The sequence below is a fragment of the Eubalaena glacialis genome, chromosome 12 (assembly GCF_028564815.1).
Source record: "Eubalaena glacialis isolate mEubGla1 chromosome 12, mEubGla1.1.hap2.+ XY, whole genome shotgun sequence".
Taxonomy (NCBI): Eukaryota; Metazoa; Chordata; class Mammalia; order Artiodactyla; family Balaenidae; genus Eubalaena; species Eubalaena glacialis.
The window spans coordinates 1,647,732-1,717,252 of NC_083727.1; the positions used below are offsets into that span (position 1 = coordinate 1,647,732).

The 69,521-nt window shown below is 55.5% G+C and overlaps 3 protein-coding genes across 9 annotated transcripts in view; all 3 read left to right on the top strand.

Moving 5' to 3' along the window:
* Positions 1-22,033: 22,033 nt before the first annotated feature.
* Positions 22,034-22,494, top strand: LOC133102645 (uncharacterized). The gene is made up of 2 exons (XM_061207666.1): positions 22,034-22,250; positions 22,367-22,494. Exons 1-2 carry the CDS (start codon positions 22,034-22,036, stop codon positions 22,492-22,494), a joined length of 345 nt encoding a protein of 114 aa, XP_061063649.1.
* A 27,396-nt stretch (positions 22,495-49,890) lies between these two features.
* Positions 49,891-55,386, top strand: LOC133102647 (uncharacterized). Its single transcript, XM_061207667.1, has 7 exons — positions 49,891-50,167; positions 50,284-50,457; positions 52,298-52,446; positions 52,530-52,575; positions 52,636-53,139; positions 54,197-54,251; positions 54,849-55,386. The coding sequence occupies exons 1-7, from the start codon at positions 49,891-49,893 to the stop codon at positions 55,327-55,329; spliced, it is 1,686 nt and encodes a 561-aa protein (XP_061063650.1). The 3' UTR covers positions 55,330-55,386.
* A 6,843-nt stretch (positions 55,387-62,229) lies between these two features.
* The window catches only part of FRMD1 (FERM domain containing 1), an 18,214-nt gene continuing 10,922 nt past the window's right edge, over positions 62,230-69,521 (top strand). For 2 of the 7 annotated variants that reach the window (XM_061207141.1, XM_061207140.1), the window contains exons 1-3: positions 62,231-62,699; positions 62,821-62,958; positions 67,003-67,093. In XM_061207141.1, the coding sequence (XP_061063124.1) occupies positions 62,854-62,958; positions 67,003-67,093 (196 nt within the window). In that variant the 5' untranslated portion in view covers positions 62,231-62,699; positions 62,821-62,853. Of the gene's footprint in view, positions 62,700-62,820; positions 62,959-67,002; positions 67,094-68,446; positions 68,493-68,525; positions 68,890-69,521 lie in introns of those variants that run through there. The other 5 variants (XM_061207142.1, XM_061207145.1, XM_061207139.1 and 2 more) reach the window with 5 other exon arrangements.

Sequence of the window (69,521 nt, forward strand, 5' to 3'; positions counted from 1 at the left end):
GTCTCAGAAGCTGGCACCGAGCAAGACGGGCCCCTGGGGCAGGTGCACGGGAGCTGGCAAGTGGGAAGGGGGCCCCGCGGGAGAAGGCCTGCCACCTCTGCTCTCGGGAGACAGGAAGGCGATCCCTCCGTGTTTTAGGGGCATCTGACTGACCAGGGCTGTCTTCCCCCCTCCGATTCCATCCGCGACCGCCTGACGGTGAGTCCGATGGTGGTGACCTGAGCACACCTGTGGCTGCCCTGAGGTCTACCCGACGCGTGAAAGGCAGTGTCCAACTCGGGCAGCAGGGACCGGAGGCAGGTGTTGCGTGTGTTTTGTGAGCGTTCTGCCGCATTCCGTCCTGACCGCAGGCTCACCCTGGCCGGCCTGGGGGCTCTGCCGCTGTTCCTTCCCTTGTTTGCTGGCGAGTGCCGGGCCTCACAGGGCACGGCCACACCCAGGATGGGAACAAAAACAATAACCCACGTGCTGATTAAGCCCTGCTGCTGGCCGCAAGCCACGCACCAAGGATGCAGGGCAAATTCCCGGCTGGCTGCCGAGGGAAGAGAAGCTCTAGGGGACTTGTGTCCCGACGGGGGGTAACGTGGCCCTGAGCTCGCAGTCTCCAGCCCTGCCCCGCCCGGGGTCTCCCCCCCGCCCCAACCGGGGTCTCCTGCCCTGCTCCGCCCAGGGTCCCGCGGCCGCAGCCCCTCTGTGCCAGCTCACGAGGGTCAGTCTGTGCCCTCCACTTCTCCATAGCATCTGGCGGTGCCGACCACATGCTCCTGGCCATTCTGGGGGGTCAGACGTCCACGGTCCCCTCCCTTTTCCACGCCTTACGAGCTGTGTGGTCTGGGCACTGGTCTGTTTCCTCATCCGCAGAAGGGGCCCGACGGCGGGCAGCCCCGGTGAGGGTCACACGAGGTGATGCCTGTACAGCACTCGGCACGGTGTCCCACGAACGAAGTGTCCTCGTCAGCATCGCCACCCTTGTGACCCACGGAGCAGTGCCTGCTGGTCTACTGTTGCATGTCCAGCGCAGCGCGGGGTGCACAGGAAATATTTGTTCACAGACTTACAGCCTATTCCTGAGCCCCAGGCGCATATAGCCCACTGCTTCCTGGGCATCTTCACCTGGGTGTTCCGTGAGCCGGTCCAACCACAGCGCCTATGCTGGATGCTAACGTCTCTTGGCCTCCCCGTTTCTCTTCGATAGTTTACACTTTGGGAACAGACACAAGTCCCTCCCCCACCTGCCCAAAGTTGAAAATTAGCCCGGACCCTCCCCTCCTTCACTTCATGTCCAATTAGTTTCCAGGCGATTTGGGTTCTGCCTGAGATGTTTTCCTGCCCCATTTCCTCTTTCCTCCAAAAGACAGCCCAGCAGAAATCATAAAAGATTAGACACAAAGTGTCTCACGACGCCTCGCCTCGCCGCCCCGCCTCACCCCCCCCCCGCCCCGCCTCGCCGCCCCGCCTCGGCCCCGCGCTGGTGGGCTTCCTGAGCTGCCTTCTGGTCCCTGCAAGTGCCGACAAAGGTCCTCGGGAGTGACACCAGCTTCTAAGATGCCCTCGGTCTGCACTCAGAGGCCACCCCTGGTGCCCACGGTCACCCACCAGAGTCAGCGCCCACGTCCAAACTGGCTCTGGGACCGTGTTCTGCCGTGAGCCGCTACCCCCGATGCTTCAACTGGAATTGCATCAAAATGAAAGGAAATTGATTGCATGTTTGAGGGACCATCAGACAATTTTCAGTGGACTTTTAGTTGCTGATTTATTTTTAACTAATTATGGTTATGGGGACAGATCAAAGGACATATTTATCAGAAACAGCCAACATTAGGGACAAGACAAAATCCAGGCAAAATGATTAAAATTAAATAATAGAGCATGACTTTTCGTACACAGATTTTATCTCATTTGATCTTTACTGGCACCAGATGAGCTCAAAAACATATTATTAGTCACAGAGGAGCACAGAGTGCAGGATTCCGTTTATACGAAATCTCCAGATGGGCAAATCCACAGAGACACAAAGTAGATGTGTGGTTGCCCAAGACCGGGCGAGGGAGAGGAGGCTGACAGCCAATGGGGCAGGGTTTCTTTTGGGTGATGAAAATGTCCTAAAATTGATTGTGGGGATGGTAGCACAATGCTGTGAATATACTAAAAACCACTGTATGATACGAGGTATATGGATGGGTTGTGTGTTGTGGGAGTCATACCTCAATGGAACCGTTTCTTAAGGAAAGCGTATTGAACCCGTAGCAGCCACCCTAGCCCACACTCAACATTGACTGAGAATGTTCTGGGTGCCAGGGCCTCAGCCACAGCATGTTACCTGATCGACTCACAGCATCCTGCCCGCAGGTATTAACCCAAACTTTCAGAAGAGGAGCCCCGGGAGACAGAAGAGTTTGGGAATTTGCCCTGAGTCACAGAACCAAGGAGTGCCCTGTCCTCCTGGGGCCATCGCTTGTCCGGCCGCACCCCGCCTGCCTGGCCTCCCCTGCCACTGCCCCTTCCTCTCGCCAGTGAGAGAAAACTTGGTGGGGTTTCGGAAACCTCTTCGTTTGACGCTTTCTCGTAGGAGTCGGCCATGTAAGCAGCAATAGGAGAGCTTTCTGGATTCCTTTCCAGGAGATTTTCCATATTTGGCTTGTTTTAGTATGAGGGACTTATCTTTCAAACACGGCAGCCTAGTTTTCAAAATAAAATGCAATTTGGGAAAATGTTCTCTTTTTGGTGAAAATAGAGAATGGAATATGCCCTGCCAGGTAACCATGAAATTTTTTCACTTCATTTTATTTTTTACAGCCCTATATTGGGGTACGATTGACATATAAAAATCTGTACGTATTTGATGATACAACCTGTTGGATCTGGGGAAGAGGGGCACCGTGCCCTTCCCCACGATCCACACCAGCCCCGTGGAGGAGCGTCCGCAGCGTGTCTGTGCCTGGGGGTCGTGGCACTGCCCCGGACTCTCCTAGGCCACGTCCTCCCCCTGGGGACCCGGGAGCAGAGCCGAGTGACTGCCCGTGGCCTCGGGCAGCCGTGGTGCTGGCCGGCTCGGTCTGGCGTCCTCTCTCCACACTCACGCCCAGGCCACCGCCTCCAGCGCCAGGGCTCGCCTCCTGTCTCTGTGCGGAGACTGCACAGCTCCAGCGGCGACTCTCCTGGAGCCCCGGCTCCGGCCCCTCCCACGTGCGCTCAGGGGTGTGATGGGCACCTGGGTCTCAGCACGTTGGTGCCCCAAGAACCCCCACCTCCCTCCCCTCCCCGGGCTCCCTCCCTGCTGCTCTGGCCGCCCCATCCGGCCCCTCAGCCCCTCTCTCTGGCTCTGAGCTTGAACTCTGCCTGCGCGGCACCCTGGTCCGAGCCTCTTCCTCGCCCCTGGACGCCTTCGGCATCACACCTGGCCTTCCTGCTTTCTCCTCACGTGACCGTCAAGTCCAGCACAGCAGCCCACGCGGACCCTTAGGCCCACGTCACGGCCCCCCTCCTCGCTCTGCCGTGGCCCCTGGTTCCTTCTGAGAAAGAACCAGGGGTTCCTGTGACTGCCTCTCCCCCCTGCCGACTCCACTCCAGTCGTCCTGACCTGATGCTCCAAGCTCGTCCCTGCCTCGGGACCGTGGCCGGTCCCTCGCCTGGGGCGCCCTGCGCCCCCGTCCTGCACGGCTCACCCCATCCCACCTCCAGCCTCTGCTCACAGGTCCCTCATCCAAAGGCCCTTCCTTTCTGCGTCTCTCTCGCCCTCACCCGTTTTACTTTTCTCCATCACTTAGCACCGGTCGTATTATGTAACTACTTGTCTTCCTCCATGAGCATAGCAATCCCATGAGGGCAATGCCTTGGCTTATTCTCTTCTCTCCCGCGTCTCCAGCCCCATGAGCAGTTCCTGGCAGAGCGTAGGCGGCGATAAGTACTTCTTCACTGTGTCTTCGCAGACTGAAGGCACAGCTGTGCAGCTGGACTCGGGGATGCGGTCCCGAGTCGGCCTCAGTTTCCCCTCTGGCCCCTCGCACGCTCCTTCCTGCCTCTGGACCACATCTCGGCAGGTCCTCTGCTCCTCCTGCCACTTGCAGGTACTGGATGCAGCCACCTCAGGCGCTAATGGTCTAGTTCAGTCTGCGTAGAACTCTCCGCAGGCGTCCGACCTAAGGCCCACCCTCCAGCCCCCGCTCCCACCGCCCCACCCTGCCTGGGGCCGACTTGGGCGTGGTGCCCACAGAGTGGAGCCTGGGGTCTCCCCACAGCGTCTGTGCTCCCCTGGGGGGCAGCCCGAAGGCATCCAGGAGGGACGGGCGGAGAGGATGGCAACCTCCCCCCCTTGGCGGACGCCCCACTCCCCCTCCCTCTCCCCACACAAGGACACACGGGGAACATTCCAGCTCCTTTTACGAGAAGGACTACGCTCTTCAAAGAAGCCCTCGCTGGCTCCAGGGAACCCACTGGTTCGGCCGCAGGAGGGAGGTGAGTGTCCAGTTAAAGGGTCCAGGGCCGACTCCGACGACCCTCAGGAGGTCTCGCTCAGACGGTCACATGTCCCTCACGATGTAGGGCCCTTGTCAGCTGTCACTGCTGCCGAGCCTTGGGGCCGGCAGGAAAACATCCTCCTTGCCCTCTGCTTACAAACCCTCTCCTCCGAGGCCTCAAAGCCACGGTCACTGAGAGGCCCGGCTTTTCTCGGGGGGTCATCCTGATTCCGCCCCGAGGGCACACTCAACCCCTCCCTATGTCGATTATAAACAAGGATAAAACAGGGGCACTTGGACTAGAGACCCTCCTCAACAACATGGCTGATGGCCACCCACCCCCATTCCCAGGGAGCCACTTCCTGCCACAGGTATTAAGCCTCCAGGTGAGACCACCTCCCCACCATGGCCACCTCGGGGGTCGCTGCCCAGCCTGATTACATGGACGTGGAGAAAGCATCCGTCTCACTCCTGGCCTAGAGCTCTGGATGTAAGTGTTTTTGAGTGACCTTATCTGTTCCAAGGTTGTCTCCCTTTGACATCTCACCCTTGCTGTGTGCAAATACGTATCACTATATTTATTCAATACATATTTATTCTATAATATAAATACAGCCGCGCTGGGGAGACGGAGAGACCAGTGAAATAAATACATAAATCAAATTAATTTCAACCGACGTCAACAAACCGGTGCTGATCAAGAATTGAGTCAAATTTCAACCAACATCAAGCTGAAGTGATACGTGTGTCTGTGAACGCTGTCACATGGTCCCTAGACACAGGCCAGCTGCTCTCAGGGGTCCTGGGGGACACGAGGGAAGCCTTACTCAGATGTGCCTCTCCCACCCACCACCCACCCCCAGGAGGAAACACCAGCGCTGTTAGCCTCACAGCCGCCCCAAAAGAATCATTCCCTTGGCCCCAAACATGCTCCGTGATACCCAATCAATATTCACACTTTAGGTGCCCAGAAATAGATATTTTGTCCTTGCATTTTCTGACAGAGACAAACAGAAGTCTTTTGTTTATAAATGATATCCTAGACCCTGACTCTGTTGATGCAGAAGAAAACTGTTCATAATAATTTAACATTTTAAGAAGTTCTGAAAGATGCAAGGAGGAGCTGGGTAGCCTGAAAAGTCAGGCAAATCCCACCGGGCAGCCACGCCAGTCACTTGGCTAATCTTCCAGAGCTACGCCCTAGAATGCTACCCCACAGCACAGCACTAATCCCTCATCCATTTTGTTGAAAAACAAACACATCTTGAGCCAGTGAGGGTAATTTAAATGCGATGCTGGAAAGCTCTCACCGTGTCTTACACAACAGTCAAGGGGTCACCAGCCTGTGGCTTGCTCTCTCCACTGCCCTGTCTCTTCACAGAGAGAATTAAACCAAAAAGACCAGTTTTTACTTGAGTAGTTTCCATTGATTTTAGAATCATGTCCTAGACCTTTCAGGAAGGTCGTAGAAAAATAGCCAGTTCCTTCCATTCCACAACTTAAATGTCTCAGTGCATCTCACACATCCCTAAAGATGCAGGGACCTGGAGAAAGGGACTTTGTAGGGAATTACGCCAGGAAAACCTTTCCTTGGTGAGTCGTGTATCTTCTGAACACAATTCTGGTCAATCTGGAAGAAGCGACGAAGGGATCAGTGAGGAGACAGAACCTCCCTGACCTACTGAGTCAGCTTCATGGTTGAGAGGAAGCAGGGCTGTCCTGAGGTCACGTCCTCAGTGTATCTAAACTCCCACCGCCCTCACCTTCCCGTCACTAGTCCTTTGACAGGTGAGTACCACCTAGAGGAAGCATCACTTTATCCAATTCTTACAAAGGCGTCCTGCGGTCTGACGGGAGTAGCAAATGTTCATCTGACGGGGACCCTCCACCTTGTCGGCCTCCCCTCAGCTCCCTCCCCCTCTCCACTCACAGTACCGGGAGAAGATAAAGACCAGAAAGACCAGATGGCAGAGCTACTAACGGGAAAGTGAGGGGAAAAACAAATGCCCCGACTCTTCTTTCCGCACACCAGCAGGGAAGATGTGGATTGCCATTGGCTGAGTTTTGAGGACAGAAAGAACATACTTGGGCCACATAATCACAGCATCACATAGTTAAATAACGCTAGCTAAGCTCGAGTCACTTTTATTCAGGTACCTAAAATATTTCTTAATGCCTAAGTTTTCTCTTTCTGGAAACCAGCACAGCATGTTCAGAACATTCCAACGTCCTGGGGATGTAAAATACTACAGTTCTCTAACCAAGCAAAACCCCTGAGAGCATGAGTCTTGTATGCATCACATGATATGTTGTGGGTCCTCCCAGCGCTAAGAATCATTCTTCAAGATTTTCCTTCCGAAAATGACGTGTCAGGGAGGCATGTGCCTCCACCCAGGCCGGAGGAGACAGTGTCGAAGCGAGGTCATTCCAGAGCCAAGATGAGGTCCAGGCCAGGCCGTCCTGGACAGGGTAGCAAGAGGCGCTGAGTCACATGACGACAGAGACAAAACATCCTCTGTGAAGGAAAAGTGAAGTCATGCAATGATGTGGTCCTGGCGGCTTCAGGGAATTAAACTCTTTCCAAACGCTCTTCAATACTCACGGGGAATCATTAGCCAAACCCTCGGATCTTTCGCAATCCACCTTTTAATTAAGCATCTCTGTGCTGACGGCCTTGTTAGCAAATATGACAGTAGGTTAAAAGTGGAAAAATAATTAGTAGAAAGTCAATGCTTTCAGCAATGAGCAAGTGGACTTTGAAAATAAAAGCACAATGCCACTCATATTAGCATTCAAAAAAAGAGAATACGTAGGTACAATGTTAACAAAATAGGTACAAGATCTATGTGAGGAAAACAAAACTCCAATGAGACAGATCAAATAATATCTAAGTAAATGTCCATGGATGGCGAGGCTCCGGATTGTCCAGATGTCCTTTCTTCCCAACTTCACCGATAGATTCACTGCAATCCCCACCAACATCCCGGCAGGTGATTTTGCAGAAATTGACAAACTGGCTTGAAAGTTTATCTGGAGACACAAAACCCCAGAAGTCAAAACTTTCACATTAACCCAAAGAAGAGCTTCTATCCACCCAGAACCTTCCATACCGTCAAGAGACAAGGAGATGGAGCCACTGACCACGGGGAGAGAAAGACAAGAACAGAGTTACCATCCCTTAGGTCCGAGAAAATAAGGCCAAATCCTCCAAATGCCAAACCCTATTTATCATCCAGAGAATGAAGGTCCATAACTGCTGCCTCAGCTATCAGAATGCACTCTTCTATCCAGTTTCCAAGTCATATTGTTACACACATCATTCTAGACTCTGCAGAACCTGGACGGTTCGTGCCGGGTGACCCGTCCCTCCTCCAGCTAAGTCGCTGCTCCTTCAGCTGATATTCTGGGTGCGATTTATGTGCCAGGCACTTGCCACACTCCAGAAGCCCAACCCTGAGAAGATGGACACGGTCCCAGGTACAGGGGGTGTTGGATTGCGGATTCCTCGTCTTAAAGGTAGTGGACGGGAGTGGACACGGATGGCTCACTGCTCACTTCCACCCCAGCGCTGGATTCATCCTCTGTGCCTCAGTCTCCACATCTGTAAAGTGGGCCTAAGAACAGTACCCCCCCCCCCCCCCCGTCACAGAGTTATTGTGGAAATGTGTGAGCTGATACTTAGAATGATGCTTGATACTTGGTCACTACTCAACAAGTATTACTGTTATTTATCAACACCGTGGTTGCTTGTTTCCTAGTACTGTGATCCAGGTCATAATGTCCGATCAAGTTATGATAATCAGCAAAGGAGATATAGAAAGAAAAGTTGTACAAATATGGCTGAACAGACATAATTCAAATACCTTATTTTAAAAAGCTAAATGCTTTCATTAAAATTCGTCCATTTTTATTTATCAAATAATCCGTAATTTAATTTTAATTGCTCTTTTTTCCTATGAATAAGATTAACAATACTTACCCTAGAAAAGTTTAGTTAAAAATCTAAATGTTGGGACTTCCCTGGTGGCGCAGTGGTTAAGAATCCGCCTGCCAATGCAGGGGACACGGGTTCGATCCCTGGTCCGGGAAGATCCCACATGCCGCAGAGCAACTAGGCCCGTGTGCCACAACTACTGAGCCCACGTGCCACAACTACTGAAGCCCGCGTGCCTAGAGCCCACGCTCCAACAAGAGAAGCCACCGCAATGAGAAACCCGGGCACCGCAACAAGGAGTAGCCCCTGCTCATCGCAACTAGAGAAAGCCCGTGCGCAGCAACAAAGACCCAATGCAGCCAAAAATAAATTAACTAATTTTTAAAAATCTAAATGTTACCAATCATCCAGGAAATAACCCTCAAAATAGGAAGAAATGAATTTGCCATTTTTCATCATCCTCCAAGGTCTAAAGAAAGGACCGTCTCAATCCCGCATTTACGTGTAAGTGATAAGTAACTGGCTAATAACAAAGGAGGAGTGATGCTTGTCTTGCTTCTGTATAAAAGCTGGTGAAGGTGCTCTCTGAAGAAACCTAGAATCAGGACACTTGGAATCACGGATCCTAGAGCGAGGGGCTCCCCGAGCCCAAAGCTGGCATCTAGGATTTCAGGCTCACAGCCACCGGGCCACCTGCCCAAGGTCATTGTTGGCAGCCAACACAGTCATGCTAGGTGGTCCTGTGGGCCTCTCGAAAGCCTCAAATTATCCCACATTCCTTAGTAGGCAGAGGACGGAGCCCGGCCACATTCTCCAAGATCCGCTGTTTGCATCACTTTTCTAATGTTTACGTGGGATTAGCAGAAAAGTGACTGGAAAATAATCCACACAGCTTGGGTTTCCAAGACACTGTCACTGCATTTCCATGAACAAGTCTCTCAGCGTTGGAAGAAGTTCCTGCTTCCCCAAAGCTCCTGCTGCCCAAAGCCACCTCTCCCCACTCGCCAATCCCCGAGCTGCTCAGTGGCTCTGTTGCCGCTGTTTCCCCCAAAACATGTATGTGCAGCCAAGACACCACCCTCTGTCTGGGGGCGGCCGGGCCCGGACACCGGGAACGCACACGTGCGGATCCACAGGCCAGACAGTTCAGGAGCAGCATCAGAGCTCTGTGTTCTAAGCAAAGGAAAAGCCTCCCCTGTCCCACCACGGCCCCCCCGCCTCCTCTTGCCCCCGACACTCGGAGGTTCTGCCCGTGAGCCTGGTTTTCATGCAGAACTTCCGCCCACCTCAGTGGGTCCCAGAGCACAGAAGCCGTGCTTTACTCGTGCTTCTGCCCTTTTCTGGGTCCAGTACCAGACCTCGGGTCAATAAATGCTGGTTCACTTAAATTGTACCAACAAGAAAAAGAGGAGCCCATCAGGCCAATGCTTGGCTGAGCCAAGGTCAACCCACGTCACTCTGACCCCCAACATCTCACTCTCGACTCTTCCGGAAAACAGAGACGCAAAAGAAACCAACCACAAGGGTAAACAGATGTGCATCTGAGCTGGGAGTTCTGACAAAAAGAAGTCACAAAAACATGCACTATATCCGAATTGAAAAAAGAATCACTCTTCTTCTTTCTGTGTGTTGGAAAAACAAACACCGGGATATAGGCTGGAGTTAATTCTGCTTTCTGTTGGACGATACAAACTTGTGGCACCTATTTGAGTCTGGAAATGGGATTGGAAACCTTGAGCAATATTCTGGGAGGGTTTTTTTTTTCTTGTTTTACTTTTTTTGGCTGTGTTGGGCTTTCGTTGCTGCACGCAGGCTTTCTCTAGTTGCGGCGAGCAGGGGCTGGTCTTCGTTGTGGTGCACGGGCTTCTCACTGCAGTGGCTTCTCTTGTTGCGAAGCACAGGCTCTAGGCGCGCGGGCTTCAGTAGTTGTGGCTCGCGGGCTCAGTAGTTGTGGCACATGGGCTTAGCTGCTCCGCGGCATGTGGGATCTTCACAGACCAGGATTGAACCCGTGTCCCCTGCATTGGCAGGCGGATTCCTAACCACTGCACCACCGGAGAAGTCCCTCTTGCTTTACTTTTTAAACAAATGTGAATTACAGTAGGCAAATATCTTCTGTCATAACACAAAGGATGTTGTTTTAGAAAAAAATGAATGTTGTAAGACGCCATCATCACATCCAAATTTTTAAATGAGTTGGTAGAATTGTGAGAATGAAGGTAGGGTCCCTCTGTCCACGGAGGAGCTCCAGCCACAGCTCACGTTCCAGAGAAGACAGAGGCGGCTTCTCTACACCGTCGATGGATGGACAGAACCCTGTCATCCTCTTGAGAGCCCTGTGTCAGCAGAACTGGGGGAAGCAGTTTCCCTCTTTTCCAACCACTGCCCCTCACTCTCACTCTGACAAGGTGAAGGGTCCACCATTTCCATGTGTGACAGCGAGATACCTTCAAAGAGCATCCTGCATCCTAACATGTATTCTACTGAGCTTCCGGGGGGCAGGGACCTGTGAACATTTGGGGTCCCCCCCACTGTAGAATGCTTGCTGTCTGAGTCCATTTGGGCTGCTGTAACAGAACACCCCACGCTGGGCGGCTTATAAACAACAGACATTGATTTCTCCCAGTTCTGGAGGCTGGACGTCCAAGATCAAGGCCCCCGCAGATTCCATGTCTGGTGAGGACCCACTTCCTGGTTCACGGACTGCCGTCTTCTCCCTGTGTCCTCACGTGGAGGAAGGGGGAGCTCTCTGAGGTCCCGTTTATAAGGCACTGATCCCCTTCATGGGGGCTCCACCCTCCTGACTTCATCACCTTCCAAAGGCCCCACCTCCTGCACCATCAGATTGGGGGTTAGGGTTTTAACATATGAATTCTGGGGGGACACAAACATTCAGTGCATAGCATTCAGCATCCATCATCTATACCCATTACAGGACTACAGTGACCTGCAAACAGCGCGACAACCAGAAATGACCCTACCCCCCAAGCAGCCTCTGAAACAGGGGGCAGTCCCCCTGACCGAGCAGGACTGATAACAGGAATGGTCAGGTGAGCTGGTGGCCCGTGGCCAGGCACAGCATCTTAGGCTGTGCAAACGTTCCTGCCACACACATCGGTGACTGCTGCTGAGGTGACTTCTAATCAGATGGACCCAGAACCTCCACTTGCCAATCGTGGTGATGGAGGACCCGCTCCTTGAGGCAGAGCCCTGGGCTCCCGCACTGTCCTTGCCTGGATCTGAGCACAGGAGATGCTCCAAGGGTACTTCAGAACCTGGTGTGTTCAGTTACTTAGTCACTTTCTTTTATTCTCATTTTTAGGTAGAGCAATTAACATATTTCCCATAGGCGTTCAAAGTTTAAGTCTTGATTGATGGACTTAGGTGTTAAAAAATAAAATCTCTAACAGGTGGAAATGCCATAGAGATCACAGCACAAATTCCCACTTCCACCTGGAAAGGTCTACTGCTTTTAATTTGTAAACCAGCAGTCCTCACCCCAAGGTAAGGGGGGGGGGTGTACTCTCAGAAGAAGGAGAGCAGAAGCCGTGATTAAGAGCAGCGTGTGTGTGTGTGTGTGTGTGTGTGTGTATGTGTATGTGTGTGTATGTGTGTCTGTGTGTGTGTGTGTGTGTGTGTGTGTCCGTGGGATACCATGGTCTTGGGCTCAGCATTGCCTGAAAAACCAGCGCCTTGTCATTCATATTTTGGTCACATTGAGGGAAAACCTGAAGTCATCAGGTTGTGGGAGAGTTGAGGGAACAGCATTCAAATATCTTGAAAATTAAAATGATTCATCACAATTATTCAGTTCATTGATATGCCCTTCGCTTCAGTCGTCAAAATGGGAAAGTAACAAATGCAGAAGGCAATCTGGAAGGAAACACACTGAAGCCACTTTTCAGAAGATTAAGCTGTGAGCACAGTTTCTCAGCCCAAAGGGAGAAGCAGAGCTGACACCAGGCACAGGGCCACTGAAGCTGTCACCACAGCCCAGGGAGGGGGGCCACGGGAGTGTCCAAGGCAGGAAGGGAGGCGGAACAATATGCGGAGAGCCTGAAGGGATTGCCACGAGGAACCCTAACAGGGGAGAACAACTCCGACTCCATACTGGATCTGTTTCTTTTACCTTTGTTTTCTGTTGCTTTTGCTACAAGTTAATCACTAAAGGGATGTTGCTTGTAGCTTAAAGTGTGCCTAATGGCCTGTCTCTGGGAACCCTGCCCCCAGGCCTGAGTGTTAAGCTAAACTACTTTGTGTCCCTCACAGGAAACATCCTGCGCTGTGAATGGCTGCAGGAAGGAGGAGCTTGGCACATCCCCTCAGAGTCCAGCCGGAGCCAGGAAACAGATGCAACAACTTACGGCCACTTTCACTTCACCTCCTCACCTACCCCTCTCTATTCTATAAAACAAATGAGCATTCAAACCCAGGCAAGATGGGTCTTCGGGACACGCGTCCACCCTCTTCTCCGTCCGCTGGCTTTCCAAATAAAGTCGCTATTTCTGCCCTGACACCTTGTGTCTGGATTGATTGGCCTGTCGTGCGGCGAGCTGGATGAGGCTGGACTCGGTGACAGAACAAGATCTGAGGCAGGGCGTGAGGGGACAGGACGGGGACAGGAGAAGGGTGACACGGAGGGAAGACCAGGACTGTGTAGGAGACTGGCCGGGCCCTCACCCTTGCCAGCAGCACAGGGACCCTCCTCAAGGAGGAGGTCCCATCACATCGCCCATGGCTTACTGAACACCCTGTCTTTTCTACGTGGCATCCTGTCTGAAGCTGGGCTGCTTCTTATTCTCAGGGCGGTGCTCACGCCCTGGACCCTTGGCCTCCTCAGGAGTGAACCTGGTGACGAGCCTCACTCCCGGTGAGGGGTGCTGGGTCCGAGGGGGGCCTTGGCAAAGCCCCTCAGATGAGGAGGCCGAGGCCCAGGCAGTACGCAGTTCTCACGGTCACATTTACAGTGTGGGTGAGACCGGCCTCCCGTGCAGGCTGTGCTTCCCGGGGGCCGTGGCACCCGCCCCCCAGCCCAGGAGCAGACGGGCTTCCCGGGGCCCAGAGCTGCTCCCCAGGGGCCCCTTCCCATCGCCAGAGTCTCCAGTCAGTCCAGATCCAGTGCTCGGTGGATCCTCCGTCCTCGCTGCATGGGGACAGGACTGTCCACCCGCTGGGGCCAGACGCTTTTACCGACTTCCCATTGAGCTCCCTCAACCCCCAGGAAAGCAGAGACATCGTTCCCTCTTTGTGCATAAACAGGCTGAGACTCAGAGCTGAGACGCCTGACTTCACGGATGTGCTAAGCGCTGCAGCTGGAATTAAACTCCGTCCCTCTGTCTGTCTCTGCAGAGCTCAGGATCTTTCCATCACGTCAGGGTCCTCGGTCAGTGTCGCAAGCCGAAAGCTCAGGGCTGAGAGGGGAAAGGTAACGGCGGCGGGGGTGAGTGTGTGTGAGTGTAAGTGTGTGTTTTCCTCTCTCTGGTAGTTTTTATTCTTATTTTGTGGCCGCACAGCATGCGGGCTCTTAGTTCCTCAACCAGAGATTGAACCCGGGCCCTCGGCAGTGACAGCGCCGAGTCCCAACCACGGGACCGCCAGGGAATTCCCTCACTGGTAATTTTTTTAATTACTGGTTGTTGAGCTGAAACTCCTTTTTTGATGAGAATGGTTCCCGTTGAAAGAGGTTTTCATAGCAGAAGGCGGTGGCTTTTCAGCCAGCATTGCCCCAAAGGGGGCCCGTTTACAGGGGGTTCTCCCACGGCTCAGTTTTGAGAACCAGCCCTGCCCGGCTCCGTCCCAGGTGAGCCGAGGTGCGATCACGGACCTGTCGGGGGAGAAGGCTGACGTCGGGTGCGGGTCACAGAACGCCTCTCCTGTCGGCCAGGCGTCGTCTGTGGGATAAAGGAAGCCCGGGCAGTTCACACGGGCGTGCTTTACTGCGCAGATGTGACAGCTGCGCTGGATGAGTCGCCTTTGGAGAAAACCATTTGGTTAACCAGACGCAAAAGACAACTCCGTGACTAAATGGCTTCACATCTGCTGGGCAGCTGAATCTGTCACGAAGGCGATGCCAGTGTATTTGCGCCTTAGGGCAAAAACGTGCTTTCCAGAAGGTGTGGGATCTGGGTCTGCAGTTGCTGCTCTGCCATCCAGCACTGGGAACCAGTCCTAATCTCTCCGCGAGGAGTGTTGGTTTTGGCCACGGAAGGTAGATGCTCTGACCCACCAGCGGGTCTCCTGTGGGGAAAGGGTCCTGGGATGGGGGTCTCTGCTGGGCAACCCGTTCCTCCCTCAGAGGCCGCAGGGCTGCTCCTTAGGTCGGACGGCTGAAGGGGTGCAATTGCTTCCACTTGTAAGATAACACAGGAACACTTTCAGCCAGTGGTGTTTCACGAGTCTGCAGATTTACTTCTTACGGGAGATGGGGGGAGGGGAGTTAGCCCAACTGCAGAACTGATGACACAGCGATGAGCTTTATAAAATGTTAACTAAATTGAAGAATGCCTGGGGGACCCCTCCTGATTTAAAAATCCAACCTTATCTCAGTTCACCCAGGCTCCTGCAGCCACAGACATGCATTTTCCTAAATCTCCCGTCACCTGCCTCTAAAAGAGACCTCTTTTCTGCAGTTTTCCTGCCAGCTTTTATTCTGATAATGAGAGCGTGTGATGCCTTCGGCTACCTCCAAGCTTTCCTGCCTTATCTGTCAAAGGCTGAGAGGGAAGCGCAGCTCCTTGCCTGGGATGGGGGTGATCCACGGAGCCGAAGGCGCACCAGGAGCCGGGGTGTGCAGGGACCCGCGTCCCCGAGGGGCAGGCTCCCCTGGGACCAGAGGGCAGGAGGGGACCCGACACTCCTCCGGGGAAAGCTGGGAGCCGCACCCACGCTGTGACTTGCTGAAGGCTTATCAGCAGAAACGCATAAAGGCGAGATTAGCTGTCTGACAGGGGAAAGCTGCAAACATCAATCTCCGGGGTTTGGGGTTTGGGCGGACGTGAGAGAACAGGGAGGGATGCGGGGGTGTCTGCTCATCTGAGTCAGGAGGACTGACCCGCAGGAGCCACGGTTTAGGTTTACACGCTGAAGCAAAGGGATTAGCGAGCAAGTCTCAGCGCTTTCTCCCGAGCGGGCCCAGCCCTGAAAGGGCACCTGGGTTGGGATTTTCAGAGATGCCTGCGGGAGTGCAAAGCAGTCACAACGGGGGAGGTGACCCTGTTCTCCCAAGTGTGAGGAGAAGCCCATGGAGTGGGTAACGCTTAAATAACGCCCAGGCCGTGTTTCAGTAAGGAACGCTTTTCCTCTGTAATGTTAGCCCTGGAACAAAACCCGTGCGCTATGACCCGTCCTCATGCGGCCGACTCCAGATTTGCGGGGGCCACGGGTCCAGGAAGGAGATGTGGAAAGCAAGCGCCTGCAGACACTCACTTACCAAGGGCCACACTGAAACGTGGAATATTTGCTACTAATTCAAGATGTTTTCAGTAACTCAAGTCAGGCTCATCTGACAGGACAATATTTTTCCCCAAGGACCGCCCTGTGACAGCTGAGAAACTGGGGCTCCACACAGAAGTGACTTCATAAAGTTTACGCCGAAACATTTGAAGGTAAAATTCAGGACTCTTGGGGGACAACGTTTTCCTTGAACTCATCCAATCCAGACAGACCCAGGACATGGACAGTGGCCAAGGTGACAAAGTCTCCAGGACAATGTTGAGGGTCGACCGTGGTGAACAAGTCATCAGCCTAAGGACTCACCCTGCACCTGGCTAGGACATCCGGACACAAAATGCAGCAACACCTGCGGTCACCACGTGGCTGCAGCCTGCCTGCCACTTCGTCCACACCGCCCTTCCCCGTGTCTCCCCGCTGGGGCCCCAGGAGGCTGTGCGGATAGCCATGGTTTCCTGCCCCTGGAATGTTCTTCTTCCTCCTCATGCCCTGAGAAACTTCCAGGTATTTCCAGACCACGTCTTCACAGGTCTCCCCTAATCCCCTCCCGCCTTCACCCACACCCCCAAGCCTCCCCACCCCTTCGGAGTCTTCCCAGCCTTTGTGCAGGTCTGCGGGGCAAGGGGCGGTCCTTCCTCAGTCTCAGCTACCCAACTGTACTTGAAAATGACAAACCTGAGAGACAAACGCAGCTCTCTCCCACTGCAGGGGCCTCACTCCAGCGGGACTTTGTTTCTCCTCTGCCGTCCACGCCGTCCATCCAAATAGGTGGACACCTCTTCCCCCCCCCCCCACCTGCCCCCAACATCGTTAACACCTTTTCCCTTCTTCTTCTAGTATTTTGTGGTTTCATTGTTAAAAGTTCACCTGTGAGCCAGCGGCACTTAGCTTCGGTGAAGGAGTGAAGTGTGCGGAGATTTTTAGAACCTGTAACTTTCTCTCTCTGCAGCTTTAAGCTTGTCAAGAGAGATGCAGATTTTTGAAAAACCAGAGAGGCTACAGATTTTCTAACATTATGGATTTTTCCTTTGTAACAAACTCAGAAAACCCAATGAACGATGCTATCCTTCTGCTGAAGGCAAGTCCCCTGGGAACAGTCCTGGGCGTGAGCACAGCAGTTACAGGACTCGGCTGGGCCCTCACCCGACACAGACGACCCCCCGTGCCCCCAGGGGCCCACATCGCGGTGTCACCCGACACAGACGACCCCCCGTGCCCCCAGGGGCCCACATCGCGGTGTTATTTGCAGGCTCGGACTGCCGCCTACTGGAAACAGGCAAACACAAGACAAAAAGCAAAAAGGAAAGCAGGCTTTGCCCAGAGAACCTTTCACTCTAGGCAGGACGCATCACGACTTTTGTCCTTGGAAACCTAGTGCCAGAGAGAGGAGCCCACACGTCTCAGTGGCCGTGGGATGGGAGCGGGGGCCCGGCTCAGAGCTCACAGAGCTTTCTGCACGACGCTCTAGCTTAACCCACACACCATGTCAAAGGACTCAGGGATCCCAACCGAACATGAAGCTATCCGTGAGGAAATTGATGCTTGAATAACCTGTCACACGGGGAAATATCATAAGTCACATAAGCACGTGTCCTACGTGAAATCTAAGTACATATTTTTAGCCTCAGTAATTTCTCATTAAATGGAGGCCTGTTATAATCTCCTGATAAGACTGAGGTATTTTAAATATCCTTAGAAATAGGATCCAAATCCCATAATTTACAAAATTCCCAGCAAGCCTCCCCCTTGACCCTGAGACTGAGTCCCTGCGGGTGGGGATAGTGGCGGTGGTGGCGATGGCGGCTGCTGTTGGTTGAGCTCTCAGCAACCAGCTTCCGTGCCTCGCCTCCTCGGAACCTCTAACGCGATGAAGGGGGTGGTCCTGGGGTCATCTTCATTCGACAGGTAAGGAAACAGGTATAAAGGAATTAAGAAGCTTTCCTAGGGTCCCACACGCCTGGAAGTGGCTGAAACGGACTCTCCGCTTTTGCAAAATTTAATCCTGGAACAATTCATACTTCCCACAGATGTGTGAATTGGGGAATCACGGATGTTTCAAACTTGACCCAAGTGGTACTCTTTGGAAGATACTTTTCCAAAGGGAGAAAACTGCAGAATGCCTCCCGAAACCAAATATAGAAGATACTTACACGCGTGTTGTTTTGTTGAGGCACGCATTGCTCTCCATCGGGCAGACGTTTGAAGTCCACTGCAGACCTCTCCCCCGCTTCAAAGCACAGCCCACCCCTGCATCTCTGAGGCTCCTCCATCCCTTTCAATGTATGAGGCTTGTTGGATTATATCCAATCTAAACGACCCACTATGTCTGCTCTGTTTTGGTCTGTGGTACTTTGTTACTGCAGCCAGAGAAACACACACCAGCTCAGACTGGGGCTGGGTCTGTGTGGTCTGAGCTCCCCCCGTGGCCCTGAGGTTCAACAGGAAACTAGAGGGGTGTTCAGTTTTCACATCCAGTGATCCTTGAGATTTGTAAAGAAACATGATCCTCTTGACTTGGGGGTGAAAAAGTACCCATCATATGCATCGATTTTTGGCTGCTCTGTTTCTTTCATGTCCTTGTAACATACTTTGTGACATTTCTCTCACCTTTTACTAGACTTTAATCCTGAGGGTCATGGCTGTGCTGTGGTGTCCTTTTAGGCCCAACGCATCGCCCGGCGCATAGTAGGCCCTTCATAAACATTTGTTCACTAATGCAACAAACACTAGTTGAGTATTGACTGTTCATTGGGATTGGAGGGGTGGGCTCCAGATAGTATACGTGATGTCTGGGAAGTCTGACCTCCTCGGTCTGTGTGAACCAATGGGAAGAAATGTAGAGGAAAAAGCAGATGCAGTGCTTTCCTGCGTGTGATGAGCAAAGCTCCACCCCACCTACGAGAAAGCATCCAGGGAGCATGGGGTGTCCCGCTGTCCCCCAGATTCCTGAGGGCCAGTGTCCTTGAGTGCCCAGAGCCCAAGGCTCTCTAGACCTCACGCCCGGGAAGTGGTCAGTGAGGTCACCTCCCAGCAGATAACTGAAAGGCTACCCAGCAGTTCTCAGTGGGTGTCAAATTCTGTATGTTTACGTTTCGGGTGGGAAGGATTAGGTTAACTTCCTTTGATGTCTTCACCTAATCTTCAAAGCAGTCACAATATTATTAGATAACTCCCAAGACCACAGCTTGGCGGTTCTATTTAATCCAAGCCATCTAATTAATTGAGGGGTTTAGGATGGTTTGCGGGGGCTGCGTGAGCTGAGCTATTCGATCAGCAGATAGGAAATGATGGGCGTACCCGGTGGAGGCCACGCCGTGGGAACATTTTCTCACTGCTCGTTTCCAAAGCACGAACTTCAAATCCTGTTCGGACTAGAAATCAGACAGGAGTCTACCACTGACTTGGCAGTTTTTGCGTTTCTTAAAAAAATATTTGATCACCACTTGGTGGCCATATTAGATTAAGAACGTACAGAATAAAGCCATTTAAGGCCAGCTCCGTGTTCTCCACCGTCCCTCCTGGGCAACACGGCGACATCACCCAGGGGCAGACCCACGTCTGAGACCAGGCCCAGCTCGGGCTCAGTCAGCTCATGTGATGCAAAATTCCCAGCCCCAGACTGGACCCCGCCCTCTTCTTGCAGCTGCCTCACCACAAAGTTACTGTCACAATATCCCATTTACAGGAGAGGGCTCGAAGAAAATAACGGGGGGTGTGGGGGGGATGAGACCCGAAAGCTGACCCGAGCTTCTGGCTCCCGTACGCCCGGCTGTCCCAGGAGAAGAAGGGCTCTGGCGAGCCGCGGGCTCTAGGACGCGGGCTCACCGAGGACCAAGGCAGCCCGTGGTTCCGACGCCCACGTCTCCGTTGCCCGGCCTGTAAGGGCCAGAGGCAGTGAACGTTCTGGGATCAGACAGCCAGCCCTGAGACCAGAACCGGACGGCAGCTGGCAGAGAGGCAGTGCTCACAGGACAGACCGAGCTGGGGCCCGGAGGCCGAGGAGAAAGTTCCCGAGGCCGGACTGTGGGATGAGGCCCTGGGAAGCGGCCACGCAAGGGCCACCCGCCCCGGTGGCCGGGAAGAAACCACAGTGGATGCTGAGCTGCCGCCTCAGGGCCGCTGGGGGGGCCAGAGCCTGGGCCCTGCAGCCGACAGGCCGCCGCTCTGCGGCCCATGTCCGCGGGAGGACGGCCCTGCCAGGGGGTCTTCTCGGCCTGACAGTGTGCGCAAGCATCCCAGCACCTGTTCGCTGAAATTCGAAAGGTTTTTTTCTCCATTACTGGCTATCCTACGAGAGCACGTATTTGAGTTTGAAACGGAAGCTATTTCACGCAGTTTTGGTGTTTTAAAGTTATTATTGGATAATTGCTCTTCTGTGAGAAATGAAATGTCTGCAGCTCGATTCTGCAGAGTGCCCCTCGCCCCCAGTCTCCGTGTCCTGGTATCTAAGTCACGGCAGCGCTTTGCCTGCCCTCCCTCCCTCACCTGGCGTTCAGGCACCTGGTCACCGGCGGGCTCTGAGCCGGGGTCTGCGAGTGCGGGGACCCTGCCTGCCTCCGCAGCTCCCGGGGTGAGGTCAGCCGCCGACCACAGCTGTGAGCACAGGGCAGGGGTGCGGGACGTGACTGATTCTGCTGCTAATTCTGTCTGAACGGCTCCCGCCCTCTTGTCTGTACTAGTCCCTGCCTTTTCCACAGCTGCACAGTTTGTAAGGGTCGCCTGCAGGGTGATTTCACGTAAACGTTTACATTAATTTCCCTAAAGTCCCTTCTCCTTAGCTACTCCTAGCATCAATTTGGAAATCGGGCCCTTGATCATCTCCGAGCCGTCCTGGGGCCTCCTGGACGCCGGACAGTGGGCCAGGGACATCTCTGGAAGCCCAGGAAGCCGGGGCCTCAAGGAGCCACGAGGCGGCAACACCGAGACGGGTGAGCTCGGGTGCCCAGCCCCTGAGGTCCCCGCGTGGTAGCCTCGGCCCCACCCATGGGGCTTCTAGCCCTCCAGCCACTCTATTCCCAGGTGGCCGCAGAGGGCCCTGGCGCTGGGGCCACTCAGACCTGCAGGTCTGAGCAAACCCCCCAACTGTTCCCAGGCCCGAGCCCCGAGTTCCTGTGAAGTCTGGAAACTGGGCAGGTCCCGGCCTGGGTGCTCTGGGTGATGCAGGGCCATCCGACCCTAAAAGGGATGCTCACGGGCAGCACGCTGCACACCTGATTCTGGGAGGACTGGAGGACGGGTGGGGTCTCAGAAATCCAGGGCGGAACGGGGTCAATTCCTGGCCCTTTCCAGCGTTTGAAGGAGAAATTCTGAGAGACACGGGAACAAGTTTGCACTCGTGCAGGACAAGGGCAGATCATCGATGCCGGTTCTAGTTACGGAACCCTGTCCGTTCGACTTATTCTACGTATCTTTACTGAGCACCTACTGTATGCTAGACAGTATCATCGGTGATGGAGTTACAAGGGTGAACAAAATGCCCTGGTTCCTGGCTGAGGGGGAGACTGACAGTTACCAAACATGGGACTCAGAGCATGGAAAGTTCTGGAAGGAGACAGGATGCAATGGTCCAGGATATGGAGTGGACCCGCCTTCGACACCTCCTCCCCTCCCCTCCCCCTTCCACCCCTCCCACGCTTCCTGCCAACAAATGGAACTTCCGCAGGCTCAGTCCCCGGTTTTCTGTGTCTACGGTCTGTCCTTGGTCTCCCCCGTCCACGGCTCCAGCCCCCTGCCCTTTACCTCCACCTTAAACGTCTCCTCTCAATTCCAGATGTACAGTGGACCCAACAGCACCTTTACATTTCCAGCTAGGTGTCTGGCAAACTCCTCAACCTGGGGGCATCCAAAAGTCTCTCAGGGGGCCCGACCTGTCCCCAGGAGATTGTCCCCCCCGTCACCAGTTCCTCCCTCCCTTCCCGCAGTCGTGACCTCACCAGCAGTGCCCAAGCACCTCCCCTGCGAGGCGAACTCGGGACCCTTCGGAGCCTGTGTTCTTACGGAGCCCTCACGCTGACTCTGGACGGTTGATGCCCATCTGCACCGCACAGGTCAGGAAGCAGAAGACCCTTGGAAGGCCCAGACGCACCCGGGCAGTTGTGTCCCGGGCCTCGCTCCCAAGCCATCCCAGGCAGTCCCGCATCCCTGCCTCCGTCCCCTGCCGCCCCTCCCTCCCCTGCATCTTCTCCATCGCGAGATGAGGCATCCCCAGGCCCCTGCACCAAATGAAGAGCAGAAGTGGGTGTTGACCCCCTCCCACGCCAGTCCCCACCCCTGCCAGCACCCGGCCTCACCCAGCTCCGACCTCGGCTGTCTACCTCGCAGACCTGGAGACCAGCTCCCTGAACTGCCTGCCCCTCCACCCCCAACAGAATCCCCAAATGCTTCACGTCCAAACACCCCCGCGCCTGGACGTGCCGGGTCCCCCCCTGACGGATGCCCAGGTTCCAAAGCTGGGCCAGCCTGCTGCGCTCTCTGAGCCCGGCCTGGCCCTCCCCTCCCGGGCCGCACGTCCTGTCCATGGCCACAGGCTTCCCCGGGGATGTCCCTGCCCAGAAGGCGGACGCGGCTGCAGAACCGGCTCTTCCAGCCTCGGCCCGGTTGATATCGGGGCCGTCATCCTTGCTGTGGGCCCGCCTGTACACTGGGGGGCTTTAGCAGCATCCCCGGAATCCCCCTCCGTCAGGTTGGCACAATCAAAAATGAACCCCGGCTCCACCCCGGAGCCCCCTGTGCTGCCCTTCACCCCTCCCCCTCCTCAGGCGTCTCGTCTCGGAGGCCAGGACTCTCTAGCTGCTGAGGCAAAAGCCAGCACCAGCAAAGGTGCACCCACGTTGTTCTGGAGGCCTGCTGAGGGGCTGCTAAGTATCGATGCATTTTTCTTCCCATGCCTGATAAATTAAATTTTAAGATTTATTCACTCAGTAACCACTTATCCAGCATACTTTGTATGCCAGGGCCGGCCCCAGCCCAGGGGGTCTGTCCAGGAGCAAGTTGGGGGCCGGGCGTGTTCTCAGCGGGAGAGGCGGCCACGACCAGACACAGCACAGGGGTGTGGCGGAGCCACGGGGGAAGGAGGACCAGGACGGGGGAGGCACGGGCACTGCTCCCCCAGGAGCCGGTTATGGACGGCCGTCTTCTTGTGGGGGAAGGGCGAGGGGCCTCTCTGGGGTCCCATTTATAAGGCACTGACCCCATTCATGGGGCTCCACCCTCATGACCTCATCACCTCCAAAGGCCCCACCTCCTCACACCATCCTGTTGGGGGGTTAGGATTTCACACGTGAACTTTGGCGGGATACAGACATTCAGACTGCAGCAGCTGGGGTGAAAGGTGTGTGGAGAAGCGTGAGGGGTGGCCTCAGAAAGGCCAGCAAAGAGGCAGGTGCCCGGCCTGGTTCCTGGACCCCCTTGGCCATCAGAGTCCACGGTGAGTCACTCCGCGGGGTACGGGGTCTCTTGTTGAGATGGGGGGAGTGTTCTGGAATTAGTGGATGCGCTGGAAGTCCCTAAGCTGCACACTGAAGATGACGATGTTTATGACATATGAACTATATCTCAATCATAATAATAATAGCAAAAGTGTTGAGAAATCCAACGGCTTCTTGCCTTGCTCTGAGAAAAAGCCCGTGTCTTCTTCATGACCTCCGACGGCCCCGGGCCCCTGTCTCCTCTGCCCCTTGCTGGGCCTGCTTCCCCCGCCCTCTCCCAACAAGCCGAGTGTACCCCGCTGAGCGCCTCGACTGCTCCCAGACGCCCGAAGCATAGTTTCCTGTATTATAACCATCTTATGATGGATCATCACGCAGTCTGGAAAAAACACCTTTATAAGAAGTGTTAGGGACCGGGAAACATGCTTAAGAAATAACTTTGTGTAATAAAAGCATGAGACATAGTGGTACGGTCCGTCCAATCTTAATCATGTCAAATATACGTGTATGTAAGAAAAGTCCCAAGGAAGGTGCTGCAGGGAAACGTAAGGAGATCCCCAGATGGAGCCCTGGACGTGTGGCTCTGAAGATCGTGACGCTTCTCCCAACAGTGAGGGCCCTGGTCGGCACGTATCTCCACGGTGATGCCGAGGCTGCTTTCGGTGGAATGGGGGGCATTTGCACACCTGCCTGAGACGAGGCAGCACGTCTGCGAGGTCCCTGCCTGAAGCCCTGTGGACGGCTGTCTGCTCACGGGACACTCTCGTCTGACAGGTGGGGAAGCCAGGCCTGAGAACGGTGAACACAGAGGCAGTGGGTGGACCTCACCTCGAGCCCACGGCGCCTGCCCTGGAAAAGGAGGAGAGGATCCGCCCTTCTCATCGGCTGTTTCATCGCAGTCAGGACTGAAATGCGGAGAGATCGCCCACGTTCCTCAGACCCCAGAAACCGGAGGTCTGTGGCGGAGGGAAGTTGAGGACGACCAGCATCTCTCAGGGATACTTTCCCACCTTTTTATGTTGAGCTTGTGGACCTCTCGTGGGTGGGGAGGGGAAGCAAGTTTCTTACCCCTGACTCTAGTCCTCCCCTCACTGAAGCCTTGCAACTGTCAAGTGCACTTAATGTCAGCCTCTATCAGCTCAGCAATGCACAGCAGGAGACAAGGGAAAATGAGGAAGGCGGGCTCCCCTCCCTCACCCTTTCGAGGCCCGGGGGAGGCGGGCTCCGCAGGGCCTCACTGTATTTTTCAGACTTCATTCCGTGGGAGCAGCAGCGGGGCCGGATGAAGGGCTCGTGCTCAGCCAGCATCCCCCGGCGTCCCTCCCTCCCGCGCCCTTCACCTCCGTACTTAGAGCTCTCCCCTCTCATTTCCCACAGCGCAACCAAACCATCTCAGCACCTTCAAGACACATCACACCCGTGCCCGAAAAGGCAGCTCTGTCCCTACGCCCTGCTGCCCCACCAACTGTCGTGGTGCCCGTCCTGGGGCAGAGGCCTTGACGGTGCCCCGGGGCTCAGCTAGCCCGGGGTCTACACCCTGAGGTCGAGGAAGGCCCCTCCTTTCAACTTAAACATGAAGTCAAAATCCAGGGTGTGAGCCGCCCCCAGCGAGGGCCTCCCCGGCAGCACACGCGTGCAGGAGGGTCGGGATGCTGGCTGACCCTCTCCGGACCTCTCATCTCACAGGTGAACAAACTGAATAATGTGACCAACAGCACAGAATGAGCCAGGATCCCCCAGGTTGCCGGGCTCAGCCCCAGCGTGTCTGACCCCGTGGGTCTGGGCTGAGGCCCAGGAAGCAGCATCTCTAACAAGCTCCCAGGCGATGCTGCTGCTGCTGGTCTGGGACCACGCCTGGAAATCGCAGAGCTAGAGGCATGGCAGGCTCAGCGCCCAGGCCTCCTGCCTCCTGGGCCAGGGCTCTTTCCGTTCACAGTACACATCTTCTTTGACTCCGATTAGCAAAAACTCTATCAGTGAAAGAACTAATATATCAAACAGAAGGTTGAAATTTGAATAAAGAGACACTTGGCCTTGCCAACATCCCACTATTTCCTAGAGGGTCTGGCAAACACACCTTTGTGACCCACAAACTAGCATTTATTGAGTGCACATGAGGCTTCATGCTGAGAACTATACACACGCTCGTTTCACCTGCACAAACCCTCATTGGAGAGGTGCCGTTACTGTCTCCGTTTTACAGATGAAGAAACTGAGGCCAGTAAAGTTAGTACAATAGAGTCCAGTGGGGAAGAGGGTGTATATTCTGAAGTCATCATTAGAGTTTCATGCAAACTCAACCACTCAGTAGCTTTTTGGCCTTTGGCCAAGTAGTTGATGTGACAGTGATGATGATGGTGATGGTCATGATCATGGTGTTGATGGTGGTGATGATGATGATGGTGATGGTGATGATGGTGGTGATGACGATGGTGATGGTGATGATGGTGATGGTGGTGATGGTGATGACAATGGTGATGGTGATGATGATGGTGATGGTGATGATGATGGTGATGGTGGTGGTGATGGATGGTGGGGGATGGTGATGGTGGTGATGGTGATGACAATGGTGATGGTGATGATGATGGTGATGGTGATGATGATGGTGATGGTGGTGGTGATGGATGGTGGGGGATGGTGATGGTGGTGATGGTGATGACAATGTGATGGTGATGATGGTGATAATGGTGGTGATGGTGATGATGGTGATGGTGGTGATGGTGATGACAATGGTGATGGTGATGGTGAAGGTGACAACGGTGATGACACATTTTTGAAGTGGAAGCTGGTGGCTGCAGTGAGACACTCTGTGCTGCTGGGTAATCTGACCGCCCACATTACCAGGAACATTACTGGGCCTTTCCAAAAGAATGACATATTAGGAGAGAAAAATGTCTGGAGCACGAAGCAGAGCTCTCTCTAGCAGCTGGAATGTAAAGTTATCGACTCAGTGGTAAGCATGGTAAACAAAGAACTCCGTCAGAAGGCACCTGTGGCATTTCTGAGCACTTGGTTTTGCCGGCAAGAAACAGCCCAGACAGACAGACGGTTCCCATGGCAGCGAGTGTTTATCCTGCCCTCACAAGTCAGAGCCGGTGGGCTGAGTGCATCTAAGGCACCGCTCTGATTGGCGTGGGTAATTTCTTTGACTCTGAATGATGTAGATCAAGACAGCACACACCTGGATCTTCTCAGCTGGGCCTCTGGTGGTGGAGGAAACACTCCTGGGAGGACAGAGGGTGAAGTAAAACAAAGCCTGGCCTGGAAAACTGCCTTTAATTTTTTTTTTTGGTATTTCTTCTATTTTTTAAGTTTCTTTTGTTTTTTTGGAGTATAATTTAGTTACAATGTGTTAGTTTCAAGTGTACAGCACAGTGATTCAGTTATATATATGTGCTCTTTTTTAGATTCTTTTCCATGATAGGTTATTACAAGATATTGAATATAGTTCCTTGTGCTATACAGTAGGTCCTTGTTGTTTATCTATTTTATACATAATAGTGTGCATATGTTAATCCCAAACTCCTAATTTATCCCTCCCTCACCCCCTTTCCCTTTTGGTAACCATAAGTTTGTTTTCTATGTCTGTGGGTCTATTCCTGTTTTGTAAATAAGTTCATTTGTGTCATATTTTAGATTCCACATATAAGTGATATCGTATGATATTTGTCTTTCTCTGACTTACTTCACTTAGTATGATAATCTCTAGGTCCACCCATGTTGCTGCAAATGGCATGATTTCATTCTTTCTTATGGCTAAGTAGTATTCCATCATATATGTATCACATCTACTTATTCCATTCTGTTGAAAACTGCCTATAGAGTCTTTGGAACGGCACACAAATCATCAGGCCCGAGAAAGTAGAGGCAACGTTTCAAACACGTTCCCATGAAATCGCTGTGGAGATGATTTTAGTTTTAAGCTAATTTACAGATACATGTTTCATACACAATGCAATTAAAAGTCGAAAATGATGTTACAGCAATGCTAGTATTGAAAGGAGAAGAAGTATAAATAGCCAAATGGTTGTTTATTTTTCAGGGTAGGAAAGGAAACAGGCGTGCTGAGACCGGGTCTAAGAGACCAGACGTCTCAGAGGCACATGGCTTTTCAAGGCCTTGGAGGCTCATCACACTGGTTCTTGGGGTAGCTCTTTCTTTTCAAAGCTGTTTTCCTTTCTCTTGGTTCAGGTATTCTGCACGAGAGGATGCGGGGTGAGGACAAACGGGAGGATGCTACAGCCCAGCAGAAAGGGACTCAAGTACGAATTGTGGACCGAAGGAGGAGGGCACTTCGCACGTGGACGTCAACTCAAGAGAGAAGAAAGATGAAAAACGCCCCGCAGCTTGTACGCTGCCACCAGAGGGCGCCCGAACCCACCTTGCCTGGTTGCTCTAAGTAACTTGCAAAGTTAAAATACAATTCTGCTGTGTAGCCAGGTATTTACAGTACAGTAGTTCTCAGCTCAGTATAATACAACTTGTATTAAGATCTCATGATTCCATAAGGTAGTGCAGATTTTATAAAAAACATACATTTGTCACCCCAGATGAGACCGTACCTTGTTTAGTCCATTGTGATCAGTATTTTATTTTCAGTCACTCTTTCTCAGACTCTTAATCTGTCTTCACCTCAATTTATAGTTGACCCCATTCAACATCGACAGGAAAATACGTTTTAGCTCCAGTTTCTGTCACTGGAAGCATTCGTATGTGTTGGGCCTCTTATGTCTTATTCATGATAGTCTGCGGTTGTAAGAATCGGATAAGCTTGGTTGAGTCGGGGATGCTGGTAACGGTGTTGCCCCAGTCCCTACTCACGGAGGCGAGTGACCTCTGCCCTTGGTGAAAGTGCCCTTTTGGAGGAAATCCTGGTTCCACTCACGGTTCAGAACCAACTTCCACTTGTACCGCCGTCAGCAATCCCATTGGAAACGGGCTCTGAGCGCATCAGCCATCACCAGACAGGCTGGCTGAGCACACGGCAGTGCCCCGAGGCCAACAGTTCATTAAGGTCTGTCATCTCAGCCCGGGTGGGGGTGGAAACGCAGTAGTAACAGGTGTCCAGCTAAAGCCCACCCTACCACCAGGTGTGGTGCTGAGAGACGGGGGAAGAGAAGCATGGAGAGCCCATCCCCACCTGGAAGTGCAGCGGGGCAAGAGACAGATGGGCCCTCCGGGCAAATGGTCTGAGTTCCTTCCCTGAGGACCAATACTCCAATACAGGAATAACAGGACAATTGAGAGAGGAGGCTGGCCCTGCCCAGACAGAAGAGACCACATATTCCTCATTCTCGAAGTCAGGAGACCTCCCCAACTACACATGCGCAGAAAGCCTCCTTGGAGGTCAAAAGAGGAGTGGTGCTAAGGGATGGCAACTAATGCTCACTACCCATAGGCCTCTTCAGTAGAATCCATCTTGGCTAAGAGATGCGCCCACACACATGGGAAAATCCTGAGATACACCAAATATGGACTTTGAACCAGGCAAATCAAAATGATTGGTCAAAAGAAACCCAGAAGAAATGCCCCATAAAAGTGATTCAAACTGCCACGAGGGCACGACTATCTCTGAGTCTGCCCGTGTGTCTATCCACACATAACTCTTTTTTTCCTCTTAATAAATACTTTACTTGTTTCACTACTTTCCGTCTGGTCTAGTGGCTAGGATTCGGTGCTCTCACCGCCTCGACCCGACCTCAGTCACTGGCCAGGAACCGAAACCCTGCTTCAAGCCACTGCAGGCCGAGGCCACCTGAGATCAGCAGGACAGACGCCAGGTGTGATCCCACGACGGCTGTGGGATAAGCCGTCCTGGTTAATTTAACGCATGACACTCGCAAAGTCAGAGCGCTTTCACGTGGCGAGGCAGACGACCTAGCTCTGACTTACGGACGCCCACAAGCCACCACCGCGCGTACACGAGCTGCTCAGAGCTGACCCCGGACACCTGCTCCGGGGGCCGATCGGGCTCTTGGCAGAGCGGGGTGACTTCAGCCTCAGCCTGGAGGGAGCGGCAGAGCCCTCACCCCTGCATTTCCCTGTGCTGTGTGGTCAGGCAGGTGGCTTCTGTCCTAAACCTTGGCTTCATGGTCTATACAATGAAAGCAGGAGAACTAACCCTCAGGGCTAGTGTAAGGATCTGATTCGGACGAGTGTCTGTTGTGAGAGCCTCTCAGAGGTCAACAAACGCCTTGTCTTGGCCCCTGCTCGGGACCATTTGCTACAAGACAAAGCACCCAAACTAAGGGCAGGACCACAATGCCTCGCTTCCTTTTGGGTTCTCTGGACAGCCTGGGCTCGGCCAGAAGTCCCTCCCCGGGCCGCCACCTCAGTGGCAGTCACGCCAGGCTCGTCAGGCCGATGCCCAAGAGAGCTACGTCCTCTGTTGCCGGGCCCACCCCCTCCATGGCCTCCTTCTCCAGCAGACAGGTCTGGCCCCAGGAGGCGGACGTCAGGAGATGCCACGCCAGCAGAGGGACACACCTGGGGTGACAGAGTTGCTGTCTCCACCGCCTGTTGGTCAAGTGGCCTCAGACTGAAGTGCGGGGATGCTCAGAACAGGTGTTTAGGAGACAAAGACATCGGCTGTTACCTAAACGACAACTAGGAGGGTCAGTTATGAAATTGTAGGATGTGCCAAAAATAGGATACTTTGTAGCTATTATAACGACGTTATCACTCTATATGTTAATAAAAGAGGTTTGCGATTTATTGCTAAGTAGGAAAATAAATTGTATGACAGTGTGATCCCATTTTTGAAACAAAGTCACATATGTATGTGCACACATGAGCAGGAAGGAGCTGGCAGGGTCTGCGTGATGTTAGGGGTAGGTATTGGGGGTCGTTATTAAGATGTTCTTTTTTTGCACTGTCTGTGGATAATTGTGTTAAAAAATAATTTTCAAGGTCTGAGGATCTATTTAAAACATGGTGAGTATAGTTGAAACCGCCCTATGTATAATTGAAATTTGGTAAGAGAGCAGAACTTCATTGTTTTCACCAAAAAAAGGAAAAATATGGGACTTCCCTGGTGGTCCAGTGGTTAGGACTCCACACTTCCACTCCAGGGGGCCCAGGTTTGATCCCTGGTCAGGGAACTAAAATCCTGCAAGCAGCATGGCACGGCCAAAAAAAAAAAAGAAATAAATACGTGAGGTGATAAATGTGTTCATTAACTAGATGGAGGGAATCTTTTCACAGTGTTTACGTTTATCAAATCATGTTGTACACTCTAATATCTTACAATTCTGTCAATAATACCTCGATAAAGCTGAAAAGTAAATGCATAAATTCCTAGGAAGTAAAAACTAATAGTGATTTTCAAAGGTTTGAAGGGAAGTGCTACTAAGCTCTCTTGATTTTAGAGTTCTATGCCTGTTTTGAGCACATTGGTATGAATCTAAGAATTTGAAAAGAAAGACACTTTTGTGAAAATCCATGTTCAAACACTGGATGGCAAGAGTTGAACTTTCATGAAAGACAAATTTCTAATCTCTGATTATCTGCCAGTCTCTGAGTCCCAGACCACCGTCCAGCTCTGTTTTCTCCCTCACACGTGGCCCACGTCTGTGAGCTTTCCCTGGACCGGTGACTGGAGTTTAGAGCATCAGACAACCTTCTCGGCAGGTCCCAGGGGCTCCCACATGGCCTGAGTCCACGTGAGCCTCGGGGAGACGGGGGCCATCCGTCCATCCGTCCAGCCAGCGCGCCTGTCTTCTCACAGGTACCCGCCAGTCTCTTCCGGGGATGACAGCCTGACCCCCCGTTTCAGCGCGTCCACCACCAGCCCCCAACAGGGATGGCATCCGAGGCGGGGGCCTCAGGAAAAGACAGGTTCCAGAGCCTCGATTCCTGCTAAGAATTTGAAGAGCCCTGTCCTTTCTCAGCGCTCTGCAGACCTGAGGAATCATCTGGAAAGACCGCTGATGGGGAGTGACCAGGGCTTCGGTGTCCAGGCACTGGCCGCCCACCGGAAGTGCGGTTAAGGGCTTGGAAATGAACTTATATGTGGCACGACAGCAGCAGGCTGCCCAGCCAGGAGGCCCTGCCAGCAGCGAACGCTTTGTCCCAGTTACACACGCTTGGCCACTAGCCGGCCCCGCATCTCCCGGCAAACAACCACCTTCACTGAAAAGAGGGCTCCAAACTCGGTGTCACTCCAACCCAGCTGCAGGGCCTGAGATGCTCGCTTCTGCAATAGGGGAGCAGAGGATGGGGTGCGGGGCAGCGGGGGCCCAGGCGCACCCGAGGGCCCATCGTCCCCATCGCCCGCCACCTGCTCCAGCCCAACTCGGCCCAACTGCAGCTGGTCTCTGGGGGTCACCGGGTGGCACTCAGGTCCAAGGAAGACACAAGCCCAGACGTGTGTGGGGCTCAAGCCCGTGCCTTCGGGGCTGGAGGAGGCCTGATGTGCCCACAGGCTCAAGCCCTGGCTGAGGCCCCGGGGGGCACTCAGAGACCCCGGGACACCGGGAGCTGCAGGAGGTGGCCTGCCGTCCCCACCCTGTCCCCTGCTCCCCTGTGCTGGCCGCAGGTTCCAGGCAGCACCCTTGGCCCACGGTGGTAACATCTGTTCAAGGCCCTGGCACCTCTGAACGGGGACAGGGGCGGCCATGTGCTGAGATGACCCCCAGGGACCTTGCACGTCCTGGGTCCTCACCCCCTTCCTCTTTCCTTTCAGCATGCTCCTGGAACATCCTCTTGCTCTGCCAGCCCCTTTGGAAACACCCCCAAGACCCAGTCTGTCTGAGCCACATGGGAGAGGCTCCCCTGTCTCCCTGGAGCAGGGAGCATCTCTGGCCCTGGCTCTGCTCCGGCTTCACCCTCTGGCTTCAAACCAGAGGCCCTCAGCATTTTTTCCCTCCAAATAGTTCACCTATATTTTTTAAAGCTCTTTTTTTGCAATTCCTCTAACCTGGCATGGATAGATTGCTATAATTGGCACTTCTAATTCTACCCTTGGTATCTCTTTATTTTTCTCATGCAGCTTTTATTTCTTTATTCTTTCCTGCAGACTCCTGAGGGCTGTTCCCATTTGCTTCCTATTTTGTTCATCCATCCTGTATGTATCCACCTGTGATATTGTGATTTATGATAAATATATATATATATATATATATATATATATATATATATATATATATATATATATATATATATATATATATATATATATATATATTTGGCCTTCCTCTGTTCCTGGCACAGGGCTCCTAAAACTCTTGGAGTTTCCTATCTGATAAACTATAAAGCTGTCTTTTGTTGTGTTAATGAGGTGACTTTAGGAAAGCTTCTAAGGTTGCAGGCTGGTTGCCAGGAGACCAACCACGTGGTTACAGGGTTGGAAATTTCAGTCCCATCCCCGACCCCCAGGGAGGGAAGAGGGGCTGGAGACGGAGTTCAATCGCCAACCACCAATGATTTAATCAATCCTGTCTGTGCAATGAAGTCCCCGTAAACCCAAAAGGATGGGGTTTGGAGAGCGTCCGGGTCGGTGGACACCTGGAGGTGCTGGGAGCCTGGTGCACCTGGGCAGCATGGAAGCCCTTCCCCAGAGCCTTGCCCTTGCATCTCTTCTCTGGCTGTTCCTGAGTTATGCCCTTTTTTAATAAACCCATAATCTAGTGAGTTTCCTGAGTTAACTGGTCAAACCAGTTTAGCTGGTTTCCTCAGACCTGTGCGCTGCTCAAGCAAATTAATAGAAACCAAGAAAGGGGTCCTTGGAACCTCAGATGTATATCCCGTGGGTCGGAAGCACAGGTGATGACCTGGGCTTGGAATTGGTGTCTAAAGTGGCGGGGGGGGAGGGGGGTCTCGTGGGACTGAGCCCTTACCTGGTGGGGTCTGACACCAGCTCCAGGTAGATGGTGCCAGATCTGAGTTGAATTGCAGGATGCCCCAGCTGGGGCATCGCCTGGTGGGGGAACTCCCCCCACCCAGGGACTGGGTGCAGCTCTTGCCGCTGTACAGCGATGCTATCTACGTGTTCTCATTATAGCGACTGCATTTTTCATGCTGAGTGTTTCCACTCGAGCCTTTTTATGGTTTCTTGGTTTTATTTTGTACTGATAAATCTTCTTTATCTGTTTAGATATATTTAACATAGTTATTTGAAATCCTTGGCCAATCCACTTTAATAACCCTGATTCACATTATAATCTTGTCTATTTCAGGGTAATGACCAGCCCATCCTTCCGTGTGAATTTTAAAAGGCAAAACCGTTTTTTAGTAAACTTTGTCAGATTAGTATACTATTTATTTCTCAACAACTACTACAACACATAAAGTCAGTCTGTCTAACTTGTACAATTATTAAACATGAAATAATAAAAATTTAAGTTTTAATCACAATAATTAGAAACTCTATGTCACTAGGGTATAATATTTATACAAACATGCCTTGCTTTTGGCTGAGAAAATTTTCAAAATGCATTTCATTACTTACTGGCTTCCATATTGCATTTTATAACAGGTCCCTTGATTTGACAGTTTTTTGTGACACTGCGGATCACAAGCAGTTTTGGGTAAATTTTGAGGAGCTACACTTTCCACTAGCACATGACACTGGCATAGTTGTATATGTCCTCAGAGATTCGAAATGATTTAGAAATGTATCCAATAAATTACTGCTGCAAATATATCTTAGGACTTTAATGGGAGTCATCCAGTTTTAGAAAACAACCTGAAATTTCTAGATTCTCATACCCTGGTACCCCCGCTCCACCCACCCACCCCCAGCCAATATCACCTTCTTACCATGTTCAGCAGTAGATTCACTGTAGACACATTTTATGTGCTGGCAGAATTCAATTCATCTCATTTTCAGATTTCATAAGGCATCTGGAAAACTGTAAAGGCCATAAAACTTTCTCAGGATCTCAAAACTTTATTTCAAAATTATTATTGTCTCTAACACAGAAAAAAAATTATTCTTAAATTGTCTTATGTTTCAAAGATGGGCTGAATATAAGTTGCACAGGTAGAATGAGCCTTCTTTTTTCTTTTCCTATTATTTTCTTTGTTGGCAAACTTGGCATCAACAGTCAAGAGACTTTGTCATCTTTATTTTAACATTAATAATATGTCATTTTGTAAACATGATTGCTTTCTTTTTATTGAAATAATTTCTTAATCTTTCAATAACTTTCAGGGCACTGTGTGCATTGAAGTTTGGTTCCTGCATAATTTTGCTACAACATTACTTTTACTTAAAATATTTTGTCAGATCAGTACAGAGCAAATACAATTAAAAGTGAGTAAAAAGGTATAACTTTGATGTGTGTTGTGGAATGTATATTTTCAGTAATATCAATAATTTCCAAAGGAATGTTGGACACTGCCTCTCATTGATTTCTTGGATATCTCACAAGTATCTCAGAAACAAAACATCCTGAAGTTAAGTCCAGTCTCAATACCGTCACCCGCCTGCTTCCCTGCAGGGCATGGCAGCCCGTGTTCACGCATCCCTGAAGCTGCGAAACAGCATCCTTGATTCCTCCCGTTTTCACTTTTCCTTAGCAGGTCTGCTGACTCTGGCCTTTCCTAGGTTGGCTTCCTTTGACTGGAGGCTCTGGGTTCTCTAACCCTAGAGTCTACCGGATTTATGCATTGATTAACTAAGGCAGTAAATTCACTTACAGACCAGGGGGGAATTCCATTTTCTACAACAAATCCAAGCAGGTTCCCCAGTGACTTTCCATCATGGACTCTGCCATTTTCCTCCTCTCTCTGCAAGGATCTGTAACACACTCAGCAGCGTGTTTCCTGCCCATGTACCCACTGGAGGGCACGACGAGCTCCAGCAGGTAGAGAGACATGCCAGGTAGTTTACAAGGACGTCCATCTGGATGCCACTCCTAAATGGATAACATTCCTGAAGTTTTGAATTGCAGAGACTAAGTATCTATATCTAGGCATTTGCTCCCTTGCAATACCAATTTCCCAGGGATGCATTTCTGTAATCTTCTAAGTGCTGGGTGGGAGGTTCGAGCTGGATTCCATCTGGTTTGTTGTCTAAGGTCAGTGAAACCCCAGACACTGGCCCCAATGTGATGTTAGTCTTTGTTCAATGAGGAGACGGTCTCTCCATCCTTTGTCAGCCCCACACTGGAGACGTGGAAAGCTTGGGCTCATCTCTCGCATGCCGTGCTTAAATTTCACTTTGAAGTCTTTCCCCTTGAACGCCGGCACCCACTGGTATCTGATGGTGCTGATAAAGTTGCTGTTTCTAAGCTGGACGCTCACCCAGGCTCCTGGTGGCACCAAGTGACAAGGTAGCCACACCGCAGACCACTGGAGCACAGAGCAGCCAGCACGGCTGCTGGGCTCGAGGGCATCGGATGTGGGAAACCTCAAGGCTCATCTCCCGGCTCAGGTGGGTTGGAAGCCAGATCTGTTCCTGAAAATATTGCCAATTTGGTCTAGGAGAAACCAGGGCACCCAGTTCCTGGTATTAGTGTTGCCACCTCCTAGTTTAAGCCTAAAAACGGGGATTAAATCAAATCACCTGGGAAGCAGCTTTTATTTTGCTCGCCTCTACCCTGCCCTGCCTCACCTTTGACCCTTGTCCTGGTGAGAACACCCGTGGGTCAAGCGAAACACAGAATTAAAGAAGGAGAGATGGGGGGTTGCTTTAGGTGTATGTTATGGATTGAATTGTGTCCCCCCAAAAAAAGATATGTTGACATCCTAACCCCTGAGACCTCGAAATGTGCCCTATTTGGAAACACGGTGGTTGCAGGCTTAATTAGTTAAGAGGAGGTCACACTGGAGGAGGGAGGGCCCTAACCCAACCGGGCTGGCGTCCCTATAAGAAACGGAGAGAGACATGGGGAAGGACACGCAGCCCAGTCTCTTTCTCCATTGTCACACGGCCTTCTCCTCCCTGTCTGTGTGTCTGTCTTTGCGTCTTTCCTCTTCTTACAAGGACACCAGTCATGTGGGATCATGCCCCGCCCCGTACCCCCCCCCCCACCCAGCATGACCTCATCCTCACCGAATACACCTGCAAAGACTCTACTTGCATATAAGGCCACCTTCATTGGCACCGAGGCTTAGGACATCAACACGTCTTTTGGGACACAATTCAGCCCACCAGTATCCTTTGTGACCCCATCCAGGGCTCCAGGTGCCCCCCCGGGGGGCGGGTAAATGCAGCCCCATCCTCCCCCCTCCCACTGGCAGGAATCCTGTCCTGGCTGCTGCCCCCTGTGGTTTCCAGACCACCCAGAAGTCTTGCTGGAGTGTCTGCACCCCAAGAAATTCTCCGGCCCCTGCCCTGTCGTTCCTCCAAACCTCACACACACGCACAGCCTTCCGAAAGGTCACCACCTTCCAGTACATGTCGAGGTCCTTCACGGTGACAGAGAAAGGCCCAGACTCTGTGGGGAACGAGCTGGAGAGGACGTGGCGGGGCTGAATCCTTGAGCAAAAGGGACACTGGGGGCCTGGGGACCTAAGTGTTCGGCCCAGAGGGCCTTTCCAACAGAAACACACACGCTGTCATTTCAACATGTAACTGGGATTTAAAAAACTAATAAGATATTTTGCATTTTTTTCGTGCTAAGTCTTCAAAACCTGATGTGTGTTTTATACTTAATGTACATTTCACTTTGGACCAGTTCCATTTCAGGTGGTCAACAGCCACTCCTGGCTGGTGGCTGTCACGTTGTCCAGAGCTCTAAAAGATGCTCCAGCGCAGCCCGCTGAGTGGGGTGAGGATCTTAAAATATGTCCACAAAAGCTCTGCTACTCCTGCCTTCCACTTGAGGGTGGGCTAGACTTCCTGACCTGCTTCTGGCCACTAGAATAAAGGGGGACATGACAGGGCATGCCTTCGGAGGCTTGGTCATAAAGGGGACTGGGGCATGGTCTTCATTGCCCTGGCTGTCCTGTTGGGAGGACACAAGCCCCCATGCAGAGGCCCACGCGGGGCGCGGTGACCTTGGCTATGCGCCAGGTACGTGGGCCATCCTGGAGGTGCATCTCCTGCCCAAGCAGGCCTTCGGGTGACCCTTCCCCCGGCACCACTGCCTCCCAACCGCTTTGTTCTTTAAATGGTGCACAGGGCCGCTTGCCTCTCTACCACCTGGAAAAATATCCTACAAATGAGAGAGAAGGAAAAGCATTTTGTCAAAGGGATGGTGAAGAGATCATGATTTTGACATTTTTGTAACTCTTAAGTCTTCAAAAATTCTCTTCTATGCCTGCCCCCTCTTTTAATACTTATTTACATGGACACATATCCTCATCAACCCAAAGCACAGCCCCCTTTTGAAAATTTGTTTTGAGCAATTTTAGGTTTTCAGAAAAAATTGAGCAGAAAGTACAGAAAATTTCCATATACCCGCCTCATCCTGCCTCCAACTTCCCCTATACCGACTTCTACTGATTCAGCACATTTGTTACAACTGAGGAGCCATTATCGATACATTGTTATTAACTGAAGTCCATGCATAGTTTGCTTCAGGTCACTCTTGGTGGTGTACTTTCCATGGGTTTGGACAAACGTATAATGACACCATTACGGTATCATACAGAGTAGTTTCACTGCCCTAAAAATCCCCTGTGCTCTGCTTATTCATCCCTCCCCCCACCTCAACCCCTGGCAACCCCTGATCTTTTCACTGCCTGCATAGTTTTGCCTTTTCCAGAATGTCATATAGTTGGAATCACAGAGTACGCAGCTTTTCAGGTTGGCTTCTTTCACTTCGTCGTATGCATTTAAGGTTCCTTCGTGTCTTTTCATGGTTTGGCGGCTCATTTCTTTCAACTGCTGAATAATATTCCATTGTCCGGATGAACATAAATAAAACCAAGGTTTATTCTATTCACCTACTGAAGGACATCTTGGTTGCTTCCAAGTTCGGGCAATTATGAGTAAAGCTCTTATAAACATCCATGTGCCGGTTTCCTGTGCAGACATAAGTTTTCAGTTCATTTGAGTAAATACCAAGGGATGTGATCGCTGGATCGTATAGTGAGAATATGTTCAGTTTTGTAAGAAGCCCCCAGACTGTCTTCCAAACTGGCTGTACCATTTTGCATTCCCACCAGCAACGTGGGAGAGTTCTTGTTGCTCCCCCTTTAAAAACAAAAACAAATAAACAAAAAACATTCTCTTGACAACTGTTCTCTTTAAGAGGGAAACATCACTTGGCAAAGCAGTGGAGCCACCAGGGTCCAAAGAGAAAAGTCTACATCCAGAGAAGCTTTTTGAAACAACAAAACAAGCCTGGTACCAACCTTCTGGAAGAAGCCTACCCTGAAGCGGAACCAGCAGTTTGTGGGCCAGTTATTCAGGGAATCTGTAGAAACCAGCTGATCAGCAGTGAGATGGGCCCAGGGCGGAGCTGGAGCTCTGTGCCTTGAGGCGAGGACAATTCTACTCCTCACCTCCATCCTTAGGCGAGGCTGCAGAGAGAGAGCTTAAATTCTGTTCTATTTTTGCAGCTAAAAAACTGAGGATGGAGAAATCAACCAGCAATTTATCTTGTTTCCTGGAACTAAAGCATGCCCTCTTCCAACAGGTTGTTGGGTGCTTTTCTTTGTTAATTCTTATCAAATAAGAAATAATTTGATACTTATTATTTATTTGATACTTACTATTTACAAATAATTCCTATTACTATTAAGAATTATTCATTAACAAAAAAGACAAGCCAAAAAAAACCTAAAATCTTACTACTTTTGATGTGTTTTCATCCAGACATTTTTCTCTGTAAATATATAATTTTAAAAAATTATTTTCGGGGCCTCCCTGGTGGCGCAGTGGTTGAGAATCTGCCTGCCAATGCAGGGGACACGGGTTCGAGCCCTGGTCTGGGAAGATCCCACATGCCGCGGAGCCACTGGGCCCGTGAGCCACAATTACTGAGCCTGCGCGTCTGGAGCCTGTGCTCCGCAAAAAGAGAGGCCGCGATGGTGAGAGGCCCGCGCACCGCGATGAAGAGTGGCCCCCACTTGCCGCAACTAGAGAAAGCCCTCGCACAGAAATGAAGACCCAACACAGCCATAAATAAATAAAATTAATAAATAAAATTAAAAAAAAAAAAAGAGAGTTCCTACTCTCGCTTAAAAAAAAAAAAAAATTATTTTCCTGTCCTCCTCCTCTCCAGGCTGGACATTTTATATTTTTTTCTAGGGAGAGAGAATCATTAAACTCTCAGCTAGAAAGGTTAACAGCCATTGCTGTTTAGCATATCATGTTTATCACATAGGAAATTGCCTGGGGCCAAGGAGCTGCATCTCCAGGTTGGTGGCACGTTCCAGCAGGTGCACCAGGGCAGCACCAACTTCTTATTGTAGCACCGTCTAGGAAAATGAAACTGTGCATCTTAGACTGAACTTGGACTAAGTCAGTTCACTGTTGCCCAGTTATTGTGACACTAAGAAGGTCACAAAGTAAATTTTAATTTCCTTCTTTAATTATGTAAGATAATTGTCACCGTGTGTAATAACTGCTCATGTATATTAACACTGATACTTGGAATTATATGACAACTTTCACAAAACAACCTCAGGCATAGAATTGCGTGCAGGGCGTCTTGTGACAATCTGGAGCATATGAAGATGTAAAAGGAAGGGAAACATTGAGCTAATTCACTCAGAGAGGGGATCCCAGCCAACCCCCGCTTCCCAGTGGAGCATTAGGAGGATTGATGCCCTTCAGCCCCATCTCTCCTGGGGGCAGGACAAAGGAAATAAGCAGATCAAGGCCTCCTGGCGGTGGGTGCGGACTGTACCAGTGCAGATTTGGGTGGCCAGCTAGGGATTCCAGACAGTGAGCCTGGGCAAATACGGGAGTTGTCACGGCTCCCCTACAAGCTTATAAACCAATGCAGACAAAACCAGAAAGCACCCAGACAAGACAACGCCCATATCCAGGCATCACGACACCTGAACTCCAAGCCTTCTTGAGGTTTCTGGAACATGCTGGTCTGTGCTACCCTGTCCCCAGCACCAAGGTCTTCACCGTTCATGTTGTCCTTCTTGGCACAATGGCAGGGGCCATCCTCATTGACGTGGGTCTTTGCTCTGTCACCGCTGCAGCTAAAAAGGAAGTGGAAGGGCTGGAGGAATAAGTTAAGACCACCAGAGCTCCCCTCTGTGAGACAAAGGGCCCGGTGCTTTGCACACGTTTTACATTGTTGATCTGTTCTATCTGTATATTGTCTTCTTGGGTGGAAAAAAGGAGAGAGGCTAACTCTTACTTAACCCTTACGTGCCAGGCACTTTCTGAATGTTTTACAAATATTAACTCAATTAATCCTCAGACCCCTCTATGAGTAAGTACTATTATCATCCCCTTTTTAGGCAAAGAGAGGTTAGGTAGCCTAAGATCACATCGCAAGTAAGTGACAAAGCCAGGTTTTGGACCCCCAAAGTCAGGCTGCAGAATCTACGTGCTTAGCCACTGCATAATACTTCCTCTGCCAGTTTTCACTTTGGGCTGATCACATGAGATAATAGATAAAGCTGTTTTGAAAGGTGTAAAAGTTAAATAAATGTCAGGGAATAATTTATAATGGTTTGCTAATAAATTCATTTATTCAACACGTTTCTGCCTGCCGACGAATAAGACTCACCCACTGAGTGCTGACAACATAGTGAAGAGCAAATGCAGGGCCTCCCCGGTGGTGCAGCGGTTGAGAGTCTGCCTGCCAATGCAGGGGACACGGGTTCGAGCCCTGGTCTGGGAAGATCCCACATGCCGCGGAGCAGCTGGGCCCGTGAGCCGCAACTACTGAGCCTGCGCGTCTGGAGCCTGTGCTCCGCAACAAGAGAGGCCGCGATAGTGAGAGGCCCGCGCACCGCAATGAAGAGTGGCTCCCACTTGCCGCAACTAGAGAAAGCCCTCGCACGGAAACGAAGACCCAACACAGCCATAAATAAATAAATAAATAAATTTTTAAAAAAAAAAAATTGCAGTTATCTTTAAAAAAAAAAAAAGAGCAAATGCAGACAGCAGGACACGGTGGATATTCTCTAGGCTGTGCAGCAGGAGAAAGCCTTGTGCGCCCTTACCCGAGTTTTGATCTGTTCCAACCCTCACTGTCCTCTATAAAATAGGAAGATTGGTCCCTGTCTTGCAGAATTCATCATATTATTGAGTACCCAGTAGATGGTTGGCATTATGAAAAATAGCTTGTACCCAAATACGAGGCTCTCACGGTTGAGTGGGGAGGAGACACCTGAAAAATCACACTGCAAATGAGGCTGTGAAATAATGGAGGTTTGCAGTACTGAGAGCATCCCAAGGAAGCCGTGAGTAAATGGAGTTGGGAACAGCTTTACCCCAGTTGTCGGTTGAGTGTGACCCTGAGGTACGAACTTACTCACTGAACAAATAACCGTGAGCTGCCAGCCACTCTTCTAGGTGTTTGGGTCTCAGCAGCAAACAGAAATACCTGCCCTGGTGGAGAGGACTTGATCAAAATGAAAGAGTAAATAAGGTAATATACTAGAAGCTGACAAGAGCTATGAAGAAAAACAAAGCTGGGAATTGGTGAGGTTTAGGGTTCAGGACTGCTCCCTCGCAGCCCCTCCCAGGGCCCTGGGCCTACTTTTCTCTCGAAATCACACCGCAGCCCTTCCTCGGGGCCCCGCGGCTGCTTCAGCTTCGGGCCCCGCGGCACTGGAAACGGCGCGCATCCCTCCACGCGCACGCCGGGCTCGCCCACTACCGCCTCGCGCGCGTCCCACTGGCGGGTTCTGGGTCCTCCCGCAGGTCACCAGTTCCCTGGGCGCACCTCCGCTCGCCAGGCACCGCGCTCTGCGCTGCGCCTCCAGTGCGAGCGGGTGCGCGCTGGCTGGTGGAGGTCCGGCGGGACGTTTCCACCAGACACCACCGGAGCGCCCGGGCCCGTGCGAACGCCGGAGAATGGGACCCAAGGACCTTGCGACCCCGTGAGGCTGCACCCTCAGGAAGGTGCGACCCGGGATGCTCAAGCCCCGCAGCCGGGCCGTCCAGCTGGTCCGGCGGGGAGGGAGGGCCGCGGTGGTAGGGGGGGTGGGGAAGGGAGGGGCTGGGAGAAAGGGGGAGAAGGCGGGGCGGGGGCGGGAGGAAGCGGGCAGTGGCTGGGGCGCCGGCCAATCCCGAGCCCGGGCACCTCCCCCTGGGGATCGCCCCCAACCGCCGCCCCCGCGGGTTCCAGCCTGACCGCAACCGAGCTACGGCCACGTTCACTCCGCCGCCCCGGGACCCCGACCTGGACCCTCGCCCAGACCCTCAGCCCGACCCGGATCCGGACCCCGACCCCGACCCGGAGCCGGACCCGGGGCCAGACCCGGACCCTGACCCAGACCCGGACCCTCACCCCGACCCGGACCCGAACCCGAACCCAAACCCTGACCCCGATACGGACCCCGCCGCCCACCCAGACCCCAACCCGGACCCGGAACCGTGAGCCCTGTCTGGACCCCGACTTTGATCCCCGCAGGTGAGCGTGTCAGTCTCCGCGGCGGGGGGCACCCCCTTCCTGCGACCCCGGCCCCGGCCGGGGGTCCCGGGGGTCGCGGGCACCGGACCCGACGGCTGTCACCTCACCGCCGTCGCCTTTCCTGGTTTACGCCTCTAGGTCCCACCCAGAGGCGAAGGTCAGGACCCTCCCCCGGGCCTGCTATCGCCCCTGGGCGGCTTCTTACTTAGAGACCTGGTCCGGGCCCAGGCTCTGCGCGGAGCGGTCCGGCGCGCAGCCCTTCTAGAGGGAGCCCCCGGCTCCCCCGACCCCCCCGGCCTCCCCGGTCCCCTCCGGCCCCCCCGCCCTCCACTCCTTCCGCGGCTTCTCCAGCCCCTCCCCCGCAGCCCCATCACCGCCACACCCACACCCCGCGGTGGCCCGGTGCTCCCGACTCAGTCCGGGGCGGCGGCGCTGGTCCGCGTTGGCGGCGCGGCCTCCTTTATCCCGCCCCCGCCACTCTCCATCCAGGTGCGGCCTGAAACGTGGGCTTTCTGAGCTCCTCTGGAGAGGGCTCGACTCTGAACGTTGACTGAGGCTGACCTGGAGGAGGGGCGTCTGAGGTTCGGGGAAGAGCTTCCCGGTTCGGCACCGCCGGCAAAAGCACCGAGAGGGAGACACCCAGGTGAGGGGTACCTGCCTGCCTGCAGGGTATGGGTTCCCAGGGGGACTGGAACTTCCCAGGTTACAGGTCGGGCTGTTCTGGGTGATTTGTGTGTGGGGTGTCGGTGGCACTGACGCAAGGCAACAAAATGACATTAGCTGTGAATCGCCGAGTTGAGGGCGTTCCCTGGTTCAGCAGCGTGGCCACAGCCCCTCTCTTCTTCCTCCCCAGAAAGGAAGGCTGGAGCAGAAAGTGGTTGCGGAGTGGGGAGGGGCTGCGGGGGAGGGGCTGCGGCGAGCGCTGGGGCGCAGGGGGCGGCTTGGGGTCAGTGGGTGAGCGTGTCTTCTTCCACCTTTCGAGTTTCCTTGGAAGGTGAGTGGACTTTTCTAGGATGCTGCTGGCGGGGAGCTGGGCCTTTCCATCGGGAAGGGGGCTGCTGGCCACTTGGCCCTGAAACACTCCTGTCCCCACTTTTCTGTGGAACCTCGGCCCCCTGCCTCCATCAAGTATGGATGAACGTGACTGAAGACAAAAAGGGACTTGCGTCCCGCGCCCACCCACCCAATTACAGCGGGGCAGGGGCGGGTGCAGCCTGTCATCCCAGCAGAGGTAGGCAGACACAAGGAAGTGGGGAGGAAGGCCCAGCCCAGACCCCGTGGCTGTTCTTACCTGGGGGGCCGGGGTGTGCAGGGCCAGCTGCTTGGTAGACGCGAGGAGGCTCTATAAGTCACCCCCCATGTAACATAGTTGTGTCCAGTTCATTCCCCTTGGACTTTAAAGGATCTTCTGGTGACCAGGATGTGGTGACACGAGGGCACAGAGGCCCCAGCCACCTGCTGACCTGGGTTAGGTTATTAAAGTGGTGGCCTTGTGGGCCCAGGTGGGCATTTTGTGGCAGCCCCTTCCTGGCCTCTGGGCACGAGCTGGATGGCTGGTGGGTATGTTGAGGTCCACGCCCCGATGGTGGGGCTGTAGGTGGGACGTGCGGGGCTGTGTGCGTGGCAGGGCCCTGTGGCCCCCAAGTGAAGAGTGGCTTTTCCAGGAGCAGCTGTCATCAGGTGCTGATTCTCCCGGACTCTGGTCTGGCACGGACCAGTCCCTGCAGTGAACGAGAGATGTGAACTTGAACCTCAGGAAATCCTAGGCCTCCCAAGACCAGGAAGACAGGCCCACTAGAACCTCAACATGCTTTTCAGCAGGACATGGCAGGGGTGGGTGGCCTGCCGGCTACTCAGAGGGCAGGGCCTGGTCACCTGTCACCTCACCCCAGCCTCAGTTTAGCCAGGACTGGTCTGCCCCACGGGGACTGTTTGGGGCACCCTGCCCTCCTCCTAACAGGGGCCTGCAGAGGGCCTCCATTTCCTCTCTTCTAGAAGCAATAACTTCCCAGGAGCTTTAATCAGCCAGCCGTCGCTGCGCCATTTTACTCTCGAGAAGGGTGGGCTGCACGCCAGCCAGCCGTGTTGACGAGGTGCAGGCCTGCGGGTTTCCCGTCTCGCCCACCTGATCCCGCCAGGCGGGCTGTTTGTGCATCTTCTTAGGCCCCCCTGGCAGAGGTGGCTGACACTGCACAGATGCGCCCTGTGCTCAGGGCAAGCAGAGCTGCTTCTTGACTCCTGGCCCGTTTGTTTCGAGGCCTCAGCCTTTTTAGGAAGGTGGTTGGTTTGGAAAAGTACAAGACTTGCCTACACAGAATCGCTGGCTTCCTTAAAGTTTGAAGTGTCCGTGACGCAAAGACCGGGTACTTTGTACTTGACAAGAACTGTGCCTTGTCTTCGAAATGACTGGATTTTGAGGAGCCGGCCAGGTCTCTGCCGTGGCAGGACTGCGGGCCTGGGATGTTCTCAGATGACACCTGTTGTCTCAGGGTGGCTGTCACTCAGGAGAGCGTCGGGGTCACCTGATCCTCGTTCTCCCCCATCCTTAGGACACACAGTGTGACCCAGGCACCTGGGCGCGGCTGAGGGTGGGTGCCAGCAGGGTGGGAACGTCTCTGACTACGGGAACCTTGCATCTCCCTGCACCCCTGGGCTCGGCCCCCTCCCCAGTCCCACACCCCTGGGCTCAGTCCCCTCCCCAGTCCCGCACCCCTGGGCTCGGCCCCCTCCCCCAGTCCCTGCACTCCTGGGCTCGGCCCCCTCCCCCAGTCCCTGCACCCCTGGGCTCGGCCCCCCTCCCAGTCCCTGCACCACTGGGCTCGGCCCCCTCCCCCAGTCCCTGCACCCCTGGACTCAACCCCCCTCCCAGTCCGGCACCCCTGGGCTGGGTCCCCCTTCCCCAGGCCCTGCACCCCTGGGCTGGGCCCCTTCCCCAGTCCCTGCACCCCTGGGCTGGGCACCTCTCACCCTGCAGTCCACACCCCCCCGCGCCCCTGCTGGGAAGCCCAGCGGGAGGCTGGTGGAGCTGCCAGGCTGAGACGTGGATCAGTCAGGGAGGCGGCTCAGTGAGCAAGTGCGAGAGCGACTGTGGCCGTCATGACACAGACGTGTGGACGGGGGTGAGGAAAGGGGGCTGCACGCCGGACACCAGTGTCATCGCTCCAGGGACCCCGCCATCTGCTCCCCACACAAGCCCAGACGCGGCCTGCGTGACCATGCTCCCTGTCCTGTCTACAGAGCACGACAGGGCCCAGCACCTGAGGCTCCCTTCTCTAGGCACCCGTGGAGGGACCCCTGGTGGCAATGGCCAGCGGCCCCTCTGGACGGGTCTGGGCGGCCGCTGGTTCCCGGGGCACCACCTGCACACACGGGCCTGACTGTGATGCTGACCTTAAGCTGTCATCACCAAGGGGGTCGTTATTCCAGTTACTTCACTCGATAACATAATGGAGCAGGAAGCAGAGAGGTTTACAGGGTGCCCGTGGGCCCCAGGGCCCCAAATCCCACCGTAAGGACACCGAGAGCGTGATCCTGACAGCAGGGCAAACACAGGAGGGAGGCCGAGCGCCTGCAGGATGAGCCCTGAGGCCGCGGTGCCTGCGTGTGCACCTGGCTGCCCAGCGGACCCTGCCCTTGGCCGTTTCCTCCTCATCCCCTGAGGCCACGGCCAAGACCCCCTGTCGGCGCCTCCCTCCCAGCCCCACCCGACAGGGAGAAAAGTCTGGGGGGGCGGGTGAAAGTCAGTCCTTTCTTGGAGGGGATCTTCACAGGTGCATGCCCTGTGCCACGAGTCGAGCCCCTGCCAGGACGCAGGGCTGAGCGGACCTGCCTCTGCTCTTGTAGAGGAAGCCACGGGTGACACTGCAGCTTGTTCTCTGCTCCCAAGAGAGGGACGTGGCCCTGGGGTTCTCGTGCGTGCGCACCGGGCAGCTGGGCCCAGGGGCAGCGAAGCAGCCGGGCGCAGACCTGCCCTCGGAAGTGTAGGGCGCAGCACCGAGAGACCAGCCCGAGGACACGGGCGGCACAGAGGTCTGGCACACAGGAGTCCACGTGCCCGGGGAGATACAGGGTCGGTGCCAGGGTGGCTGGCGGCCAGAGGCCAGTGGATGGTGGGAAGGGGCCTTGGCCTGAGGTAGCGCATCCCAGGCGGAGGGAACGGTACTCGGGACAGCGCAGAGGTGAGGGCCCCAAGGTGGGCGGGACCCTGAGGTGGGGAGCCCGTGCGGGCCGTGGTGGGAAGTCCCCATAGAATTCTGGACGCGGAGACGGCGAGGGGCTGGGCAGGAGAGGGGGAAGGGGAGGACGACGGAGGCCGGCTGCGCCAAGTCAGGGGGAGAGGCCCTGAGGGGCAGTGGGGGCCTTTGGAGGACTTGCCCTGGGCGGGCAGCGGGCGCATCCCCCCCCCCCGCCCCGCTTTCAGATGTCTGGGCAGCTGTGAGGAGAGGGAAGGAGGGCGGGGTGGCAGGGGGAGCAGGCCACTTTGTAGGCCCAAGTGGGACACGTGGGCGGCACAGACCAGGCTGGTGGGAGTTCAGCAGGAGGCCCCTGGCCGGTGGCAGGGCTGGTGGGAGGAGAAAGGAGGGGAACGCCAGCGCGTGGCACAGAGCCGACGGGAGGTGGGACGGGTCTGCTCCCGTGGACCCGGCAGGCGGGGTGCTCTGGAAGGGAGGAGGGCAGAGGGCTGTGCAGGAGCCCTCCACCTGCCTGCGTGTGTTCCACTGGGCATCACCAGGATGCAGGAATGTGGGTTTAGATAAATAGAGTGGGTGTCGAATATGGGGGGTTTAGTCGGGGCTCTCCGGGGAAGCAGAACCAATGGGGGAGACAGGGAGAGAGCTGTATTTTGTAGGACCAATGGGGGGGACAGGGAGAGAGCTGTATTTTGTAGAACCAATGGGGGAGACAGGCAGAGAGCTGTATTTTGTAGAACCAATGGGGGGGACAGGGAGAGAGCTGTATTTTGTAGAACCAATGGGGGAGACAGGGAGAGAGCTGTATTTTGAGGAGCTGGATCGTGACTGCGTGGCTGCCAGGTCTGAAATCCACAGGGCGGGGCGGGCAGCAGGGCTGAAGGCCCAGGAAGAGCGGACGCTGCAACTCGGGTCGAAGGCCGTCTGGAGGAGAAGGGCCTCCTCCTCCAGGGACCTCAGTCTTTCCTCAAGGCCTTGGATGGCTTGCATGCGGCCCTCCCACACTGCGGAGCTCATCTGCTTTACTTAAGGTCAGCTGTTTAAACCATGACTTCACCCAAAGACTCCCTGCGAGCAGCAGTGGACACCGGGCACGTGGCCCAGCCAGGTGGACACACGAGGGCCGGGCAGCCACAAGGCCACGCATGGTCCTCTAGGCTGGGCCCGGGTCGGTGGGCCCCTTTTGGGTGCTGGGGCCCTGGGGTCTCAGGAGCGGCCAGCGAACATTCGTGACTGGGACCCCGATAAGTAAAGGCTTCCCCCGAGCCCCAGCGCACGCTCCCAACGCGGGAACAGCGATTTCAGGGAGCAGCGCTCACCCACCGACCCCGCTTTGCCCTTGGTTGGGTCGCAGCCTCGGGAGTTTCCCGGGTGGCATTTGAAGCTGGCTCTGTACGTGGAGGGCAGGAGAGACCAGGAAAGAGGCAGACACCCGGGCGGCAGGTGCAAGTTTACTAAGCAGGGACTTGGGTGCGACGCCCGTCTCGGGCACCCCGCCCACCAGAGTCTCAAGTTCACACAGAGGCCCTGATGGTCCGGCTGAGTTCACCTCCAGAGGGCCTCAGCCGCATCTCTGACACTGCCGCTCCTGCGGGAACCGGCGGCAGAGCCTGCGTCCGAGGACAGGGGTATGGATAGTCCGGGTCCGGCTGGTGGTCAGCCGGTGGTCACGTTCTCTCGATGGCCGCCTCCACCGTGGGGCGTCCGCTGGAGGCCTCGCGCTTCCTCCGGGCCGACACGCGTGTGTGACCCCGATCACAGGTGAAACGTGTTCCTCCGAGGCCGTGGTCCACGAGCCGGCACAGCCCTGGGGGCCGGCAGGCAGGGGCTGGGACTCGGGGCGGGGGCACCAGGCCGCTTGCCGAACCCCTCCCAGCGACCTCGCAGGCCACGTGCTGGGTGCAAGATGAAAGGTGGTGGAGACCCTTCGGGCCCCCCGTGTAGGAAGGCTCTGCTTCCCCAGGAGGTGTCCCCCGCGGCGGGCCTCAGGTCACTGCTCCGTGGGGTTGGGCCCTGGACCCTCCCCCGTCTGGGGACCTCTGTGTCCTGGGCGCGGGAGCCCAGTACTCACCCGCCAGGCAGAGGGAGCATTGGGCAGCGCTCGCCCGCAGCAGGATCAGGGCCGCAGGCGAGAGCAGCCCCTCCCCCTCCCTGCTCCCGTCACCTGAGGAAGGTCTGCCAGGTGTTGCTCGGTAAGGTCTGGGAAGCTCGCAGGCGGCAACCACTCCCCGCACCCACCAGGGCACGCCCCCCGCCGCCCGGGGTCCGCACAGCATCAGGCCTGCCCCGTGCGGCCTGGGCACGTCCTCGGGGCACATGAGGCCCCACCGGCGGAGTGGACGCCCACTCATCTCGGTGCTGGAGCCCCCCACTCGGGCATCTGTCCATCTTCCCAGCATCTGCGCCTCTCCCAGAGTCTTGCCAGGTGATTAGTGAACCAGATAAACTGGTCCCTGATAGGGGTGCTCCCCCGGCCCCCCGGACGCTCTGCCACCCTGAGGCCTCCCTTTCCTCCTCTCAGGGCGCCTCTTCCCCCAGAGCAAGCGTCCCTCACCCAGATGCACCTTAGGTCTGAGTGGCTCTCTCTCAGCTTCGAGGGGGTTTGCCATCGGGATTCTTCCTTCGGGTTCTGGAAAGAGAGGACGCTTATTGGTGCTGGACCCTGAGACCGGGCTCTGGGGTGGGTGTCTGTGTCCCGCCCGGACATGGAGCGCCCTCGGAAAATACCCAGGGTTTGGAAAAACCATTCCTGCGCCCTGGGAAATAGGATCGGGCTGTTGGCTTCGGATATCTGGTCACCACACCGGCCATTTCCCGCCCACCACGGCTTTGCCCTTAAACCAGCGCCGTTTCATGAATAATGGTGTGTGTTTCAAACTGTAACTGTTGGTTTGATGCTGTTGGTTTGAAGTTGGTGTGTATTTGAAATCGTTCTTGATTCTTTGCCATTAACAGCAACTTGGATCAATAACGTCTTTGAAGACGCTCGCTATGCAGAGGCTCCCGCCGTGGCTCTTCCCTGGTCTCCCGAAAGCAGGCACCAGGCGCGGCTTCTCCGCTGGGCCGGGGCTGCTGCAGGGGCCGGGTGCTGGGTGCTCTGAGGCTCCAGATGACACGTGTCAGGACCCGCACACCCTCAGCAGAGGGAGGACGAACAGAAGAGCCGGGCGTCGGAGCCGCGAGCCCGGCGGGCTGGGCGCCCCGTCTGTGGCCAGCCTGCCTGCACGGGCCCAGTGTCCTGGCGGCCAGGGGAAGGGGCCCGAAGTCGGTGGGAGCTTGGGCCGGTCTGGCCTGAGGCTCAGCCTTTCCTCAGTACCGTGCTTTCCTAGCTGTGGGCTCCCAGCAGCTAGAAAGCCCAGCTCAGGCTTTCGTTCCATTTCTCAGCCGTCGACAGATCGGCGCTGCAGTCCCAGCGCCCCTCAGAGCTGGCCCTCAGCTCTCAGCAGGGGGCGCCGCTGCCTCGCGGAAGGGTCCCTCCGGGCATCATCCGGCAGGGAGGGGCTGACGCGGGCGTCGCTGTGCCGTGTGCCTGGCGTGCTGCAGGCGTGCGGGAGCTCGGTCTGCGGTTTTCTTGCTACTCAGTACCCCGTCTATCAGTTTCCACCCCTGGTTTGTAAATTCATAACGTTAAGTCGAGAAAAAGCAGCCACCCTCCCCTTTCACTAGAGTAGTCGTGTTAATTCTCTCTGGAATTGCAGGACGCCTCACTTCCTGCTGCAGGGGCTGGGGAGGCTCTGCCCCTTTGTGCACCTCGGGGAGGTCTGCACCCAGGACTTCTCTGGTCCAGAACGAGCCAAGGCCCCTCAGAACACACGGAGGACCTGCCCGGGCATCCGGGCGGGGAGGCCCCTGGCCTTGCTATCCCTGTGGAGGCAGGGTGAACGCAGCACTGGCCGGGTATCTCGGTTCTGGTCTCAGTGATTGGTTCTGTTCCTGGGCGCTTCTCTTGTCCCTTTTGGACCTCAGTTTCCTCCAACTGTAAAATGGAAGTAAGGTGAGCCTTTTTGTCTTATGGGATGGTGTATATAAAAGCATTTGGAAAAGTTTAAAGTGTAAATATAAGATACAGAAGTGAAATGTAAAATGCATTATATTTAAAGAAAATATGAAAGTGCACATGTAAGGTCTCAGCCAGGCTCCCCGGAGGTGGAACCTTGCTGAGAAGGGGCAGGAGGAGGTGACAGGCGAAGGTCAGGCTTTGCTGAGCAGGGAGGGGATTCAAGGGCTCCTGACTGGGAGGAGTTAGCTAGCTCGCCAAGGTCCCCTGCCGGCAAGTGGCTGGTGAGGACACGCGTCTGTAGAGCACACACGCCTCTTACACTGAACGAGGGGCACTGGGGTCATGGCACATGACACTTGAGACAACACCCTCGTTTCACTCCAGCCGCCAACAAAAGGAGCTCATCTGTTGGATCCCCCAGCCCCAGAACTCAGCTTCCTAAGTGAAGAAGCAGAAAGTGCTGGAAGAGCCACACTTTAGGTGGCTGTTCCGAGAGTCTCATCATGAGGGAGGGTCCAGATTACGTGAATTCCACTCCCAACACGTGCCATTAACAGCATCTCCAAAGACTTCCAAAGACCTTTTGGCCTCTGAATGCCCCGGTGTGCTTCTCCAGACCTGAGAACCCATTGGAGGTTCTGAGAAAAGACTCTGAGTCCATCTTGGTTTACATTTCTTGGGCACTGCTGTGACCTCGAGCAGGTGGAACCCTTGGGGTTGGTCCAGGAAATCTGAGCCACCCTGTAAAAGTCAAACAGACCTATAAACTTGGAAGGATCCTTGTCAAAGTCTACAGTGACATTTCTGCTTAGGGTTGGTCATGGCCAAGTGTAATACCAAGTGCACTGGTCCACCGCCATTGACAGGGCTTCTCTTCAGGCCAGGAGAAAGGGGGGTATGTGGGATGACCGGATGGCCATGACCTTGAGTTCTCAAGGAGGGGGGCGTGTGATGGCCACGGCCTTGAATTCTGAAGGGGACACACGCAAAGATCCAGGGGCTTGAAGGCCGAGGTAACTTTCAGGACTCCGGTCTCTCCTTGGTGGGAGGTATGCGCCGTTCTCGGGCTTTGAGCTGGAGTGCGTGATCTGCCCAGTGTTTTAGCAAGAATTTGGGGCCGAGATGTTAAGAGCGCAGGGCTGGGGGCTGAGAGAGGAGACTTTGGGAGCCCCTGCGGTAGTCCAGGCTAAAGATGAGAGGGGTGTGGACCAGGCAGTGGAGGGGGGGGGGCGTGGCCGGAAGGTGCTGGGGTGGTTTGATGATAAAACCGTGAGGATTTGCTACGCTCTGGACTTGGGGTGGGAGAAGCAAGAAACCAGGCCGCTCCCAAGCCTGCTGTCCAGAGCAGAGGGCAGCAGGGCCGGAGCGCCGTGGCTGAGAGGCTGTTTTGTTTCCCAGGGACTCGGGCGGCACCTGGCAGCTCGTCTGTGGGCTCAGCAGACGCCTCCCAGATAAAGGAAGGGATGGATCCCGCCAAGCATGGGGGTGACTTGCCCCGCTCCACCCGGCCGGCACTGTGTGTCCTGCAACCTTCCGTCTTTGCCGAGGTCCTCACGCTTGTTTCAGGGCAGAGTCCTGCTTTCAGATGATCAGGGCCGCTGTGGCCGGGTCTGCGTTTGGGTCTCCGCAGCCCGCACGGGACCCTCAGAGGCCTTGGGCGGGTCTCGCCAGCGCAGGTGAGACGCGCTGCCCCGTGTGTAGAGGATTCAAAAGCAGCAATAAAACACACTGAACAGGTCTGCTTTCCTTTCGCCGTCCACGGCGAGTGTCAGCTGCACACCCCTTCCGCGTGGGATGGGCCGTCCCCACCTCGCTCTGCTGCCCCGCGCCCACCAGGTCGCTTAGCACAGGATCTGCGGAGGCGCGGGGACTTGGGGACCCCTCCCCACGTCACCCCGCTGCCGGTGGCCAGTCCAGGGTGGAACCCGCAGCCTGGCGCCGGTGTCAGCACCTTCCCTGCCCCGCGCGGCCTCCCAGGGGAGACAGCCCCAGCGTGTGGCCCTGGCACCTGGACAGCCTTTTGCCAAAATCCACTGTACTTTCCAAAGCGTATTTTCTGCTGAGCTGCAGCTCCAGTGTCCCTGTGCGTCAGAGCAGTGGGGCAGCGTGGGCTCCCAGCGAGGGCAGGCGCTTACCCAGCAGAGCTGGCAGGCAGGCCTCGAGGGGCGGAAACGAGTCACCCAGCAGCAGACAAATACATCACAGGCACCGTGGTTTGGATCACTCACAGTTTGGAAGTGGTAAGCTTTGCTAGACGGGGTCGCCGGCAGGAGCTCCTGCAGCTGAGCCGTGTGCACGGCCGTCCGCTGGCCGGGGCTGCGAGCGTGGCTGCTAAGCTGCTCCCCAAAGCCCTGTCCTCTGCGCCACACGGTCGGGCCAACTGCCGCCTGTGCACAGCTAACTTCGTTCTTCTGGGCCTGCCGGGGGCAGGGGGGCTCTAATTCCTAAGTTCACAGTCATGGCAAGTTCAGCACAGAGAGGAGGCTGGCAGGGAGGGAGATCTAAGAAGCTGCTCTCTGGGCAGAAGGGGGAAATGGGAGCTGGGGGTGGGGCCCGGGCCTCTGCCCAGCTGCAGTAACTGGCTGAGTCCTGTCCTTTCCTGCACTCCCTCCTCCCATCCTGGGCCGCCCCAGAGCAAGACTGAGGGTGGATGCAGGGCGACCCCAGGGGTCCTCTGCCGTCCTCACGGAGCTGGTGACAGCGACAGGAGGGTGGCAGCTGGAACAGCCCCCGTTTGCCCCACCAAGTAACAGCTGCAGCCTTTGGACAAGCACCCGGCTCCTCCAGCCTCAGTGCTCTCACCCCTGCAATGGGAACAAGGATGTCCTTGCCCCCAGCTTGTCATAGGATGAGGGGGCCCATCAGCGTGACTCAGAGCCAGCTCTCCCCAGGGACACCCCAGCCCTGCCGTCCTGCGGCGGCGGGGGCGGTTTCTGCAAACACCAAATTCTGTCCACCGCCAACACCCTCTGTCTGTTTGTGACCCACGCTCCCTGCCCCGTTCCGAATTTCCAAGTCTGTGCTCTGGGTGCACAATTTAAAGCCCTGTGCAGGAGGGGTGGAGGGCCCCAGAGGGTGACGGGGCCACCATCCACAGGGGAGACCCTACCAAAATGGAGGGGGTACGAGGACAGTGTCTTGCTTCACCCCTTTAAGTGACGTGACCTGAGGAGAGCTGACATTAGAGGGAAAGTAACTGAGGGCCTCAGGACCTCTCCCCCCGCGCCGGCCCCCAGCTCTCCCGTTCTGTGCCTCAGAGGGGTTGAGCTTAGGGTTCCCCGCCTTGTTTCCTGGCAGGAGCCCCGCTGGTGTGCGTATCCAGCGCTCTGGGAAGCAGCTCTCACAGTGAGAGGTGAGCTGAGACCCAAATCAGTGGTGGGAATGCAGGGGTGGGATGGAAAATGGGGCTGGGGATGTGCTCCAGGGCGGCTCAGGGGACCGTGACCAGGGATGCTGGCACGGGCAGTCCCCCCAGCACCCGCTCCCCTGAAATAACACAGTCCCAGCTTGGGGGGGGGAGGGGAGGTACGAGGCAGCTGCAGGAAGACTGGGGGTGGGGCTGCGGCCGGGGCCTGAGCAGGAGGTGGGGGTTTGGGGAGGATGGCAGGAGGGCACAGTGAGCACGCCGGGACGGGCTGCATCCAGGACTGCGGCCCCGGCTGGGGGCGAGGTTCACCCCGAACGGCAGGGAGCCCTCCTTTCTTGACTGATGTGACCTTTACATTCTACCTGATGTTCAAAGTTACCCCCATCCACCCCGCCAGGTGGAGACTTCGAGTGATACGCTGTTCTGGGGAGGTGGTGTCTGGAGGTGGAGGGGCGCTGGGCGGCTGGGAGCCATGGAAGGTCACGGAGCAGGTTTGCTGGAGCAGCTGCAGCCCCCCTGCATTTCCCACACCCCGTTGTCATGGTCTTTAGGGCCAGGCCACCCGTCCCTTGTTCTCTACAGAAGACTCGAAACCTTCGCTGGAGTCACTGCAAATGACAAGCGTCCTCCAGGACAGGCTTCCTGCCTCCGCCTCACATCAGCTTCCTCAGCACCCCGCCCAGCCTCGGAGCCCACACCTGCCGGCCCCCTGGACCCCACAGGCTTTCCCCGACACGCGGGTTTTCCTGCGTTCATTCACAGGCACCCGCTGACCACAGCCGTGTGTGCGTCGGTCCTGGGAGGACAGGGCCCCGTCCCCAGCCCCCTGCCCAGTGGGACCTTAGCTGTGGCCTCACTCCCAGCCCTAGCATCCAGCCCCCTAAGATCAGAGGCGGCTCTGCAGCCCCGCCTGCGCGTGATAAGCGCGTGGCCGTGGTCTCTGCTGGAGGGTGACCGTCCCCCAAGTCAGCCCTGTGACGGAGGTGGGCGCCGCGGAGGTGTAATCTCATGGGGCTGCTCGCACCTCCTTCTTTCCGTGGACTCAAGCCCTTGGCAGGAGTGAGCTCGCCTCGACCTTGTGGTGGGCACCACCTCGTCGCAGGGGCCCTGCTCCCCCTCAGACGGGGAGAAACGAGGCTCTGGCCCCAGGGGCTGCCTCTCAGCTTCGAGACCCTGTGTCCCTCTGCCTTGCAGAGCTGGGGCCCCGGAGGCTGCTTTGTTTCTGCAGGGCTGTGCGCTGTCCTGATCTAAAGGGCACAGTGACTCGTGACTCGAGCTGGGACTGACGCAGAGGGAGGGGGTGGCTCCTGTGGGGGGGGGAGCGTTTCCTGGGGGCGGGGGGCGTGGATGGGTTCTTGGGGCTGGGACAAGCGCAGTCTGTTTCGGGGGGGCCTTGCTGATGCGGGGCACCACCCACACCTCCACCCACGCTCCCCCTTCCTACGGGCTTTGTCCTCCTGCAACCGACGGGAAGGGGCAGCGCGTTCAGGGGCATGTTGTGAGCGTTTGCTCCCTTGGGCTTTCTTAATCCAGGGGTTATGAGGTTTTCACACTCGTGAAGCACAAACGCAGCGTGCGGCCCAGCCCCGGGTGCAGATTTATGGAATCTTTGCTACACGCGTCGCTCCGATATTTCCTACTCAGCTCCATTCCGGGCCCGGTGATGGTGGCAGCTGCAGTGTGACGGGCTTGTTTTAATCTGATGTCCGTAGGGGCTGGTGGTCCTGGGACAGGCTGTTTCCCGGGGGAAGAAGCAGGGACCTGAAATAGAAGTTTCCTTCAAATCTTGCCAAGGCTAACTGAACACGTGAGCCAGCTGACCTCACCAGCCACCATAGTCCTTTCTGGGGCTGCCGGCTGGCCCCCTTCTCACCTGCTGCTTGGGGGGGAAGGTTCCCGGGCACCCCCTGCCCTCATGCCCTCCACAAGGCTTCAGGGCAAGTGTGGGAGACCTTGGCTTGGGGAGTCTTGAAAATAAAGTGTCACACGTAACACGAGTTGATTTATATTAAAGACTGGGAAGGGCTCGGGTTTCACGGAAAAGAGGTGTTTCACTCTGCTGCCCCCCAGTGTGTCCCCCTGGGGGCCGGGCGCCGGCGGACTTCCTGCTGCCAGCCCCCATCCTAGTATGGGCGTCCAGACCTGCTGACCCCGAACTCCGGGACCCAAACGGGCCCCAGCCATGTCCACGCCCCACACGGTCGGCCCCTACGTGTTCCCATGGCTAAGCAGATTCTTCCAGATCCATCTCTGTGCCCAGGGACTCAGGGACAGGGCAGCCCCTCCCATGATCTGACGGTTTCACTGTCCTTCCCGCCGTGCTTCTCAGATGCCTTTACTGTTCGGGTTAATTTATTTATTTAATTTCTTATTCAACTAGGTTGGCTAATTTTCTGACTTCATAGAATTTTGTTTGCTATGATTCATTTTTCTGAAATAGAAACCATTGCGTGTGTTCTGTTAGAACACACGCAAAAGGCACACATCCTTGAGATACGCTTCTCTGCCCCAAGTCCTCGTTTTTGTGCCCCCTCTTCCTGAGAGCTGCGTGGACACTAGAAACGCAAGTGTCCCACAAATGGGCAGTTGACTCGGGAGCTTTGTCGCACTGGCATCAGGGCCCAGGGAGTGAGCCCAGAAGCAGGTCCCCTCGCTCACAGCAGCTCCCCGGCTGGACTGGGGAACCGGGCAGGAGCTGCGGTGCCAGGGCGAGTTACTGGGTGGCTTGGTTTTAGAGAGTTGCGTGAGAGGGACATCGGAGCACAGCCTGGGGGCAGCAGTCTCCGGTGTGTGCTGGGAGGTCCCTCCCCAGGGGCCGGGGGCCTGGTGCTCCTGTAGCTGTGGTGGGCTCGGCCCTCGTCCCACTGTGTCCGCTAACGCGGTCCCTCGGCCCCTTTCCTTTCCTTGTCTGTCACCATCGTGTCCCTGGATCTTAGCCTGAGAGTAGGGCCCGGAGGCGCTCTGCGATGTGCCGTGTGAGGCCTGTGGGTGGCAGCTGAGCCCAGGAGCCCTGCTTCCAACTGTGTGGCAGGGTGGGGGGGTGCCAGCGCTTGCTGTTGGGAAATGAGGAGTTCGCCAGGAGCTACTCCCTGCAGGGCGTCGCTTTGGAACTCTGGCCAGAGGTCAACTGGAGGAAAAGCAGCTGGTGCACCGAAGGGGCGGGCGATGGGCTTGCACGCTGCCCCGCACCCTGCTCTTGGGCCCTGGGTTTTAATTGAGGTCAAGAGATGGAGCGGGCGGCAGACGCAGCACGGCCCGCCCGCGTGGGCAGCAGGCAGCGCTCCAGCCGCCTAGCCTCTCCTCTGGGCCGACTCTTCTCAGCCCCACAGGCACCCGGGCCCTGGACACCCGCGGGGGGACCCGTCCAGTGTCTCCGTCACCAGGCTGGCGCTGTGAGGGGTCCTCAGCGGGGACCCCCCAGCACTCCGCACCCACCTGCAACTCCCGGCGGCAGTCAGACCCCTGCGCTTCCCCAAACGCTGACGTCTGTCATTCCTGAGTGTGGGAGTCACCCTGGACGTGTCCATGAGAATGAGCGCTTGTCACGTGACTCTGGGGGCGTCTTAGAGACGCTGTAGTCAGGGGCCCTGCACAGCACTTGGCTTCTCTGTGCCTCACGCTCCCTACGGATAAAATGAGCAAAATACGCTGCATCTGGCCAACCGCCTTTTCAGGAAAGGCGAGAATAAAAGAAGCACTTTAAGAAGCGGTGTGAGAACGGCCCAGGGCGGCTGGGCTGGGCTGGGCTCTTCACTGGACGCGGGATGGGTCAGGCCGGAGGCGCACCAGAGGGAGTGGGCAAAGCGCACGTGGGCGTAGCTGTGGGGCAGGAGGCAGGCGGGCCCCCTCCCCCGACCGCTAACTAAGCAGCCCGACCCCTGAACTCAGAGCCCCTGTCCCTGAAATGGGCCATTGCGACCATCAGGACCGGCTCCGTAAAGGGCAGGCGAGGCACACGGGGAAGGGTCCACACGCGGTACTGACGGTGCAGGAGAGCCTGTCGTCAGGGCACTCGCACGCGCACACGCCCGTGTGCACACTCACACACGCGGTGCACACACACACACACACACACCTGCTGGAAGGGGCATTTCCGGCACATGGTTGCATTGCATTCCGTGCCATCGATTGATGACTTTTTGTGGTTTTCTGCTATTTTATAACATGTATTTTAGTAGCCTTATTGAGGCAGGATTTACATACTGTAAAATACATTCATTTTCAGTGAACAACTGAGTGAGTTTTGGTAAACTGAGGACTGTGCAGCCTCCACCGTCTGCTGTGGCACGTCCCCACGCCGTGTGCAGCTCCTCCCCCCAGGCGTCGCGCACCTGCTTCCTGCCTCTGTGGATGTTGCCCCTTCTGGACATTCCATGGAATCATGTAAGATGTGCTCTTTGGGTCGCGTGACTGTTTGACGTTTGTCCACGTACCAGTGCTCTGCTCCCTTCTATTGCTGAATGGTTTTCCTGCGTTGTTTTGTGACACCTGTTCTTTATGGGCTTATGGTTCAGAAGCTTCATTTCTAGAACATTCTTGGCAGGTCCATCTCATGCTAGAGGACAAAGACCATCATCCAGAGAAAGGCAGGCTGCACAGAGAAGGGATCCCGGGGCAGCGGCCCTCAGGAGGGCCCAGTGCAGGGGTGGCCCTCCCCCCAGACCCGGAACCACAGACCCTCAGCAGGTGGCCGCTTCCCACCTGAGCACCCACCCAGCTCAGAAGACGTGAGTGGTTTTTTGTTTTGAATTTCATTTTATTTTTTTAATACAGCAGGTTCTTATTAGTTATCTATTTTATACCTATTGGTGTATACATGTCAATCCCAATCTCCCAATTCATCCCACCACCATCAACCCACTGCTTTCCCCCCTTGGTGTCCATACGTTTGTTCTCTACATCTCTGTCACTTTCTGCCCTGCAAACCGGATCATCTGTACCATTTTTCTAGGTTCCACATATATGCGTTAATATACAATTTTTGTTTTTCTCTGTCTGACTTACTTCACTCTGTATGACAGCCTCTAGCTCCATCCACGTCTCTACAAATGACGCAATTTCGTTCCTTTTTATGGCTGAGTAATATTCCATTCTATATATGTACCACATCTTCTTTATCCATTCGTCTGTCGATGGGCATTTAGGTTGCTTCCATGACCTGGCTATTGTAAATAGAGCTGCCATGAACATTGGGGTGCATGTGTCTTTTTGAAGTATGGTTTTCTCAGGGTATATGCCCAGTAGTGGGATTGCTGGGTCATATGGTAGTTCTATTTTTAGTTTTGTAAGGAACCTCCATACTGTTCTCCATAGTGGCTGTATCAATTTACATTCCCACCAACAGTGCAAGAGGGTTCCCTTTTCTCCACACCCTCTCCAGCATTTGTTGTTTGTAGATTTTCTGATGATGCCCATTCTAACTGGTGTGAGGTGATACCTCATTGTAGTTTTTGATTTGCATTTCTCTAATAATTAGTGATGTTGAGCTGCTTTTCATGTGCCTCTTGGCCATCTGCACGTCTTCTTTGGAGAAATGTCTATTTAGGTCTTCTGCCCATTTTTGGATTGGGTTGTTTGTTTTTTTAATATTGAGCTGCATGAGCTGTTTATATATTTTGGAGATTAACCCTTTGTCTGTTGATTCGTTAGCAAATATTTTCTCCCATTCTGAGGGTTGTCTTCTCGTCTTGTTTATAGTTTCCTTTGCTGTGCAAAAGCTTTTAAGTTTCATTAGGTCCCATTTGTTTATTTTTGTTTTTATTTCCATTACTCTAGGAGGTGGGTCAAAAAAAATCTTGCTGTGATTTATGTCATAGAGAGTTCTGCCTATGTTTTCCTCTAAGAGTTTTATAGTGTCCAGTCTTACATTTAGGTCTTTAATCCATTTTGAGTTTATTTTCACGTATGGTGTTAGGGAGTGTTCTAATGTCATTCTTTTACGTGTAGCTGTACAGTTTTCCCAGCACCACTTATTGAAGAGACTGTCTTTTCTCCATTGTATATCCTTGACTCCTTTGTTATAGATTAGTTGACCATAGGTGTGTGGGTTTATCTCTGGGCTTTCTATCCTGTTCCACTGATCTATATTTCTGTTTCTGTGCCAGTACCATACTGTCTTGATTACTGTAGCTTTGTAGTAGTCTGAAGTCAGGGAGTCTGATTCCTCCAGCTCCGTTTTTTTCCCTCAAGATTGCTTTGGCTCTTTGGGGTCTTTTGTGTCTCCATACAAATTTTAAGATTTTTTGTTCTAGTTCTGTAAAAAATGCCATTGGTAATTTGATAGGGATTGCATTGGATCTGTAGATTGCTTTGGGTAGTATAGTCATTTTCACAATATTGATTCTTCCAATCCAAGAACATGGTATATCTCTCCATCTGTTTGTGTCATCTTTGATTTCTTTCATCAGTGTCTTATAGTTTTCTGAGTATAGGTCTTTTACCTCCTTAGGTAGGTTTATTCCTAGGTATTTTATTCTTTTTGTTGCAATGGTGAATGGGATTGTTTCCTTAATTTCTCTTTCTGATCTTTCATTGTTAGTGTATAGGAATGCAAGAGATTTCTGTGCATTAATTTTGTATCCTGCAACTTTACCAAATACATCGATTAGCTCCAGTCGTTTTCTGGTGGCATCTTTAGGATTCTCTATGTATAGTATCATGTCATCTGCAAACAGTGACAGTTTTACTTCTTCTTTTCCAATTTGTATTCCTTTTACTTCTTTTTCTTCTCTGATTGCTGTGGCTGGGACTTCCAAAACTGTGTTGAATAAGGGTGGTGAGAGTGGACAACCTTGTCTTGCTCCTGATCTTAAAGGAAATGCTTTCGGTTTTTCACCATTGAGAATGATGTTTGCTGAAGACACGAGTGTTTGAAGTGTGTTTATTTCACTCCCACCTTCCTGAGAAGCCAGAGGACAGGGGTCACTGGCTGGTGGGAGGGGGCCCTGGGGCACCTGGTGCAGACCCTCTGCAGCCTCTCCAGGAAGTGCACCCACTGCCCTGATACCTGAAACGTGATGCAAGGTGGAGCATTTATCAACAAGAAGCAGCCTTTCTTTTCCTTTTCGTCACTGGAGGTGTTTGGAGCTCCTTTGCCAACTGTCACCTACGACACGGCCAGCACCGAACAGACAAGTGAGGCACCGTCACCCAGTGCTGGTCAGAGGAGCAAACCTGGGGCAGAGCATCTCAGCTGTGGATCATTGACTGCCCAGCGGGGGCTGACGTCCGTCCCTGGCACCTTCCTCGGGAGAAGCCCCACTTCCGTGTCCCTCCGTCCACCACCTCGGGGTTCCTGTGTGTGTGTGTGTGTGTGTGTGTGTGTGTGTGTGTGTGTGCCCACGCTTTGTGCAGCTGCCCGGTCACCTCACGTTCTCCCTGTTTGCTCCTTACAGCAGGAGCGCCAGGGACCTCTCGTCAGTGGGTCACAGGACATCTCGGCCAGTGAATCGAGCAACCAGGGTGCACGTGCAGGGGATCACGGGATATGGCATCTGTTTTCAGGCTCTTTGGCCATTTTAAAAATCATTCAGTTGGCAGTAAAAAGGACACACACATCTCGGAAGAGAATAATTTTGCATTCACCCTGGAGAGAAAAAGATAGGGCGGCAGCCTCTTCAGATTCACGTGTGACCCGTACAGCTGGGCGGGAATCAAAGGCAGATAGAGCCGGGAAGAGGTTTCCTTCTCTCCATTGTGTTCCCCACCTTCCAACCCCATAGGGCCAGACGTAGGGACAGCGGGAACGGAATTCCCTAGGACCTGCCCAGCTGCCCCTCGAGGAGCTTCCTGTGTTTGCCAAATAAAAGCCTCTTGGAGTCCCTCTCAAAGGGGGACAGCTCGGGACCCTTCCAGGCTCACCCTGTAGTGGAAACATGGGGGTGCCGGCCGGCCTGTGGGAGCAGAAACCGCATTCAGGGGGCTCCAGGGGCCCCGCCCTTTGGCACTGCTCCTCCCCGCGGGTCAGAGCTCATGAGCTCAGCAGTTCACCGGCTCAGGGCCTGGCAGGAGGCTGTGACCTCGGCCCGAAGGGATCAGAGCGGGCCTTCAGGGAGACCGTGTTTGGGGACCAGTGTCTGCTACCTTGTCTACTACCTCGGGATTCGTTTCCAGACGCGAGCGGGAGGGGCTGCAGTGGGGACCTGGGCGAGCTCCAGCTCCTCCAGTGCCCTCCACGGCAGCCCTCGTTCCGGGGTCTGTGCCATTGGCCTCGGGTGGCCCTACGCTCGGTCCCTGAAAAGGAGAAGGTGGTACATGGGGGAGCTGGCTTAGCTGGAACCGGGCGGTGCCAGCCTGGCGCGTTGTTTATTTGCATTCCAATCGACCTGCACGTAGCCGGCTATTTATGACCCTGGACCTTGGCCGGGCTCCACCGCGGGCGGCTTCCCAGCCTGGAGCGCAGCAGGGTGCCTGTCCCAGGAAGCCCGGAGCTGGGTGAGTCTGGGGGTGCAGGGCCGCACCTGTGTCCGGCCGGTGGAAGAGGGCCCACGGGACACGTGGTGACACGTGGTCCTGTCCCTCCGGTGCCGCGCCCCTGACGAGTTCTCTCCCGCAGGAGGGGATGGAGGGCTCCTGGTCCTGAGACCCCATGTGCGGCTGGCGGAAGTGGCCCCGGGACGGCGAGATGCCCTCGGAGCACAGGGACGTCCTGGTGCTGCTCCCCACGCGGGAACGGCTGCGGCTGGTCGTGGGGGTGAGCGCGGAGGAGAGCCGGGTGGGCGACAGCAGGGGGACAGCAGGGGCCATGGGGTGAGCCAGGCCCTGTGTGAGGGGTGGCCGTGGGGACCACATGGGGCCAGTGTGCTGGCGGGCCTGCCCTCTGGGCCCACACTGTGTTCTAATCACACCACTGCCCCCCAGCTTAGAGAAACGGACGCTGGCTCTGGCCACCTTTACACAGTGTGTGTCCCTCGGTCTGTAGCCCCCGGCTGTGGCCCAGGCCAGACACAGTCCGCAGCGTCCGGGGCCCGCGTGGGCTGATTTTGTTCCGAGGGGCCCATCCCTTCTGGAGCCTCTTCCCGTGACCCGGGCGGGGGTGGATCTGAGGGCAGCTGCGTCCTCGGCCTGGAATAAACACTAAAGCTGCTGAGGGAACCAGATTCTGACCTGGCAGACGGGAGTCAGGCCGCCCACACCTTGTCTGCGGGTGACCGTGAGGTCCTGCCTGGAGGGGCGAGACCGCGAGTCTGTCCTCCCAAGAAGGTGGCTCCCGCCTTCCCTGGGAAGGGCAGCCCCTAAGCGCTGGGCTGGGGGACAGCGGAGCAGGGGTTCGCTCGACAGTGTCCGTGAGAGACCCTGCTTGGCCTCTACCTGGTGGCCACGTGACTCAGGTTGTCCTTTCAGGGGAGATGTGAATTATCGCTTAGGAATCCATGGATTCACTCCACACGCAGGATGACACCCAGGCGCAGGTACAGGATGGAGGCTCTCTTTAGGAAGCATGTGACTCCTGCAAACTCCCACCAGACAAGGCAGCTGTTTGAAGTCAGAGCCATTAGCTAAGAAGCCTCATCACAGAGGTGGCGTGTGCCTGACTCTGAATGACACTTTGTCTGCGAGCACCAGTGCACCCCTGGGGACGAAGCTCGCCTTTACCGCCTTTCCCCGGCCCCCGGCCACCCCAGGGACAGCGGTTGTCACGCAGATGTCTTCAGGGTGACCTGTGTCAGCCAGCACCGCTGACACAGGTGCCCCGCAGACCCGGCCCCGCCTGCTCCTCCCTCCCTGTGAAGGAGAGCCCGGAATGAGGGGGGGGGCTGCACACTGGCTCCGCACAGGGACTCCTGGCCCCGCAGGGACCCTCCCCGATGGGACTTCGCGGGGAGCAGGGGTACGGTGAGCCGGGGAGGGGAGCCCCCGTCTCTTTACAGCAGCTGTAGGGGTGCGCGGGGCCTGGCCTGAGCACAAGCACCCGCGGGGACACACCGGACAACCCGGCCGTGTTGTGGGCCCGCCGCTGTGCCCCGCGGCGACTCAGAGCCTGCACCGCGGGCTGCCTGCGCCCCAGCTCCGGCCCTCGGGACACGGGGCGTCTAGTGGGTCAGTGCAGGACCAGGTCGCTTCCAGCGGGGATTTTGACGTCTTTCCACCTCATTCCAGTTGCCCGAGAGGAAATGAAGTGGCCTGAGTCCTCCGGTGCCAGGCGGTCTCTGGAGCTCGGTTGCAGTGGCCCTTCCGGGCGTGTCTGAGCTGAGGTCGAGGCCTCTCTTCCCCATCTCGGCCCAGAGCAGCCCCTCCTGTGCTAACCGGTGCCCCCGCATGTCCGGCTCTGCCCCCTCCCTTAGCCCTCTCCACGCGCAGCCAGGGCCCTGCCCCCTGTTGGTCTGATCTCACAGACGGGGGCACTGAGGCCCAGGGTTGGCGAGCACTTGGTGCCAAGTTGGGGCTGCAGCCCAGGCTGCCTGGTTCCAGAGCCCGTCTGTGCTCTCGCTGCAGGTGTAGCCCCCTGCCCGCAGGGGAGCAGAGCCAGGGCAGCAGAGCTGGACAGGCCACGGGCTCCTGTGCTCTGGAGCCCCAGGCCCCGTCTTGGTGGCGTGCCGGGGAGGGGTCAGCCCTCCCATTTGGCCCGTGAAGGGAGTGTTCCTGATGGACGTTGCTGACTGTGAGAAATAAGTTCCTGTTTCTGCATCTCCTTTCTGGGAACGCGGGGGGCAGGGTGGGAGGGGGACGGAGAACTCGGGAAGCTAACGTCCACGTGGAAATGTCTATCTCATGTGTTCAGCCATCACGGATGCTCGGGCTGTCTAGGGCCCAATCAGAGGAAGATGGAATCTCTGTGTCTGTCTTTCCTTCCTACTCTCACCTTGTCTGCCTGTCTTAGTAGAGTTGAGAGGCAACGGAAAGCGCCTAGAAAGTTGGCTGGCCCCTGGGGGAGGGGGGTAACCTCATTGAAGGTTAACTGTGGTTTATGAAAACGCAGCACTTGAAGTGGGAGGGGTTTGGTGAAGAGCTCTGGTCGCTGCAGGACTGGTTTGGGGCTGCCTTTGGGAGGGGGCGGAAGGGGTCTGTGATGCCCCATGGCTCCGGGGAATGTCTTGTCTGAGTCCTGGGAATTTCTCCTCTGCTCAGAGACACACTTCTGTACTGGAGTCAAGGCCCCCAAGCCTCGGCGTCCCCATCCAGCGATGAGATGCTGGAGCTGATCGATGGGTTTTCCAGGGGTTCACTGTGTCCTTAGAGGTGCCTTATGCCACGGGGACGGTGCAGCAAGGGGACTTGGGGCTGGGGGGTGGGGAGGGGAGGTGCTGGGGCATTGGCCCTGCCCTACGTGAGCCTGGTTCCTCGGTGAAATTCACGGGAAGGTCTTCCTGAAGGACTGTGCAGCCAGAGCAGAGCTGAACCCTCTAGATGGAGACGTGGATCTCGGCTGCGACGGGGCCCACAGAGCCAGCCTCCAGCGCCTGCGGCCTCGCCCTCCTGGCCCTGCAACTTGGAGCCAGCGAAGCCAAGTTACTTCCGGGGTGTGTGCAGTGGGCTAGCAGCGAGGGAGGACCCCGTACTTAACTGTACCGCGTGCGTCTTCACACCAAGCATTAGGAAGCCATGGACTGGGAAAAGCCTTGCTGCGAATATGCGTCACCGTCATCGCGGGTGGAGGGATTGTCCCTCACCAAACCAGATGGACGATGACAAGGCCGGTCTCCCGGGCACTGACCACTAAGAAGCGGGACTCCCAGAGTCACAGGAGCTCCGCCCGTCCCCGGGAAGCCTGCGACCAGCGTCCTCAGGCTGCCCGGAGCCGGGCCGCGGGGCCGTCGCACTCCAGCCCCTCAGCTGCCCCCGTAAATGGGTCTCCATTCGGTGAACCCCAGCCTCCACCAGCCGGCCTCACACACACGGACATGGGCGCCAGCGGCAACGTAGGCCTGTGGGGACCAACCACCAGCCCAGGAAGCACAGAGGACGGAGGACCAGACCCACCAGAGAGGTGTGTCGGCTACGGGATAAAGGACCCTGTGTGCCCAACAAATCAACGGCCGGGGAAGGGTCCTGGGGTGGAGCCTTCCTTGAGTCTGGATTCAGATCAACAAAGCATGAAGACGTTGACGTTTGTGAGACAACTGGAAATTTCAACGTGTGGGATGGCTGATATAAGGATGTTGTTAACTTTTTAGGCGTAATGAAGCATTTGTGGATGATGGAAAGCCGACTGGCTAATAGCTGTGTTGAGGGAGAGAGCCCGCCCTTCCGTGTACACACACCGACGGAAGAGCGACCTCACTCGTGCAGGCATGGACGCACACCCAGGACTGGGGCCGCGTGGGAGCGGGGAGGGGCGGGGAGGTGACGGCGCTGGGGCTCGGCCTGGGCCCTGAAGCCTGGCAGGAGGTCCCTGTGGGGCAGGACAGCTGCTGTGGCAGAAGTGGGGCGTGGGGAGACATGGGCCTCCCCTGCAGCACACGCCCCTTTCAGGGGTGCCCAGACGCCAGCCCCGCTTTCAGGAGTCACCTAGCGATGCTGGCTTAGGGTGAGGAGAGAGCCCGGTGGGGTTCCTGGGGGCACGGAGCCTCCCACACCCCGTCCTTGGAGGGAGCAGCCTCCTGTCCTGGGGTTGGGCACGCCACCCCCACCCTCATGAGGGTCCCACCTCTCACAGGCAGCCCGCCTGCTGAGCGGGAAGCCCGCTGAGCCAGACCCCCTGCCCACCAGCCCGGCTCGGTGGCCCCTCCTCTGGACTCCCTCCTCTTCCAGGGGTCACCCTGCTCGGCGCCCTGAGCACCTCCCATCTCTATCGCAGGTGCAGGCCGCCGGGCACGAGCTCTTCCAGCAGGTATGCGACCTGGCCGGCATCAGAGAAGCCCACTTCTTTGGCCTCAGTGTGATAAGAAGTAAGCAAGCGTCGCCTGACGACCCTGGGCCCCCAGGCCCCTCCCAGGGCAGGGAGGGCGGGTGCTTGGGGCTGAGTCTGAAGGAGACCCCAGGCCTCTGCCTGGTGCCGCCTGGTGCCCACGTGTTCCAGGGGCACCAGGCTATCTGGGCGATTACTACCCCTCACTGCACCGGAGCACAGGTGCGTGCACTCATGCGCACACATGCAAATATTTACATACTTACACATTCACACACATGCACACTCAGGCACACACATACATGTTCAAGTATTCACGTGCACACAAAATACACAAACACACATAATCACACTCGTGCACACTGTCTCACATATTTACATACTTACACATTCACACGTGTGCACTTACATACTCACACACCTGCTGGCACACTCATACCCTCACATACTTATTCACACTTATAGGCACACACTCACACGTATTTACATGCTCTCACACATGCACACACACATATACACTTGCACACTCCCCTCCTCTGGAGAGAGAGGGTGAGCAGGCTGGAAGCTTGCTTTCTGGAAGCCCTGGCCCTGCTGGTCTGCAGGGCCCAGTTCAGAGCCGTGGGTCAGATGGAGCCTCCGTGGAACCCTGGCGTGAGGAGGGGCAGTGCTGGCAGACGAGGTGGGGCGGCCGCCTTGTCCCCCCGTCCCAGGCTCCCTCCAGGCCCCCGGGCTCAATGGACGAGCACAGGGCAGAGCCGGGGAGCTTGACCCTCCGCCTGGATCCCCCAGCCCGTGCACCCCAGGCAGGCGTCCAGGTGGGGGCCGAGTGAGATGGGGAGACCCCAGGGGGACATGGGCTCTGAGGACCCGGCCTCTCCCTCGGCCGTCCGTGCAGCATGTCCTGCAGATTTGTAAGCGTTTCTCCGAGGGAAACAATCCCGCAGTGGCCCCCGCGTGATGACCCAGGCCTTCGTCCCACGTGGGTTCCCTCGGCCCCAGCTGCAGAGAGGATTCCATGCTTGGGCCGCCTGACCTCTCCAGGCCCCGAGCACAGAGATGGAGGCCCCGGGCTTGTCACTGGTGCGACTCCCGTCCTCGCCAGGCTCTCTTTGCAGCTTGTAATTTCGTCTCAGCATGGCTGAGAGCCGAGCCCTGGGACTTCTGGTGGCCGAGTGCCTAGGGGCTTGGGGTGCGGTGGGGGAGGCACGGAGCAAGCAGGGAAGAGAAGGAGGATGAGGTGGGGTCACAGGTCAAGGTCCCGATGGGAATTCCTGCCCTTAGACCCCACCGTGCGCCCCCTGGCGTGGACTTGGGGTGTCCCGTGTGGGACCCCCAGGCTGGCCCGGGGGAGGTGGTAGAGCTCAAGACAACCGCCTTTTCTCCTGTCTGTCAGGAAAGAGCTCCCCAGTTCCTGGCCCCGGACGGAATCGGGCGCTTCGGTAAGACGGTGCTGCAGGCAGGGGGCCCGGCGCCCAGCATGGGGTTCACGTCCTAGAGTAGCAGCTTTGGGTTAAATTTTAATATTAGTGGACTTTTCCCGGTCTGCAGGGAAAGCTCAGTTAATGGGTAGCTTTGCCCCAGTTTACAGTTTTGTCCAGAATTGCCATCTTAGCCGCGGGACGCTGCCGCCTTGTGTCTGGTCCTCGCAGACGACCAATCAGGACGCGAGCGTTTCTAAGAAGCTTGATTTGTTTGGGGGAGGAGGGGGTTGCCAGCGCTCATTCCTCAACAAGTCTGTCGTCTTGTTCTAGAAGTTTCCCACCTCATGGAAATGAAGTCCCCATCGTTCCAGAGAGGGTCCTGGTGGGCCTGGTGGAGGCTGAGCGGGGGGCTGGGGTAGGTGGCGGGACCCGCTCACTTCGCGGCACAGGGCTCATGGCGTAGGACCGGGCACACGCGGGCGGTAAAGCAGAGAGAGGGGACGCACACACATGGTGACTTCATGCGGGGACTCGTTGAGACCCGGAGCCCTGGGGGGAGGGGGGTCGCAGGCTCTGGGGGGTGCCCTACCCCTGGGACGCGGTGGTTGGGTTCAGTGGTCCCCTCTTCCTCCTGAGCTTTGTCACTCGGGAGCCTGGGCCTCTGGAGCATCTGGAGGTGGCTTAGCTGAGGGCGTGTGCCACTCCGGGCCTCTCTGGTCCAGGACAGCCGCCAGGCCTTGGGTCCCCCCGCCAGGGCTTGAGGTGCAGTGCCGCCACCACCTGACCCTCCGAGGCCCCGCTGGGGTCTGGGTGTGGGACGTGCAGGCGGGCTCAGACTCAGTGGGTGGGCACGTTGGGGGCTCCAGACGCAGGAGTGAGGATGGACCTGAAGCCCGGCCACCGGCAGTAAAATAATAGAGGGACGTCAGGGGAGGGGTGGCAGGCTGGCCACCGGAGCAAGGAGGTCTCAGAGGAAGAAGCAGGGGGGCCTGTGGGGTTCACAAGCCCACCCCAGTCTCCCTCTGCCCAGGACGGAGGGACGCGCAG

Bases quoted from the DNA above. Each gene is read 5' to 3' on its own strand.
- LOC133102647 (XM_061207667.1), top strand. From the start codon at position 49,891: ATGCAGAGGCTCCCGCCGTGGCTCTTCCCTGGTCTCCCGAAAGCAGGC. The intron at 50,458-52,297 runs GTCTGCGGTTTT...TTTGTTTCCCAG, and splicing joins TGCAGGCGTGCGGGAGCTCG to GGACTCGGGCGGCACCTGGC. The intron at 52,576-52,635 runs GTGAGACGCGCT...CACACTGAACAG, and splicing joins GGCGGGTCTCGCCAGCGCAG to GTCTGCTTTCCTTTCGCCGT.
- LOC133102645 (XM_061207666.1), top strand. From the start codon at position 22,034: ATGAGGCATCCCCAGGCCCCTGCACCAAATGAAGAGCAGAAGTGGGTG. The intron at 22,251-22,366 runs GTGCCGGGTCCC...CCATGGCCACAG, and splicing joins AAACACCCCCGCGCCTGGAC to GCTTCCCCGGGGATGTCCCT.